Below are 65,638 nucleotides of genomic sequence, written 5' to 3'. Positions count from 1 at the left end.
AGATAGGGTAATATGGGGTTATATAATTTATATTATATATTATATAGGGGTTTATGGAGTTATATAGGGTCATATGGGAGTTATATGATTGATATTATATAGGGTTATATGGAGTTATATAGGGTTATATGATTTATATTATATAGGGTTATATGGGGGTTATATGATTTATATTACATGGGGTTATATCATTTATATTATATATTATATAGGGGTTTATGGAGTTATATGGGGTTATATGATTTATATTATATAGGGTTATATAGGGTTATAGGAGGAGGAATTGCCTGGTGGGTAAAGACACGGACTCTGATAACAATGACACTGAGTGTGAAGCAGGGGACCCTGATTGAATTCCCGGTGTCACCTCCTTGTGACCTTGGGCAAGTCACTTAATCTCCCTGTGCCTCAGGCACGAAAAACATAGGGTGTAAGAGAAGAGCGGGATTTCCTGATTTTGAGAGGAGCAGGATTTCCTGATTTTGAGAGGAGCAGGATTTCCTGATTTGAGAAGAGCGGGATTTCATGACTTTGAGAAGAGCGGGATTTCATGACTTTGAGAAGAGTGGGATTTCATGACTTTGAGAAGAGCGGCCCTCCTCAATGCCTTAGTACCCCTCCCTATACAAACACACAGATACCCAGCAAGCTCTCAGAAACCCCCCCAAATTACCACAACTATATATATATGTATATAAGTGTCAAAAGGAGTGCTACTGGGCGTGGCTAATTGTATAAACCCAGAAACAAAGACGTCCAGAGCAACATCCAACGTGACAAAAATACACAGTGAAATACCTATATATCTCTTGAAAAAAGGGTTATTTAGTTAACGCTCTGGCCAAAGCGTATAAGCCTGCGAGCCACTTTCAAGGCATGACCATAATATCGCAGGTCCTATGCACCCCAACATCATCTGCTCTCCTCAGCACCTTGTAACACGCTCCAACATCCTGCTCCTCTCCTCACTGCCTTAATACCTCTTTGTGATGGTGCGGCCTCTGATTTAGGGTCAGTAAGGAGTTCACACCAACTTCTTTATTTCCCAGGTTGGGAAATATACAAGTATCAGCAGTGCACATCAACAAAGCAAAATAGCATACTTCTGCCAAACAACAAAGCGATCTGTTTGGTGCTGGGTGAGCCTCCGGCTGTTCCCCAGAGGAGCACTCTGAGAACTTATCTAAGTTTGGTGCTGGGTGAGACTCTGGCTGTTCCCCAGAGGAGCACTCTGAGACCTTATCTAAGTTTGGTGCCGGGTGAGACTCTGGCTGTTCCCCAGAGAAGCACTCTGAGGCCTTATCTAAGTTTGGTGCTGGGCGAGACTCTGGCTGTTCCCCAGAGAAACACTCTGAGAACTTATCTAAGTTTGGTGCCGGGTGAGACTCCTGCTGTTCCACAGAGAAGCACTCTGAGAACCTATCTAAGATTGGTGCCGGGCGAGACTCCGGCTGTTCCACAGAGAAGCACTCTGAGAACTTATCTAAGATTGGTGCCGGGTGAGACTCCGGCTGTTCCCCAGAGAAGCACTCTGAGAACCTATCTAAGATTGGTGACGGGTGAGACTCCGGCTGTTCCCCAGAGAAGCACTCTGAGAACCTATCTAAGATTGGTGCCGGGTGAGATTCCGGCTGTTCCACAGAGAAGCACTCTGAGAACTTATCTAAGATTGGTGCCGGGTGAGACTCCGGCTGTTCCCCAGAGAAGCACTCTGAGAACCTATCTAAGTTTGGTGCCGGGTGAGACTCCTGCTGTTCCACAGAGAAGCACTCTGAGAACCTATCTAAGTTTGGTGCCGGGTGAGACTCCGGCTGTTCCCCAGAGAAGTACTCTGAGAACCAATCTAAGATTGGTGCCGGGTGAGACTCCGGCTGTTCCCCAGAGAAGCACTCTGAGAACCTATCTAAGATTGGTGACGGGTGAGACTCCGGCTGTTCCCCAGAGAAGCACTCTGGGAACCTATCTAAGTTTGGTGCTAGGTGAGACTACTGCTGTTCCCCAGAGAAGCCCTGTGGGAACCTATTGTAAGGATCCGCGCTGCGGGTATACCCGCTGCTAGCGCCTCCTTACCTTTGGGCCATGCCGCCCAGGCTTCTCCGCGGCGTCCTTCACCCCTTGCGGTCCCCTTCGCGGCTGCCCTGCACTTCCAGGTCACGCGCGTCACCCCTACGGGCCCGCGCGGACCCAGGCCTCCATTTCTTGGCGCCGGGTCACTGACTCCGCCCCCTCTGATGCTGCGCTTCCATGCCCCTGCTCCGTCAGGTCCGCCCCCCAGTCCCTTCTCCCCTATCGGATCCTTCCCCGGGCCACTCCTCCGCTCCTCCCCTTGTTCTAACAGGCCCCAGCTTCCCAGGCCCTTCTCCCCTATCAGCTCCTCCCTCGGGCCGCCTCTCCGTTCCTCCCCTCACTCTGATTGGGACCCAATCTCCCAGACACTTCTCCCCTATCAGGTCCACCCTTGGGCCGCTCCTCTGTTCCTCCCCTTCCTCCGATAGGTCCCGGCCCCCTATTTAGTCTCCCCTCACCATTCCTACATTGCTCTGCATAGCTTCTGTACCTTGGTGCTGTCTGCTGTTGCATGGCCCCTTCTCTCTTTCAGTTGCTGTCCCTCTCCCTGGATACTCTGCTGACCTCCCTGGATTTGAACTTTGGCTTTGGTCTTTGTTAACACTGATCTCTGGAACCCCTTGGATTTTGGCTTTGGACTCTATACCTTGCAGACCTCTACATCCCTTGGACACGGCTTACGGACAATCTACTACGCTGCTCTTTCCATCCCACGACCCAGGCTTACGGACAATCTACTACGTTGCTCTCTCCACTCCACGACCCAGGCTTACGGACACTCTACTACGCTGCTCTCTCCACTCCACGACCCTTGGCTTATGGACTTTGCCTTCCACCGCTGGAGTTGGCCAGTACGGTACCTTTTCTATTATTGATACCCGGACCATCTACGCTACTTCCACATTCCGGCTGTGCCCCCGTTTACTGTTAGGTGTGTGGTATTACTCCTTCCCACCTCAGTCCCGGGTCTCGTCTGGCTTGTGGGCAGGCCGAGCGTTACACCTATCTAAGTTTGGTGCTGGGTGAGACTCTGGCTGTTCCCAAAGAAGCACTCTGATAATCTAAGTTTGGTGCTGGGTGAGACTCCGGCTGTTCCCCAGAGAAGCATTCTTGGAACCTATCTACGTTTGGTGCCGGGTGAGACTCCAGCTGTTCCCCAGAGAAGCCCTCTGAGAACGTATCTAACCCTAGCTGGCTTATATGGCTTACATATTGCATGTGAGGGGAAATGACCTTGCTAGGGTTCGTACCATTGATTTGTTTTAGGTGAGATTTATATGGCCGTTAGTTCCTCGGTGGTACTTTGGTCCGAGGTGGTGGCGTGGCAGGTGTGATGGGGAGCAAGGGATGTCCGGGCTGTTGAGAGAGGTAGAAAAAATGCTGAATAAAGGGGTGTCCAATTTGGTTGGACATTTGTCGGCATCTCTCTCAGGCCCGAGATTCTGGAAGTGGGTTGTTCGGGTTTGTATAGGGAGGGTGGCATTCATTTATCCGACATAGCCCTGGACATCTTTAATATTTGTCTCCAGGATGGGGTGGAAAGAGCTTTGGGCGTGGTGCGGTACCAGGAAAATTTTAGGGGTTAAAATTGCACTGCTTATTGCGGTGGGGTGGTGTTCAGCTTGCATGTAGTAAATGTGATCAGTGGCCCAGTTGGAAATAAGGTGTGGAAGACGTTGCTGGGCTGTGCTCTGGTGCCCGGTTGGGTGATATAAGGTGTGGAAGGCGTTGCTGGGCTGTGCTCTGGTGCCCGGTTGGGTGATATAAGGTGTGGAAGACGTTGCTGGGCTGTGCTCTGGTGCCCGGTTGGGTGATATAAGGTGTGGAAGGCGTTGCTGGGCTGTGTCTCTGGCACCCGGTTGGGTGATATAAGGTGGGGAAGGCGTTGCTGGGTCGTGGCTCTGGCACCCGGTTGGGTGATATAAGGTGTGGAAGGCGTTGCTGGGCTGTGTCTCTGGCGCCCGGTTGGGTGATATAAGGTGTGGAAGGCGTTGCTGTGCTGTGTCTCTGGCGCCCGGTTGGGTGATATAAGTTGGGGAAGACGTTGCTGGGCTGTGCTCTGGTGCCCGGTTGGGTGATATAAGGTGTGGAAGACGTTGCTGGGCTGTGTCTCTGGCACCCGGTTGGGTGATATAAGGTGGGGAAGGCGTTGCTGGGTCGTGGCTCTGGCACCCGGTTGGGTGATATAAGGTGTGGAAGGCGTTGCTGGGCTGTGTCTCTGGCGCCCGGTTGGGTGATATAAATTGGGGAAGGCGTTGCTGGGTCGTGGCTCTGGCGCCCGGTTGGGTGATATAAGGTGGGGAAGGCGTTGCTGGGCTGTGCTCTGGTGCCCGGTTGGGTGATATAAGATGGGGAAGACGTTGCTGGGCTGTGTCTCTGGCGCCCGGTTGGAAGATATAAGTTGGGGAAGGCATTGCTGGGCTCTGGCACCCGGTTGGGTGATATAAGGTGGGGAAGGCGTTGCTGGGCTGTGTCTCTGGCGCCCGGTTGGGTGATATAAGTTGGGGAAGGCGTTGCTGGGCTGTGCTCTGGCGCCCGGTTGGGTGATATAAGGTGGGGAAGGCGTTGCTGGGCTGTGTCTCTGGCGCCCGGTTGGGTGATATAAGTTGGGGAAGGCGTTGCTGGGTCGTGGCTCTGGCACCCGGTTGGGTGATATAAGATGGGGAAGACGTTGCTGGGCTGTGGCTCTGGCGCCCGGTTGGAAGATATAAGTTGGGGAAGGCATTGCTGGGCTCTGGCACCCGGTTGGGTGATATAAGTTGGGGAAGGCATTACTGGGCTCTGGCACCCGGTTGGGTGATATAAGTTGGGGAAGGCATTGCTGGGCTCTGGCACCCGGTTGGGTGATATAAGGTGGGGAAGGCGTTGCTGGGCTGTGCTCTGGCGCCCGGTTGGGTGAAATAAGTTGGGGAAGGCATTGCTGGGCTGTGCTCTGGTGCCCGGTTGGGTGATATAAGTTGGGGAAGGCATTGCTGGGCTGTGCTCTGGTGCCCGGTTGGATGATATAAGTTGGGGAAGGCATTGCTGGGTCGTGGCTATGATGGCCCAGTCTGGTGATGTCCTTCTGGTTTGGCTGGGGGTATTTTGATATCTCCTGCTGGGCTGATTATGGCTGGTGGGTTTGTCGTCTATATGACGTAGGTGGGATAAAGCAGGTAAGGGTGCAATCAGACGCTATGGGTATTTTAGGTACAGTATGTTACATTAATTAAAGCTATGGCCATTTTACCCCAACTTGGAGTCCGTGTCTGTTTTGGTTGGGGGGTTTGGTGTCGTCTTTAGGACCTACGGGGAAATTTGTGTCCTCCTGACATCATGCCTTGTTATACCTTCGTACTGTACCTTCTGCTTCTTACATTTGGTGTCACACTGTCCCGTCTGGTGGGTGACCACTGTGAGGTAACGCTACTAAAGGGGACGCGTCCTCAGCACTAACCCCAGTGACACTGTGGTCACCCTCATCTTCTCTCCTGTCCCTCAACTGCTATGAAAGCCATTCATACAGCTCAAGATTCACTCTCACCACCACCAATCGCGATCAACGTAATAGTTGGACATTGACTATTTAACAGTGGCTTGTTCCTCTGTCTGTCTCTTAACTGTCTAACTGTCACTCACTTTCTCTGTATGTATGTCCCGCCCCACTCTATGGTATATCTCTCTCTCTCTCTCTCTCTCTCTCCCCCCCCCCTCTCTCCTTTCTCCTCTCTCTCTCCTCTCTCTCTCTCTCCTGCCAAACCACGACACTGAGTATGGATCAGGGGAACCTGGTTCTATTCCTGGAGTCACCTCCTTGTGACCTTGGGCAAGTCTGCCTCAGACACCACAAACCTAGATTGTAAGCTTGAGTCCCATTGGGAGGAAGGTGCTGTAGGAGATAAAGTTGTTATTATATCTCTCTCCGTCTTTCACTCTCTGCCTCTTTATCTCTTTCTCCCTCGCTGGGGCCATTTTGATTACACCAGTCAGACAAGTCCCCAAGCCTGGCAAACCCTCCCAGTGACTCACACACACACAGCAGATAAATATAGAAACATTTATTTACAGATTTATACCTCCTGCTTAAATACGTCGTACTTTACAACGAGGGACAAAGTCCCGGCTATTTACATGAGTCTGACGAGCAACGTGCTCATAAAGTGCTCTGCCCGGATTACGCTATTCTAATAACATATAACATGTAACACATGCACGGGGGGTCGGGGTGAGGGGAAAACAAGATAAATAATACAGATCTAAGTTAGTTTAGTCCAGTTGCGATAGTGCAGAATAAGGGTATCACTGACCTGAGGAAGAGAGGAGAACTCTCGAAAGTTTGTCCTATGGCATAGAAAAGGTATCACCTAATACTGTGTGTGTGTGTATAAATATATATATATGCTTTGCCACTAAGACCAACCTCACACTGATGACACCCATCAAGGTTGAAACATGTCTGTGAGTGGGTTTAATGGCTTTGCATCTCATCCCAGCCTCTGTCTAAAAGCTGTGTTTAAAACAGCATGCATTGGCTTGAGGATTGGCTTGTGTAATATGAGCTTGAGACAAAAGGTGGCAATGAGTGCTCATTTGCATGTCATTTCCCAGAATCCATTGCTGCAGTGGAAGTGCTGTATGCTGGGTGACAATGGGGAAAGACAGGGTTGCAGACCTGTCTAAGACATGCAAATGAACATACAGTAATTATATATATATATATATATATATATATATATATACATAAAGCAGAAAATAAAGGTATCACCTAATACTGAAGAACTCATTTATTCTGCACTATATATATATATATATATAGCAAATGGAAATATTACTGTATACTCATTTGCATGTCTTAGGTCTGCAACCCTGCCTTTCACCATTATCACCCAAAACACAGCACTTCCACTGCGTATATATATATACGTGTTTATATATACATATACAAATGTTCATGTTAAATAAAAGTTAATATAAATAGGTTCGGTATAATTCAGTATATAACATGAATGTAAGAAATAGTACGTAAAATAATAGGCATAATTATATATTTTAAATAATATATTATAATGATGAATTTACAAACATATACAGTGTACATATATTTTATTCTGTTCCTTCCCTGCAGCTTTGGAATCGTTCCAGCGTCCCCTCCCGGCTCAGTGGGACCGCTCGCAAAAATTCATTTCTTTTATTGAAATGAGCGCCCTCCCCCCCCCGCCCCTCTTGGATTGGAGTGAATGGAACATCCCGGGACCCTAGAGGATATGGTATAGGCTCGATATATCCACGACAACAGCCTCAGCCTATCAGAGCGCCCCTATACACGGTCAGTCCCACGAGTGAGGCACCGGAAGGGGGGTAACAAAGTGGGCGGGGTTTTCCAAGCGGAGTGTCCTGATTGGTCGAGTGTTTTATTTTAGGCTATAGTATTGTAATCCTGCGGGTTCATGAGTATTATTCCCTCGTCCCCTCTCCCGCCTCCTGTATAGGGGGGGGGGGATCACACAGTGTGTATACGCGCTTTGGTATATATGTTGGCTGGTCGTTGGGGGGGAGGAGGGGGTTTGTTCATAGCGGCTCAGTGCTCCCCCTCCTGGGCAGGGGCATCTTCACATGCTGAACTCCGGCGGGACAGAGAGGGGGACAATGTGAGGTCTGGAGGTGGTCAGCTGAGGAGGGGGAAAGAGACAGGATTAATGAAGGAGGCGGTCACCCACTCTCTCTCTCTCTCTCTCTCTCTCTCTCTCTCTAATTCTCTCTCTCTCTCTCATTCTCTCTCTCTCTCTCTCTCTCTCTCTCTCTAATTCTCTCTCTCTCTCTCATTCTCTCGCTCTCTCTCTCTCTCATTCTCTCTCTCTCTCTCATTCTCTCTCTCATTCTCTCTCTCATTCTCTCTCTCTCTCTCATTCTCTCTCTCATTCTCTCTCTCTCATTCTCTCTCTCATTCTCTCTCTCTCTATCTCTCTCTCTCTCTCTATCTCTCTCTCTCTCTCTCATTCTCTCTCTCTCTCTCTCTCTCTCTCATTCTCTCTCTCTCTCTCTCATTCTCTCATTCTCTCTCTCTCTCTCTCTCTCTCTCTCTCTCTCTCTCTCTCTCTCTCTCTCTCTCATTCTCTCTCTCATTCTCTCTCTCATTCTCTCTCTCTCTCATTCTCTCTCTCGCTCTCTCTCTCTCTCTTTCCCCCTCTCTCTCTCCTTTCTCTCTCTCCCTCCCTCTATCTTTTGTTCCCTCTCTTCCTCTCTCTCTCTTTCTCGTCTCTCCCCCACTCTCTCTCATTTCTCTCTCCCATGCCACTTCTCTCCTCTCTCTCCCTCCCTTTCACTTTTATTCTCCTTCTTCCCCTCTCTCTCTCTCTTTCTCTCCCGCACACTCTCTCGTTCTCTCTCCTCTCCCCTCTCCCCCCTCCTCGCTCTCCCCCCCTTTCTCACCTTCACATCTGTATTCACTTTCTCCAGCGCCGGTTGGAAGTTTCCAGATCTGGAGCCTTGAGACCCTAAAGCAGACACCGGCAGGAAAGGGGTTTATTGAGCGACGCTCTGCGGGTCTCTGGGATGGAAGGGGTTAGTGGTGCGATGCTCTGCAGGTCTCTGGGATGGAAGGGGTTAGTGGTGCGATGCTCTGCAGATCTCTGGGATGGAAGGGGTTAGTGGTGCGATGCTCTGCAGGTCTCTGGGATGGGATGGGGTTAGTGGTGCGATGCTCTGCAGGTCTCTGGGGTGGGAGGGGTTAGTGGTGCGATGCTCTGCAGGTGTCTGGGATGGAAGGTGTTAGTGGTGCGATGCTCTGCAGATCTCTGGGATGGAAGGGGTTAGTGGTGCAATGCTCTGCAGGTGTCTGGGATGGAAGGGGTTAGTGGTGCGATGCTCTTCAGGTCTCTGGGGTGGGAGGGGTTAGTGGTGCGATGCTCTTCAGGTCTCTGGGGTGGGAGGGGTTAGTGGTGCAATGTTCTGCAGACTCTGGGATGGGAGAGGTTAGTGGTGCAATGCTCTGCAGGTCTCTGGGATGGGGAGGTTAGTGGTGCAACATGCTGCAGGTATCTGTGATTGGAGGGATTAGTGGTGCGATACTCTGCAGTCCTCTGGGATGGGGAGGGCTTAGTGGTGCGATGCTCTGCAGTTCTCTGGGATAGGAGAGGTTAGTGGTGCAATGCTCTGCAGTCTCTGGGATGGGAGAGGTTCGTGGTGCGATGCTCTGCAGTTCTCTGGGATGGGAGAGGTTAGTGGTGCAATGCTCTGCAGTCTCTGGGATGGGAGAGGTTAGTGGTGAAATGCTCTGTAGGTCTCTGGGATGGGAGGGGTTAGTGGTGCAATGCTCTGCAGTCTCTGGGATGGGAGAGGTTAGTGGTGAAATGCTCTGCAGTCTCTGGGATGGGAGGGGTTAGTGGTGCAATGCTCTGCATGTCTCTGGGATGGGGGGAGGTTAGTAGCGCGACGCTCTGCAGCTCTCTGGGATGGGAGAGGTTAGTGGTGCGATGCTCTGCAGGTCCCTGGGATGGGGGGAAGTAAGTAGCGCGACGCTCTGCAGCTCTCTGGGATGGGAGAGGTTAGTGGTGCAATGCTCTGCAGGTCCCTGGGATGGGGGGAAGTTAGTAGCGCGACGCTCTGCAGCTCTCTGGGATGGGAGAGGTTACTGGTGCGATGCTCTGCAGATTTCTCACCCTGCATGCTACTGGCTGAATCCGGGTTCACAATTCTGCCTCTTTCCTGGGTATCAGCTTCCCACCCGTCCTCGTACCAGCGCTGGTCTGAGTCTATCAGCCTGGGGGGGGGAGAGAGAGGGGGGAGAGAGGGGGGAGGTGGGGTTACTAGCTGATGCTCCCTCCCCTCCACCCACAGGTAACTGAGCCCGGACACCATAGGATACAGAATAAAGTCTAGAGTTTGTGAGAGAGAGAAGGATAGAGAGAAGGATAGAGTGAGAGAGAAGGATAGAGTGAGAGAGAGAGGGGGGAGAGAGAGGGGAGGTGGGGTTACTAGCTGATGCTCGCCCCTCCACCCACAGGTAACTGAGCCCTGACACCATAGGATACAGAATAAAGTCTGTGGCGCCTATTTTAGTAGCATCGATAAAATTACTGCCATATTGAACGGTTTAGCGTTCATCTTACCGACTTTGCGTCTTAACCCAGACGGTGCTGAAAAGCTGTGCAATGCAACACGCATAAGCTTATAGGGGTCCATGTCAAAATGGATTTGAAGCAAAAGGTGACACTATAGAAGTAGGGTGGGTGGCTAAATATATATATATATAAATTATATATCAAATGGAAATATTACTGTATGCTCATTTGCGTGCCTTAGACAGGTCTACAACCCCGCCTTTCACCATTATCACCCAGCACACAGCACTTACACTGCAGCAAGGGATTCTGGGAAATGACATGCAAATGAGCACACAGTGCCACCTTTTGCTTCAAAACCATATGACATGATCCCCTGTAGGCTAATGCTTCCTGCATATCACATGGGAAGGAAGTTGATCCAGGGATTAATCCGATTGCCAATTCTCGGAGTCAGGAAGGAATTCATTTTTCCCCTTAATGGGTTTTTTTTGTTTGCCTTCCTCTGGATCAATAAGTAAGTATGGATATAGGATAAAGTATCTGTTGTCTAAATTTAGCATAGGTTGAACTGGATGGGCCTACGTCTTTTTTCAACCTCATCTACTATGTAACTATGTAACTATGTAACTATGTAACTATATATCACAGCTATTGAGCACAGCCTGGGTTAAAATGCATAGCCAGTAAATACACTATATATAAAATCGATCTCTCTCTGTGGGGGTACCCCAGGGCTCTGTCCTGGGACCTCTCCTCTTTTCTCTGTACACACTCTCTCTAGGTGACCTAATAACATCTCTTGAGTTTAAATATCACCTCTATGCTGATGACACAAATATACCTTTCAACACCCGACCTTACACCTGCTGTACAAACCAAAGTTTCTGAATGTCTCTCTGCTATATCATCATGGATTGCCCTCCGCCGCCTTAAACTCAACATGGCTAAAACAGAGCTCCTCATACTTCCTCCCTAACCTGGCCCTACTACCTCCTTCCACATTACTGTTGGAACTACCATCATTCACCCAGTAGCCCAAGCACGCTGCCTAGGGGTCACACTCGATTCCTCTCTCACATTCTCCTCTCACATTCACAAAGTAACTAAAACCTGTCGCTTTTTCCTCGGGAACATTGCAAAGATTCGCTCTTTCCACTGTCACTCTGCTGCTAAAACTCTAACAACTCCCCTAAAATCTATGCTAAGTGCTGCTAGAATCACTCGACTTTCTCCTAAATCTGTCTCTGCGTCTCTCCTGCTGAAATCCCTCTCCTGGCTTCCTATTAAACTCTGTATCACTTACAAGATTCTCCTCACTTTTAAAGCTTTACACTTGTCTGCCCCTCCTTACATCTCACCCTAATCTCTCACTATACACCCCTCTGCCCCTCCTTACATCTCACCCTAATATCTCACTATACCCTCCTCTGCCCCTCCTTACATCTCACCCTAATATCTCACTATACCCTCCTCTGCCCCTCCTTACATCTCACCCTAATATCTCACTATAGCCTCCTCTGCCCCTCCTTACATCTCACCCTAATATCTCACTATACCCCCCTCTGCCCCTCCTTACATCTCACCCTAATATCTCACTATACCCTCCTCTGCCCCTCCTTACATCTCACCCTAATCTCTCACTATACACCTCTCTGCCCCTCCTTACATCTCACCCTAATATCTCACTATACCCTCCTCTGCCCCTCCTTACATCTCACCCTAATATCTCACTATACCCTCCTCTGCCCCTCCTTACATCTCACCCTAATATCTCACTATACCCTCCTCTGCTCCTCCTTACTTCTCACCCTAATATCTCACTATACCCTCCACTGCCCCTCCTTACATCTCACCCTAATATCTCACTATACCCTCCTCTGCCCCTCCTTACATCTCACCCTAATATCTCATTATACCCTCCTCTGCTCCTCCTTACATCTCACCCTAATATCTCACTATACCCCCCTCTGCCCCTCCTTACATCTCACCCTAATATCTCACTATACCCCCCTCTGCCCCTCCTTACATCTCACCCTAATTTCTCACTATACACCGCTCTGCCCCTCCTCACACCTCACCCTAATATCTCACTATACCCTCCTCTGCCCCTCCTTACATCTCACCTTAATATCTCACTATACCCCCCCTCTGCCCCTCCTTACACCTCACCCTAATATCTCACTATACCCTCCTCTGCCCCTCCTTACACCTCAGTCCTAATATCACACTATACCATCCTCTGCCCCTCCTTACACCTCATCCTAATATCTCGCTATACTCTCCTCTGCCCCTCCTTACACCTCAGCCCTAATATCACACTATATCCTCCTCTGCCCCTCCTTACATCTCACCCTAATGTCTCAGTATACCCTCCTCTGCCCCTCCTTACACCTCACCCTAATATCTCACTATACCCTCCTCTGCCCCTCCTTACATCTCACCCTAATATCTCACTATACACCGCTCTGCCCCTCCTTACACCTCACCCTAATATCTCACCATACCCTCCTCTGCCTCTCCTTACATCTCACCCTAATATCTCACTATACACCGCTCTGCCCCTCCTTACATCTCACCCTAATATCTCACTATACCCTCCTCTGCCCCTCCTTACATCTCACCCTCATATATCCCTATACCCTCCTCTGCCCCTCCTTACACTTCAGCCCTAATATCTCACTATACCCTTCTCTGCCCCTCCTTACACCTCACCCTAATATCTCACCATACCCTCCTCTGCCCCTCCTTACATCTCACCCTCATATCTCACTATACCCTTCTCTGCCCCTCCTTACATCTCACCCTAATATCTCACTATACACCGCTCTGCCCCTCCTTACATCTCACCCTAATATCTCACTATACCCTCCTCTGCCCCTCCTTACACCTCACCCTAATATCTCACTATACACCCCTCTGCCCCTCCTTACACCTCAGCCCTAATATCTCACTATACCCCCTCTGCCCCTCCTTACACCTCAGCCCTAATATCACACTATACCATCCTCTGCCCCTCCTTACACCTCAGCTCTAATATCTCACTATACCCTCCTCTGTCCCTCCTTACACCTCAGCCCTAATATCTCACTATACCCTCCTATGCCCCTCACTATACCCTCCTCTGCCCCTCCTTACATCTCACCCTAATATCTCACTATACCCTCCTCTGCCCCTCCTTACACCTGACCCTAATATCTCACTATACCCTCCTCTCCCACTCCTTACACCTCAGCCCTAATATCACACTATACCCTCCTCTGCCCCCCTTAAATCTCACCCTAATATCTCACTATACCCTCCTCTGCCCCTCCTTACACCTCACCCTAATATCTCACTATACCCCAGACTGCCCCTCCTTACACCTCAGCCGTAATATCACACTATACCATCCTCTGCCCCTCCTTACATCTCACCCTAATATCTCACTATACCATCCTCTGCCCCTCCTTATGCCTCACCCTAATATCTCACTATACACCCCTCTGCCCCTCCTTACACCTCAGCCCTAATATCTCACTATACCACCCTCTGCCCCTCCTTACACCTCAGCCCTAATATCACACTATACCATCCTCTGCCCCTCACTATACCCTCCTCTGCCCCTCCTTACATCTCACCCTAATATCTCACTATACCCTCCTCTGCCCCTCCTTACATCTCACCCTAATATCTCAATATACCCTCCTCTGCCCCTCCTTACACCTCATCTCTAATATCTCACTATAGCCTCCTCTGCCCCTCCTTACATCTCACCCTAATATCTCACTATACCCCCCTCTGCCCGTCCTTACACCTCACCCTAATATCTCACTATACCCTCTTCTGCCCCTCCTTACATCTCACCCTAATATCTCACTATACCCTCCTCTGCCCCTCCTTACACCTCACCCTAATATCTCACTATACCCTCTTCTGCCCCTCCTTACATCTCACCCTTATATCTCACTATACCCTCCTCTGCCCCTCCTTACATCTCACCCTAATATCTCACTATACACCTGCTCAACTCTTGCGTTCTTCTCACGGATGTCTTCTCTCTACCCCTTTGTATCTAAAGTCCTCTCCCGCCTTAAACCTTTCTCACTGATTGCCCCGCACCCCTGGAATGCCCTTCCCCTCAGTACCCGACTAGCACCCTCTCTATCCACCTTTAAGACCTTTCTTAAAACACACCTTCCTATTCTTGCTCTCGTGTCTGAAGCGCTTATTCCCATTATGTGTTACTTGAATATGTCACGTGTGTTACTGCTCTGACGCGCTATGTACATGTATGGCGCCATATACATAAAGATATACATACATACATAAATGGATCATAGTGTCACTCTGACATGTATTAAGCACACAGCCGCTCCCGTGTAACGGGAAATACATGTATTATATTCTAATACCCATATCCCCACGTATGTTCCCCTGAGACGGGTGGGGAGAGGTGTTAGGTGTCACCGTTATTACACAGAGAGGTAACTCCCGTCCTCGTCTCTCCGCGTATCGAGGTTCTCCGTGTCTCTGCTTGTGATATGTGTGTATGTAACTATAACACCGCGCACACTCACTTCTCTCTGACCGGACGCCGTCGGCGTCGGCACGAGATGACAGCCAGGGCGACGATGACGATGAGGAGGACAGCCAGGCCGGCCCCGACCCCTCCGTATACACCTGGCTTACTGATAGCCGTCTGACATCGATGTCCTGTGTACCAGAACTGATCTGAGCTGTCACAGCTGAGGAGAGAGAGAAGGAGAGAGTGAGGGGAGAGAGAGAAGGAGAGCGTGAGGGGAGAGAGTGAGGAGAGAGAGAGAGAGAGTGTGTGAGGAGAGACAGTGTGAGGAGAGAGAAGAGTGAGGAGGGAGAAGAGTGAGGAGAGAGAAGAGTGAGGAGAGAGAAGAGTGAGGAGAGAGAAGAGTGAGAGAGAGAAGAGTGAGGAGAGAGAAGAGTGAGGAGAGAGAAGAGTGAGGAGAGAGAAGAGTGAGGAGAGAGAAGAGTGAGGAGAGAGAAGAGTGAGGAGAGAGAAGAGTGAGGAGGGAGAGAGTGAGGAGGGAGAGAGTGAGGAGGGAGAGTGTGAGGAGGGAGAGTGCGAGGAGGGAGAGTGTGAGGAGGGAGAATGTGAGGAGGGAGAATGTGAGGAGGGAGAGTGTGAGGAGGGAGAGTGTGAGGAGGGAGAGTGTGAGGAGGGAGAGAGCGAGGAAAGAGAGCGAGGCAAGAGAGTGAGGCGAGAGGGTGAGGAGAGAGTGAGGAGGGAGAGTGTGAGGAGGGAGAGTGTGAGGAGGGAGAGTGTGAGGAGGGAGAGTGTGAGGAGGGAGAGAGTGAGGAGGGAGAGGGTGAGGAGGGAGAGGGTGAGGAGGGAGATTGAATAGAGGGAGAGAGAAGGGGGAAAGAGTGAGGAGAATGAGTAGAGAGAGAGTTAAAAGGAGGAGTGAGTGAGTGAGTGAGTGAGTGAGAATTAGGAGAGAGGGAGGATAAGGATAGAGATGAATTGAGGAGATAGAAGTAGGGAAGGAATAGAGAGAGAGAGAGACAGAGAGAGAGAGACAGAGAGGGAGAGACAGAGAGACAGAGAGACAGAGACGAGAAGGTAAACTCACTAGCAGCGTGGTCCCTGCTGTGTGACTGAGCACCGGCCCTTGTTGCACAGGATGTAATGCTTATTGGTGCTGCTGCAGTTGGACACACAGCTCACCTCCCCGGAGATGTCCACCGGGTAATAATATTCCCGCAGCTCCTCAGGGATGGACAGCACCAGTGAGCACAGGTCTGAGGGGCAAGAACATGAGCCCATGTAATATACACACTGACCACCGGGTGTCACTGTGACTGCACCATAATCATAGCGAATGTATAGTACCCTACTACAGTATACTGTATACACACAGTGACCGCAGGGTGTCACTGATACCCATAGAGTATATACTGTACCCTGCTATATACACACAGTGACCGCAGGGTGTCACTGATACCCATAGGGAATATACCCTGCTATATATGTTGGGGCTTATGGTTTGACTCCCACTTAACATTCGGGATGCACACTGATACCCTGACAACCAAGACCTATGCCAAACTAGGGGTACTTTACAGGAACAAATCCTCCCTAAGTCTCCTGGTCAGAAAGCGTATCGCACAGCAGATGCTAATGCCAATTATTGACTATGGAGACATAGTATATGGCTCGGCTCCTCAAACCCACCTTAGCAAACTTTACACCCTCTACAATTCAATTTGTCGTTTTGTTCTCCAATGCAACTACAACACACATCACTGCGAAATGCTCAAAGAACTAGATTGGTCATCACTCGAGTCTAGGCGCAAAGTTCACCTTTCCTGTCTCACCCTCAAATACTTTCTGGACAAGCTACCCAGCTACTGTGAACAAGCTCCTCACCCCTACCACATGCAGTACCTATCACCTGAGATCAGACTCCAAAAGACTGTTCATGGTCCCAAGGCTCAACAAAGTATCCGGACGTTCCTCCTTCTCCTTCCGTGCACCCCAAAACTGGAACAACCTACCAGAGACTCTCACATCCAGCACCAGCTAAAGTTCTTTCAAATCTAAGGCTGTCTCACACTTTAATCTGGTCTGTAACTGTTTCATACGCTCATAATATATATTTTCTTTAACTGTGCACGCAATGTCTTGTATATAATGTATACTTTGTTCATTTATGTAACTGTACTTGTAACCATGTATTATTTGTTTTACTCTGTGACCAGGACATACTTGAAAACGAGAGGTAACTCGCAATGTATTACTTCCTGGTAAAATATTTGATAAATAAATAAATAAATATACACACGGTGACCGCAGGGTGTCACTGATACCCATAGGGAATATACCCTGCTATATATACACAGTGACCGCAGGGCGTCACTGATACCCATAGGGAATATACCCTGCTATTTACACACAGTGACCGCAGGGTGTCACTGATATCCATAGGGAATATACCCTGCTATATACACACGGTGACCGCAGGGCGTCACTGATACCCATAGGGAATATACCCTGCTATATACACACAGTGACCGCAGGGTGTCACTGATACCCATAGGGAATACACCCTGCTATATACACACAGTGACCGCAGGGTGTCACTGATACCCATAGGGAATATACCCTGCTATATACACACGGTGACCGCAGGGTGTCACTGATACCCATAGGGAATATACCCTGCTATATACACACGGTGACCGCAGGGCGTCACTGATACCCATAGGGAATATACCCTGCTATATACACACAGTGACCGCAGGTTGTCACTGATACCCATAGGGAATATACCCTGCTATATACACACGGTGACCGCAGGGCGTCACTGATACCCATAGGGAATATACCCTGCTATATACACACAGTGACCGCAGGGTGTCACTGATACCCATAGGCAGTGGTTGACAAATCACCAAAAAATCTACTCGCCACACAAAAACATCTACTCGCCACCTAGTACCAAACGTGTGCTGCTTTGGCCAATATTTACTCGCCCGGGGGTTAAATCCACTCGCCCGGGGCGAGCAAATGTATAGGTTTGTCGAACACTGCCCATAGGGAATATACCCTGCTATATACACACAGTGACCGCAGGGTGTCACTGATACCCATAGGGAATATACCCTGCTATATACACACAGTGACCGCAGGGTGTCACTGATACCCATAGGGGGTATACCCTGCTATATACACACAGTGACCGCAGGGTGTCACTGATACCCATAGGGAATATACCTTGCTATATACACACAGTGACCGCAGGGTGTCACTGATACCCATAGGGAATATACCCTGCTATATACACACGGTGACCGCAGGGTGTCACTGATATGCATAGGGAATATACCCTGCTATATACACACAGTGATCGCAGGGTGTCACTGATACCCATAGGGAATATATTGGCTGCTATGTACATACTGTCACCACCCTTACCTTTTAAATCTATCTCATTTTTGTTGATTTTCTCTGTGTTTGGAACAAAGCACAAGGTTTCTGTGAAAGAAAAGGACACAATGACTTACACATCAGGCACTAAGGGAGAGTGTATGCGTCTGTGAATATATATACTGTACACACACACATTCTCTGCTCACATTGAAAAGGTAGCTAAACCTGTTGCTTTTTCCTCCGCAATGTTACAAAGATACGCCCGTTCCCCTGTTGCCCGACTGCTAAAACTCTGACTCAGGCCCTCATTCTCTCCCGTCTCGATTACTGTAACCTCCTGCTGTCCGGCCTTCCTGCCTCTCACCTGTCTCCCCTACAATCTATCCTAAATGCTGCTGCCAGAATCACTCTGCTCTTTCCTAGATCTGTCTCAGCGTCTCCCTCCTGAAATCCCTCTCCTGGCTTCCTATCAAATCCCGCATCTCACACTCCATTCTCCTCCTCACTTTTAAAGCTTTACGCTCCTCTGCCCCTTTTTACATCTCAGCCATAATTTCTCGCTATGCATCACCCCGACTCTTGTGTTCCACTCAAGGGTGTCTTCTTTCTACCCCCTTTGTATCTAAAGCCCTCTCCCGCCTTAACCCTTTCTCACTGACTGCCCCGCACCTCTGGAACGCCCTTCCCCTCAATACCCGACTAGCACCCTCTCTATCCACCTTTAAGTCCCACCTTAAAACACACCTGCTTAAAGAAGTATATGAGTAGCTCCGTGGCTGATACTATACACCTGATACATAAAGCTTGGCCCCCTGCAGATGCACTTACCAGAACGCCCTCCTACTGTCTCTGTACGTTCTCCCTACCTACTAATTAGAGTGTAAGCTCCTCGGAGCAGAGACTCCTCTGTAGAGGGAGAAAGGGGGTGGCCCGGTATTAAAGGGGTTGCACCCCATATGGCCATCCCCTGACCTCACCAGAGAGACAAGGGGTTAACTGGACTGCGGTCCAGGGATGAGGTTTGTACCTTGAAAATGTATGTTCCCCTGTTCCCATGTTTCATTATAAGCATGTATTTTAATGTTTTAAAGTGCATTTCTGTATCTCCAGTTCTGGAGGTCACAGAGAGTTCATATTTGGCCAATATGTGGAGTCACTGTAGGCATTAAAAACTGGCAAAGGTCGACCCACTGAGCCCATCAGAATGGAACTTATTAATATGTGTAGATATTAAAGTGTATATGTATTTTATTTTGGATCTGTTCTGAAAATGCAGACGCCATTTGCTAAGCTAATAAGTCATGAAGGGCAGACGGCTGAGTAGCCTAAGCACGGTGATCAAAAAGTAACTGCCTTGATTGTTATCCAATGTCTAGGGATTAAGTATTAGTCAATCAACAAATTCTGCCAGTCTAATTGTTACCTGAGGGCATGGGTTAGTCTGTTAGTCTGTGTCTCCACATTAGAGAGTGGATATAGATAATTGTTCACCAATAGGCTGTGTTCAATGTTAAGAATAGGGTTGCACAGGTATATAAACTGTGTCAACCCTACAGTTTTTAGTTGTGCTTCTGATTCCATCTTGAATGTCACTGGACTGCTGGAGAATTGCTATTGGATACTTCTCCATTCCCCAACCCTAAGTAAGTGTTATCTTCTTGCCTGTTAATTGTACTATATTGCTGTGTTCACCTTATTTAAGGAATAAATTATATTTTATTATATCTAAGCCTCGTTCAGTTCAACCCAGATATTTGGTGTTCATTATATCTTGTCATAAGCTACCGTGACATCCTCTTCCTTAATGTTACTTTTATGTATGAAACACTTCTCCCCTTTATGTGTTATGTGTATTATTTGTTATTTATATGATTGTCACGTGTATTACTGCTGTGACGCGCTATGTACATTAATTGCGCTATATAAATAAAGACATATATGCATACATACATATATATATCTGTGGACACACATGTCTGTGTTTGTGCAAAACCTTGCATATATCCTGCTGCATCAGGTCCTGCACTTCTTTAACGATCTCTAATATTTCATTGACATTGGAGTTTGCGTTAGACATTTTTACCAAGCGCGGGACAAGCTAGCCGCTCATTGCACGCTAAACAAAATGGAATTCGAATTCCCGACTTGCCTGATTTCAGGTTACCTTGGAGTGGGGGGGAGGGAGGGGGGAGGGAGGGCGCAAACTTACCATACTGCGGCCTAATTATGTAACTAAAGCCCCAACTGCAATGAAATATTAGCCGTGCTTTTTCTGTGACGGTGCGTCTCGGTGCTGTGTAACCGGAACCTTTTTCCAGGGTCGAAGTTGGCACCCCTCCCCCCCCCCCAAATTATCATTTCGTTTGCCTTGCGTGTGACGGTGCGGCCGTGATGTTGGGGTGTAACGGCGAAGTTAAGAAACTACCGAAGGGCACGTTTCCTTCTTTGATAAGCGCGGCGCGGTGCCAGTCACAGATTAGAACATGTCGGCCAGCGATGGTGCCAAAGAGGCTCCAGGAATCAACAGATTCGGCGCGGACGCGCTAACGGCTCATCTGTTAAATAATCGGCCGGGTTTTAAGCACGCGATGGGTGGGCGGCATCCAGTTTCCCGGTGTTTGAATATGCCTGTGCAGAGGCACCTGCAGAAGTGTGTGTGTGTGTACGTGTGTTTGTGTGTGTGTGTGTGTACGTGTGTTTGTGTGTGTGTGTATGTACGTGTAGTCAGTGGGGGAAAGGGAAGGGGGAGGGGAAAATCCTGCTCAGCTCAAAATAGACTTTCTAGGGAGGTGCTATCAGGGTGAAACTTAAGCGTATAGGAGGAGAGAGGAAAGAACCCTATATGATGCACTCAGCCCTACTAATGAAAATAATAAACTTTAATTTAATGATAGTTGAAAAATGCAAACATAACAAATATATTTAAAACCTACACTGGCGACACACTTTATCGCAGTGCGGCCAGATCCGCAAGCCGGGAGATTTCCCGGCTTGCTAGTGGCCGCCCCTCGGCGTGCCGCGCGTCATAGACGCGCGGTCACGCGTCATCGGGAGCCTGCGCCCCCTGCACGCGTGTCCAAGGGCTCCCCGAGGGAGCCCTGGTGTCCCGCGATCGCGGGACAGCGGCAGGGGGTTCCGGGGGACCCGGCGGACCCGGCAGCGGTAGGGAGAGCGCCCCGATCGGAGGGCGCTCTTCCGCTGCTTCGGCGCGCGCCCGTCACACTCGGGCGCGCGCCAGGCTACTGCTGCGGCACAGAACGGGCAAATGCTCGAATAAACTGTGCCGCAGCAGTAAAAAGTGTACTGTTCAGTTCTGATGTGCAATCACTCTAGATGACCAGGTAGTGTCATAGTTAGTGTGAAGCACAGTAGATTAGAGAAACTGTTGATTCTCACAATACTAGTATGAAAATGATTTAGTAGATGCACAATGAATATAACCCTGTCAGGGAAGTAGCTGGTGTGCACTCTACATAGGTATTGTGATACACAAGCACTGGGAGCATTGATAGTGCAGCACTGTGTTACAAAGCTGCAGTAGGGCACATAGCACTGCTGCATACACAGGAAGCCAAATGCAAACCCAGGCAGGGAAGGACCCCCCCTGATGATAGATCAATGGGAGCGCTGCTGGGAGGTGGGTGCAGGTAAGTATACCCCGTGGTTAACCACAGTGCTGCACTATCAATGCTCCCAGTGCTTGTGTATCACTGAGTGCATCATGTATGTACATGTGTTTGTGTGTGTGTGTACGTGTGTTTGTGTGTGTGTGTACGTGTCTGCATTTTCCATAGCGCACACATCCCCATCTCTGCACTTACCTTTGGTCAATTCTATTGTTGTGCAGTGGGAATGTCTTAAAGTCTCATTAAGCCTTTCCACAGCCTCTGCATACTGCTCTCTATATTTGGCAAAATCAACTTCCAGCAGCACTACATGTTCAACAACAATACTTCCTTTCCTGGAAGAGAGAGACGGGGGGTAGAGAGGTTAGAAGGGAGACTAGAAAGAGGGGTAGAGCAAAACAGAGTCATGTATCAAGCATCGACAACTGCAGCATTGCTCCGGACATGCCACGGAGTCGCTCATTTCCCCTTTGTAACTGGTTCCGTTATTAAATAAATGTCATCAACGACCTGTACATATCCCCCAGACTCTTTGGGTCAGACCCCTCTTAAGATAACATCAACGTTAAGTCATTTGACAGAGTTTTATGGATCTGGCCCGTGGTGATTGGACACTGGATAATATAATCCCACTTCTGCCACCATATGTGTTGTTATGATCTGTGCAGTGACAGGGGAACATTCAGTGACTGAGAGGGCATCAGATATAACCTCCCCCCTGGTACATGCTGGCTTTGGGGTTTTGTGTGGTCCTGGGAGGGTTTCTCACCTGATGAAGGTGATCCTTACTCCGTTGTAGTTGGTGACGTTTATATACAAGATTCCCATCTGCAGAATAGGAGAGAAATCTGTCACCCAATGCATCCCAGCTACTAGAAATATACTCCAAGTACAGAACATAAACAGCACCAACCTCTCGCCCCAACGCATCTTCTGTCTCTTCTCTCCCACTTTTTCCCTTTATATTGTAAGCTTAGGATCAAGAATATATCTACCTCTTCTGACGTTTTCTTTAAGTCTAGTAATATTTTTGTATCTTTTATTATTTTTATTTTAGCTTTCGCACCCTATTCTGCGGCTCTTTTGGATCACGTTGGCACATTGTGAATAAATACCTATGACAGTAACAATAATGCCCCTTTTAATACTAAAGCCGCAATAGCATACAGTACTCATACCGTATCTTAATCAGAGAGGTTGATTTTGAAAGGGACGGTGCAGTTCAACCAAAAACCTCAGGGCTAGAGTGCAAAAAACGTATACGTTTATTGATTAGCCATTTAAAACCCCGCCAACGCGTTTTGCGCCAACAAGGAGGCCCGTGACAAAATGAATCTTCTGGTGGTGAAGCAGTGACCTCCCGCCGGCTGGTGCTACACTGTGGAGGTGACATCGTTAAAAGTATAAACGCCTCCGCCCCACCCCCCCTTTCCCCCCACACATACTTGCTCCCGGAACCTTTTCTCGAAGTCTTTATATCCCTGGGATGTTGTGTCCGTTAGCTCTTCATTGAATTCTTCATTCTCCACCGTGACAGTGACATTAATTTTAGCGATGACCTTCTCTATAACAAAGGAAGCCAGAGACGTAAGGACATGGCAGGATTTTCAGTGGCTTAACACCCCCCACCCCCATTTTAATTGCCCCTCAAATACCCTATGAACATTATATAATATATTAGCTGATATACCCGGCGTTGCCCGGGGTGTAAATACGTAATAGGTATTATTATCTGTAATAAGACACGCAGAGTCATGGGAACCATCAGGACATTCCTGTCACTAACCCCAATTGGTGAGTGCCACACTAACAATCCCTCCATAGGAGGGGTAGAAACCTAAAGACGGTCCTACAGGGTACGTTGATGACGTCGCTCTGCTTATGGTGCCACAGATTGTGACGGCCGTTCTCTGCGCTGTTAGTTATGATGATACTGCCTGGGGTAGTGAAGTCACATGTCGGCAAGATCTATGACTGTGTCCGCGATGTTGGCTACCTTTTGTGACGTCACCGCAAAGAGTTCATATAGTGACTGTGAATGACATGCCCTGCATTGCAGCTCCCATCATGATCTGTATCCCCATGTGCTGAGGATTACAGAGTCCAATCCTAAATGAGTGATCAGTCCCTTGGAAAAGAGGGGGCAGACTTCCACCTATTTTGACTTTTCATAAATGCTAAAGTTATGGCATTGTCAACCCAACTCCCGCACTCATTGGGATTCCCAAAACGCGGATTCCAAACGTACCTGGTCTGATCTCGTCCAAAATGACCTCGCACAGGGGCCCGTAGATGTTCTGGTGGTTACACACGCACTTAACACCATCGTATTGACCATATACACAGGCGAGACCTAAAGCACAGAGACATCAAGTAAGCGTGGGCACCACCTCTGAGATCGAGTCATCGACATAGGGAAACGGGTGCAGTATGGAGAACGGGAGAGATCGGACGAGGGATGTAATATTTTAAATACTGACGCTGACTAGGTTGGTGAAGACACCAGCACACAATACATACAATATACTGGTGCTGGTGCTGGTAATCCATATCGAGCTCCAGATACAGGTGCGCCGACGAGTATTCTAAAACTTGCCTTAAACTTGCCTTGGCAAATCTGGGGCAATCACCAACAAGTTCCAGGTACATGCTGGGTACATGCTAGGTACATGCTGGGTACATGCTGGGTAGATGCTGCAAACATTTCAGTGACATTTCTGCAGAGACTAATGGCCTATCGGATTAACACAGCAGGGATCCCGGGCAGTCCCATTCAGTTTGAATGGGACTGCCAGGGACCCCCGCTGTTAATCCGATGGGCCATTAGTCTCTGCAGAAATGTCACTGAAATGTTTGCAGCATGTACCCAGTATGTGCCCAGCATGTACCCAGCATGTACCCAGCATGTACCCAGCATGTACCCAGCATGTACCCAGCATGTACCCAGCATGTACCCAGCATGTACCTGGGTCTTGTTGGTGATTGCCCCAGATTTGTTTTAGAATACTCGTCGGCGCTACAGTATGTGTAAAGCAAAACAGAGCAGTTACAGGGGAAGAGCTGAGGTATAAATGGAGTTAGATCTTAATGAAATAAAAAAAGGTTGGTATAGAAGGTATGCTGAGAGTTAAAATTGCAGTTGAAGGGTATATAGATGCGGGGAGAGAGGAGTATTGAAAGAAGGTACGTAGATGACTGAGGGTTATGAAGCCCTTAGGTCAAGTAAAGATATAACAAAAGTGTGCAAGGAGGTATAGTTCCAGTATAGGTAAGTGTACAATCTGTATAGGAGGGGAGGCATGGATGCAAAAAGGATGTGTAAGATTATTTCAGGGTGGGGCAACAGGAGACAGTGGTAGTAACAAGGTGCTGTGTAGGTGTGCTATGTGGAATGAAGGAAACCATTTTATGAGATGCTGTACAGCAGACTTGAGGTAAAGAAGTCCTACGTATATGAATAAAGATAAAGAAGAACAGAGAGGTAAAGGATGGGAGGAAGCAGTGTTGCAGGCACGGATGCGCTGGGGACTTACCTGGATTGGTAGCTGGTGGCCTGATGCTGCTGGAAGTTGAATTAGGCTGAGTTGTTGAGAGGATAACATCAGGGCTGCTGAGACCACCGTGGGTAGATGTGGTAGCTTGAGCACTTGCGGCTGTCGTGGTTTCTGCTCCAGAGTCCGCAGTGGTTTCTTCTCCAGAGCCAGTAGTAGTTTCTGCTCCAGAGACAGTAGTGGTTTCTGCTCCAGAGTCGGTAGTGGTTTCTGCTCCAGAGGCAGTAGTGGTTTCTGCTCCAGAGTCAGTAGTGGTTTCTGCTCCAGAGTCAGTAGTGGTTTCTGCTCCAGAGTCGGTAGTGGTTTCTGCTCCAGAGTCAGTAGTGGTTTCTGCTCCAGAGTCGGTAGTGGTTTCTGCTCCAGAGTCGGTAGTGGTTTCTGCTCCAGAGTCGGTAGTGGTTTCTGCTCCAGAGTCAGTAGTGGTTTCTGCTCCAGAGTCAGTAGTGGTTTCTGCTCCAGAATCGGTAGTGGTTTCTGCTCCAGTGTCAGTAGTGGTTTCTGCTCCAGAGTCAGTAGTGGTTTCTGCTCCAGAGTCAGTAGTGGTTTCTGCTCCAGAGTCGGTAGTGGTTTCTGCTCCAGAGGCGGTAGTTGTTTCTGCTCCAGAGTCAGTAGTAGTTTCTGCTCCAGAGTCGGTAGTGGTTTCTGCTCCAGAGTCGGTAGTGGTTTCTGCTCCAGAGTCAGTAGTAGTTTCTGCTCCAGAGTCGGTAGTGGTTTCTGCTCCAGAGTCGGTAGTGGTTTCTGCTCCAGAGTCAGTAGTGGTTTCTGCTCCAGAGTCAGTAGTAGTTTCTGCTCCAGAGTCAGTAGTGGTTTCTGCTCCAGAGTCAGTAGTGGTTTCTGCTCCAGAGTCAGTAGTAGTTTCTGCTCCAGAGTCGGTAGTGGTTTCTGCTCCAGAGTCGGTAGTGGTTTCTGCTCCAGAGTCGGTAGTGGTTTCTGCTCCAGAGTCAGTAGTAGTTTCTGCTCCAGAGTCAGTAGTGGTTTCTGCTCCAGAGTCGGTAGTGGTTTCTGCTCCAGAGTCAGTAGTAGTTTCTGCTCCAGAGTCAGTAGTGGTTCCTGCTCCAGAGTCGGTAGTGGTTTCTGCTCCAGAGTCGGTAGTGGTTTCTGCTCCAGAGTCAGTAGTAGTTTCTGCTTCAGAGTCAGTAGTGGTTTCTGCTCCAGAGTTGGTGGTTTCTGCTCCAGAGGCAGTAGTAGTTTCTGCTCCAGAGTCAGTAGTAGTTTCTTCTCCAGAGTCAGTAGTGGTTTCTACTCCAGAGTCAGTAGTAGTTTCTACTCCAGAGTCAGTAGTAGTTTCTGCTCCAGAGTCAGTAGTGGTTTCTGCTCCAGAGTCGGTAGTGGTTTCTGCTCCAGAGTCGGTAGTGGTTTCTGCGCCAGAGTCGGTAGTGGTTTCTGCTCCAGAGTCGGTAGTGGTTTCTACTCCAGAGTCAGTAGTGGATTCTGCTCCAGAGTCCACAGTTGTTTCTGCTCCTGAGTCAGTAGTGGTTTCTGCTCCAGAGTCAGTAGTGGTTTCTGCTCCAGAGTCAGTAGTGGTTTCTGCTCCAGAGTCAGTAGTGGTTTCTGCTCCAGAGTCGGTAGTGGTTTCTGCTCCAGAGTCAGTAGTGGTTTCTGCTCCAGAGTCAGTAGTGGTTTCTGCTACTGAGTCAGTAGTGGTTTCTGCTCCAGAGTCAGTAGTGATTTCTGCTCCAGAGTCGGTAGTGGTTTCTGCTCCAGAGTCAGTAGTGGTTTCTGCTCCAGAGTCGGTAGTGGTTTCTGCTCCAGAGGCAGTAGTTGTTTCTGCTCCAGAGGCAGTAGTAGTTTCTGCTCCAGAAACAGTAGTAGTTTCTGCTCCAGAGTCAGTAGTGGTTTCTGCTCCAGAGTCGGTAGTGGTTTCTACTCCAGAGTCGGTAGTAGTTTCTGCTCCAGAGTCGGTAGTGGTTTCTGCTCCAGAGTCAGTAGTGGTTTCTGCTCCAGAGTCAGTAGTGGTTTCTGCTCCAGAGTCGGTAGTGGTTTCTGCTCCAGAGTCAGTAGTAGTTTCTGCTCCAGAGTCGGTAGTGGTTTCTGCTCCAGAGTCGGTAGTGGTTTCTGCTCCAGAATCGGTAGTGGTTTCTGCTCCAGAGTCAGTAGTAGTTTCTGCTCCAGAGTCAGTAGTGGTTTCTGCTCCAGAGTCGGTAGTGGTTTCTGCTCCAGAGTCAGTAGTAGTTTCTGCTCCAGAGTCAGTAGTGGTTTCTGCTCCAGAGTCGGTAGTGGTTTCTGCTCCAGAGTCGGTAGTGGTTTCTGCTCCAGAGTCAGTAGTAGTTTCTGCTTCAGAGTCAGTAGTGGTTTCTGCTTCAGAGTTTGTGGTTTCTGCTCCAGAGGCAGTAGTAGTTTCTGCTCCAGAGTCAGTAGTAGTTTCTCCTCCAGAGTCAGTAGTGGTTTCTACTCCAGAGTCAGTAGTAGTTTCTACTCCAGAGTCAGTAGTAGTTTCTGCTCCAGAGTCAGTAGTGGTTTCTGCTCCAGAGTCGGTAGTGGTTTCTGCTCCAGAGTCAGTAGTGGTTTCTGCGCCAGAGTCGGTAGTGGTTTCTGCTCCAGAGTCGGTAGTGGTTTCTGCTCCAGAGTCGGTAGTGGTTTCTGCTCCAGAGTCGGTAGTGGTTTCTGCTCCAGAGTCGGTAGTGGTTTCTGCTCCAGAGTCGGTAGTGGTTTCTGCGCCAGAGTCGGTAGGGGTTTCTGCTCCAGAGTCAGTAGTTGTTTCTGCTCCAGAATCGGTAGTGGTTTCTGCTCCAGAGTCAGTAGTGGTTTCTGCTTCAGAGTCAGTAGTGGTTTCTGCTCCAGAGTCAGTAGTGGTTTCTGCTCCAGAGTCGGTAGTAGTTTCTGCTCCAGAGTCAGTAGTAGTTTCTGCTCCAGAGTCCGTAGTGGTTTCTGCTCCAGAGTCGGTAGTGGTTTCTACTCCAGCGTCGGTAGTAGTTTCTGCTCCAGAGTTGGTAGAGGTTTCTTCTCCAGAGTCAGTAGTGGTTTCTGCTCCAGAGTCAGTAGTCGTTTCTGCTCCAGAGTCCGTAGTGGTTTCTTCTCCAGAGTCGGTAGTGGTTTCTGCTCCAGAGTCAGTAGTAGTTTCTGCTCCAGAGTCAGTAGTGGTTTCTGCTCCAGAGGCAGTAGTAGTTTCTGCACCTGAGTCGGTAGTGGTTTCTACTCCAGAGTCAGTAGTAGTTTCTGCTCCAGAGGCAGTAGTGGTTTCTGCTCCAGAGTCGGTAGAGGTTTCTGCTCCAGAGTCGGTAGTGGTTTCTGCTCCAGAGTCAGTAGTAGTTTCTGCTCCAGAGTCCGTAGTGGTTTCTTCTCCAGAGTCGGTAGTGGTTTCTGCTCCAGAGTCAGTAGTAGTTTCTGCTCCAGAGTCAGTAGTGGTTTCTGCTCCAGAGGCAGTAGTAGTTTCTGCACCTGAGTCGGTAGTGGTTTCTACTCCAGAGTCAGTAGTAGTTTCTGCTCCAGAGGCAGTAGTGGTTTCTGCTCCAGAGTCGGTAGAGGTTTCTGCTCCAGAGTCAGTAGTGGTTTCTGCGCCAGAGTCGGTAGTAGTTTCTGCTCCAGAGTCAGTAGTGGTTTCTGCTCCAGAGTCGGTTGTGGTTTCTGCGCCAGAGTCGGTAGTAGTTTCTGCTCCAGAGTCGGTAGTGGTTTCTGCTCCAGAGTCGGTAGTGGTTTCTGCTCCAGAGTCGGTAGTGGTTTCTGCTCCAGAGTCGGTAGTGGTTTCTGCGCCAGAGTCAGTAGTCGTTTCTGCTCCAGAGTCAGTAGTGGTTTCTGCGCCAGAGTCGGTAGTGGTTTCTGCGCCAGAGTCAGTAGTGGTTTCTGCTCCAGAGTCAGTAGTGGATTCTGCTCCAAAGTCAGTAGTGGTTTCTGCTCCAGAGTCGGTAGTAGTTTCTGCTCCAGAGTCGGTAGTGGTTTCTGCTCCAGAGTCGGTAGTGGTTTCTGCGCCAGAGTCAGTAGTGGTTTCTGCTCCAGAGTCAGTAGTGGATTCTGCTCCAAAGTCAGTAGTGGTTTCTGCTCCAGAGTCGGTAGTAGTTTCAGCGCCAGAGTCAGTAGTGGTTTCTGCTCCAGAGTCTGTAGTGGTTTCTGCGCCAAAGGCAGTAGTAGTTTCTGCTCCAGAGTCGTTAGTGGTTTCTGCTCCAGAGTTGGTAGTGGTTTCTGCTCCAGAGTCAGTAGTAGTTTCTGCTCCAGAGTCAGTAGTGGTTTCTGCTCCAGAGTCGGTAGTGGTTTCTGCTCCAGAGTCAGTAGTGGTTTCTGCTCCAGAGGCAGTAGTAGTTTCTGCTCCAGAGTCAGTAGTAGTTTCTGCTCCAGAGTCGGTAGTGGTTTCTACTCCAGAGTCAGTAGTAGTTTCTGCTCCAGAGTCGGTAGTGGTTTCTACTCCAGAGTCAGTAGTAGTTTCTGCTCCAGAGTCAGTAGTGGTTTCTGCTCCAGAGTCAGTAGTAGTTTCTGCTCCAGAGTCGGTAGTGGTTTCTGCTCCAGAGTCAGTAGTAGTTTCTGCTCCAGAGTCAGTAGTGGTTTCTGCTCCAGAGTCAGTAGTGGTTTCTGCTCCAGAGTCGGTAGTGGTTTCTGCTCCAGAGTCGGTAGTGGTTTCTGCTCCAGAGTTGGTAGTGGTTTCTGCTCCAGAGTCAGTAGTGGTTTCTGCTCCAGAGTCGGTAGTGGTTTCTGCTCCAGAGTTGGTAGTGGTTTCTGCTCCAGAGTCGGTAGTGGTTTCTGCGCCAGAGTCGGTAGTGGTTTCTGCTCCAGAGTCGGTAGTGGTTTCTGCTCCAGATTCGGTAGTGGTTTCTGCTCCAGAGTCGGTAGTGGTTTCTGCTCCAGAGTCGGTAGTGGTTTCTACGCCAGAGTCAGTAGTGGTTTCTGCTCCAGAGTCAGTAGTGGATTCTGCTCCAGAGTCAGTAGTGGTTTCTGCTCCAGAGGCAGTAGTAGTTTCTACTCCAGAATCAGTAGTAGTTTCTGCTCTAGAGTCAGTAGTGGTTTCTGCTCCAGAGTCGGTAGGGGTTTCTGCTCCAGAGTCAGTAGTGGTTTCTGCGCCAGAGGCAGTAGTAGTTTCTGCTCCAGAGTCAGTAGTGGTTTCTGCTCCAGAGTCAGTAGTGGTTTCTGCTCCAGAGTCGGTAGTGGTTTCTGCTCCAGAGTCAGTAGTGGTTTCTGCACCAGAGGCAGTAGTGGTTTCTGCTGCAGAGTCGGTAGTGGTTTCTACTCTAGAGTCAGTAGTAGTTTCTGCTCCAGAGTCAGTAGTGGTTTCTGCTCCAGAGTCAGTAGTAGTTTCTGCTCCAGAGTCGGTAGTGGTTTCTGCTCCAGAGTCAGTAGTAGTTTCTGCTCCAGAGTCAGTAGTGGTTTCTGCTCCAGAGTCAGTAGTGGTTTCTGCTCCAGAGTCGGAATTGGTTTCTGCTCCAGAGTCGGTAGTGGTTTCTGCTCCAGAGTTGGTAGTGGTTTCTGCTCCAGAGTCAGTAGTGGTTTCTGCTCCAGAGTCGGTAGTGGTTACTGCTCCAGAGTCAGTAGTGGTTTCTGCTCCAGAATCGGTAGTGGTTTCTGCTCCAGAGTCAGTAGTGGTTTCTGCTCCAGAGTCAGTAGTGGTTTCTGCTCCAGAGTCAGTAGTGGTTTCTGCTCCAGAGTCAGTAGTGGTTTCTGCTCCAGAGTCAGTAGTGGTTTCTGCTCCAGAGTCGGAATTGGTTTCTGCTCCAGAGTCGGTAGTGGTTTCTGCTCCAGAGTTGGTAGTGGTTTCTGCTCCAGAGTCAGTAGTGGTTTCTGCTCCAGAGTCGGTAGTGGTTTCTGCTCCAGAGTCAGTAGTAGTTTCTGCTTCAGAGTCAGTAGTGGTTTCTGCTCCAGAGTCAGTAGTGGTTTCTGCTCCAGAGTCAGTAGTAGTTTCTACTCCAGAGTCAATAGTAGTTTCTGCTCCAGAGTCCGTAGTGGTTTCTGCTCCAGAGTCGGTAGTGGTTTCTACTCCAGAGTCGGTAGTAGTTTCTGCTCCAGAGTTGGTAGAGGTTTCTGCTCCAGAGTCAGTAGTGGTTTCTGCTCCAGAGTCAGTAGTCGTTTCTGCTCCAGAGTCGGTAGTGGTTTCTGCTCCAGAGTCGGTAGTGGTTTCTGCTCCAGAGTCAGTAGTAGTTTCTGCTCCAGAGTCCGTAGTGGTTTCTTCTCCAGAGTCGGTAGTGGTTTCTGCTCCAGAGTCGGTAGGGGTTTCTGCTCCAGAGTCAGTAGTGGTTTCTGCGCCAGAGGCAGTAGTAGTTTCTGCTCCAGAGTCAGTAGTGGTTTCTGCTCCAGAGTCAGTAGTGGTTTCTGCTCCAGAGTCGGTAGTGGTTTCTGCTCCAGAGTCAGTAGTGGTTTCTGCACCAGAGGCAGTAGTGGTTTCTGCTGCAGAGTCGGTAGTGGTTTCTACTCTAGAGTCAGTAGTAGTTTCTGCTCCAGAGTCAGTAGTGGTTTCTGCTCCAGAGTCAGTAGTAGTTTCTGCTCCAGAGTCGGTAGTGGTTTCTGCTCCAGAGTCAGTAGTAGTTTCTGCTCCAGAGTCAGTAGTGGTTTCTGCTCCAGAGTCAGTAGTGGTTTCTGCTCCAGAGTCGGAATTGGTTTCTGCTCCAGAGTCGGTAGTGGTTTCTGCTCCAGAGTTGGTAGTGGTTTCTGCTCCAGAGTCAGTAGTGGTTTCTGCTCCAGAGTCGGTAGTGGTTTCTGCTCCAGAGTCAGTAGTTGTTTCTGCTCCAGAATCGGTAGTGGTTTCTGCTCCAGAGTCAGTAGTGGTTTCTGCTCCAGAGTCAGTAGTGGTTTCTGCTCCAGAGTCAGTAGTGGTTTCTGCTCCAGAGTCAGTAGTGGTTTCTGCTCCAGAGTCAGTAGTGGTTTCTGCTCCAGAGTCGGAATTGGTTTCTGCTCCAGAGTCGGTAGTGGTTTCTGCTCCAGAGTTGGTAGTGGTTTCTGCTCCAGAGTCAGTAGTGGTTTCTGCTCCAGAGTCGGTAGTGGTTTCTGCTCCAGAGTCAGTAGTAGTTTCTGCTTCAGAGTCAGTAGTGGTTTCTGCTCCAGAGTCAGTAGTGGTTTCTGCTCCAGAGTCAGTAGTAGTTTCTACTCCAGAGTCAATAGTAGTTTCTGCTCCAGAGTCCGTAGTGGTTTCTGCTCCAGAGTCGGTAGTGGTTTCTACTCCAGAGTCGGTAGTAGTTTCTGCTCCAGAGTTGGTAGAGGTTTCTGCTCCAGAGTCAGTAGTGGTTTCTGCTCCAGAGTCAGTAGTCGTTTCTGCTCCAGAGTCGGTAGTGGTTTCTGCTCCAGAGTCGGTAGTGGTTTCTGCTCCAGAGTCAGTAGTAGTTTCTGCTCCAGAGTCCGTAGTGGTTTCTTCTCCAGAGTCGGTAGTGGTTTCTGCTCCAGAGTCAGTAGTAGTTTCTGCTTCAGAGTCAGTAGTGGTTTCTGCTCCAGAGGCAGTAGTAGTTTCTGCACCTGAGTCGGTAGTGGTTTCTACTCCAGAGTCAGTAGTAGTTTCTGCTCCAGAGGCAGTTGTTGTTTCTGCTCCAGAGTCGGTAGAGGTTTCTGCTCCAGAGTCAGTAGTGGTTTCTGCGCCAGAGTCGGTAGTAGTTTCTGCTCCAGAGTCAGTAGTGGTTTCTGCTCCAGAGTCGGTTGTGGTTTCTGCGCCAGAGTCGGTAGTAGTTTCTGCTCCAGAGTCGGTAGTGGTTTCTGCTCCAGAGTCGGTAGTGGTTTCTGCTCCAGAGTCAGTAGTAGTCTCTGCTCCAGAGTCGGTAGTGGTTTCTGCTCCAGAGTCAGTAGTAGTTTCTGCTCCAGAGTCAGTAGTAGTTTCTGCTCCAGAGTCAGTAGTTGTTGCTGCTCCAGAGTCAGTAGTAGTTTCTGCTCCAGAGTCAGTAGTAGTTTCTGCTCCAGAGTCAGTAGTGGTTTCTGCTCCAGAGTCAGTAGTAGTTGCTGCTCTAGACTCAGTAGTGGTTTTTGTTGTTACGTCCGTAGCTGGAAAAATGGAAGTAAAAACAATATACAGGTAAATTTCTGCATATCGTTCAGAACCAACAATAGTCTGAGGTAGAGGTTAAGGACTGTCTGGTTTAAGGCTAGGGGATATGCTCCATGTTATAGCTACAAATTATGATCCACAGGTATCAAAGAGACTCCCAAATATAGCTCTCTTTGCAAATAAAGGGTGTCAATAGGACTATATTAGACCGTGCATTTTATGATAATAATTCTACGTAGGATATACTAGGTCATCGGTCTGGTCAACCACTGTTTTGTATGAGACTTGCTATGTGGTTAATGGTCCTATCGACGGTGGGAGGTTTTTAAATTGTGTCTGTCACGGTAAGCCAGGACAATTTACACTGGATTACGGACGCCAGAAAGAACGAAGGAGCTAAACAAAACAAGTTCATTTTGGACGGGGCCAACAGGAGAAACACAATGCCCGGCTTGAGGGTTACACTGACCATACACGTGGGTTGTGGGGGAATCCTAGCTCCCTAGGTGCTGGGTGCCACTGTGGTTGGCTTACCCAAGGTTGTCTTCGACACTCCGAGAGTCTCTAGGTACCACGGTACCGTAGGGATGCTAGTTGCTAGCAAGGTTTAAAGTCCTGCTTGTCTATACAGCTCAGCCCCCTTATAACGCTGTGCTTGGGGTCCAAAGAATCACATGGCGCTATAAGCGGATCGCGCTACAAATAATGTACAGTTGTATGCATTGTACAACAAAGTATTTAAGACGCCAACAATTGTGTTGTAAAGTATTTATAAATATGAAAATTGGGAGCCACGCTTACATCGCGCTATATGCGGGTTCGCGTTGTAGCGGATCGCGTTATAACGGGGTTGAGCTGTACCACGGAGCCTCGGGCTGGATCTTTGTGTCTCGGGCAGAAATCTCAGAGTAACACACCCACTGTCTACCAGACTGCGCGTCCGGGTCTGATCTCACTATCCGTGATCGTCGGGGGTGTATATAGTTTCCCGGTCTCCGTCTAAAAGCACGGAAGACCGGGTGTCGGCTAATCACCGCACGCATGATACATGCCGGCCAATCACAGCACGGTTACCACGTTGGCGAATGACAGAGCGAGGGCTCGCCCGTGATGGGCAAACCAGGGCCGTGGGAGGTGACAGTGATTTAGGACAGCCCACCGGGCTTGGTTTCAGGAGAGTGGGAAATTCAAGCTGACCAATGGGAACTGAGTTGGTTGGGAGTAGGACCCAGGCCTCCGTTTCCGAGTCTGGGATGACCAATGGGAACTGAGTTGGTTGGGAGTAGGACCCAGGCCTCCGTTTCCGAGTCTGGGATGACCAATGGGAACAGAGTTGGTTGGGAGTAGGACCCAGGCCTTCTTTTCCGAGTCTGGGATGACCAATGGGAACTGAGTTGGTTGGGAGTAGGACCCAGGCCTCTGTTTCCGAGTCTGGGAGGACCAATGGGAACTGAGTCGGTTGTGAGTAGGACACAGGCCTCCGTTTCCGAGTCTGGGAGGACCAATGGGAACTGAGTTGGTTGGGAGTAGGACCCAGGCCTCTGTTTCCGAGTCTGGGAGGACCAATGGGAACTGAGTCGGTTGTGAGTAGGACACAGGCCTCCGTTTCCGAGTCTGGGAGGACCAATGGGAACTGAGTTGGTTGGGACTAGGACCCAGTCCTCAGTTTCCAATTCCAGCCGCAGAGATTGATGCCTCAGAGTCTTGGATGACCAATGGCTCAGCATCTGAAGTCCATGTTCCACCAGATCTGAGTAAATGCCCCTCCCCACTCCTCCAGTGTCCCAAGCACCTCGCCCAGCTCCCCTGGGGAGAGCAGGCCCCGATTCCTTTGTGTGGTGAATGGCTAAGGGAATTACCATCTCCATCACATATAGGAGTCATAGGAACACATTACATTACATACAATGTGCATGGGGAATAAACTGTGTTACAGGGACACACACACACACTTGTCAGCCATTTCTGCTGCAATAAGATGGTCTTCTAGCCTGTAACATACAGTAGGCATCCACCTGGACAGGTAGGGTCACCTGCTGGGCTTAACCCTTAATGTGCTGGCCAGGCTGCTCCACACATTACACTTTCTGGTTCTATAGACTGGTAGAGAGGCTAAGGGGTTACTGGTCCGATAGACTTGGGGGAGAGATGTTAAGGGGAGGCTGGATCTACAGACTGAGGGAGAGGTTAAGGGGATCTGCACCCACAAACTGGGGAGAGGTTAAGGGGTTACTGGATACAGACTGGGGGAGAGGTTATGGGGTTACTGGTTACAGACTGGGGGTGAGGTTAAGGGCTTACTGGTTACACACTAGGGGAGAGGTTAAGGGGTTACTGGTTACAGACTGGGGGAGAGGTTAAGGGCTTACTGGTTACATACTGGGGGAGAGGTTAAGGGGTTACTGGTTACAGACTGGGGGTGAGATTAAGGGGTTACTGGTTACACACTGGGGGAGAGGTTAAGGGCTTATTGGTTACATACTGGGGAGAGGTTATGGGGTTACTGGTTACAGACTGGGGGAGAGGTTAAGGGGTTACTGGTTACATACTGGGGGAGAGGTTAAGGGGTTACTGGTTGCAGACTGGGGAGAGGTTAAGGGGTTACTGGTTACAGACTGGGGAAGATGATACGGGGTTACTGGTTAAACATTGGGGGAAAGGTTAAGGGGTTACTGGTTACAGACTAGGGAGAGGTTAAGGGGTTACTGGTTACAGACTGTGGGAGAAGATAAGGGGTTACTGGTTGCAGACTGGGGAGAGGTTAAGGGGTTACTGGTTACACACTAGGGAGAAGTTAAGGGGTTACTGGTTACAGACTGTGGGAGAGGTTAAGGGGTTACTGTTTGCAGACTGGGGGGATGAGGTTAAGGGGTTACTGGTTACAGACTGGGAGAGTTGTTAAGGGGTTACTGGTTAAACATTGGGGGAAAGGTTAAGGGGTTACTGGTTACAGACTAGGGAGAGGTTAAGGGGTTACTGGTTACAGACTGTGGGAGAAGATAAGGGGTTACTGGTTGCAGACTGGGGAGAGGTTAAGGGGTTACTGGTTACACACTAGGGAGAAGTTAAGGGGTTACTGGTTACAGACTGTGGGAGAGGTTAAGGGGTTACTGTTTGCAGACTGGGGGGATGAGGTTAAGGGGTTACTGGTTACAGACTGGGAGAGTTGTTAAGGGGTTACTGGTTACAGACTGGGAGAGAGGTTAAGGGTTTACTGGTTACACACTGGGTGAGAGGTTAAGGAGTTACTGGTTACAAACTGGGGGAGAGGTTATGGGGTTACTGGTTACAGACGGAGAGAGGTTAAGGGGTTACTGGTTACACACTGGGGGAGAGGTTAAGGGATTACTAGTTACAGACTGGGGGAGAGGTTAAGGAGTTACTGGTTACACACTGGGGGAGAGGTTAAGGGGTTACTGGTTACACACTGGGAGATAGGTTAAGGGGTTACTGGTTATAGACTGGGGGAGAGGTTAAGGGCTTACTGGTTACAGACTGGGGGAGAGGTTAAGGGGTTACTGGTTACAGACTGGGGGAGAGGTTAAGGGGTTACTGGTTACACACTGGGAGAGTGGTTAAGGGGTTACTGGTTATGACTGGGAGAGCGGTTAAGGGTTTACTGGTTACACACGTGGACAGGTTAAGGAGTTACTGGTTACACACTGGGTGAGAGGTTAAGGAGTTACTGGTGACAAAATGGGGGAGAGGTTATGGGGTTACTGGTTACAGACTGGGAGAGAGGTTAAGGGGTTACTGGTTACAGACTGGGAGAGAGGTTAAGGGCTTACTGGTTACAGACTGGGGAGAGGTTAAGGGGTTACTGGTTACAGACGGGGAGAGGTTAAGGGGTTACTGGTTACGACTGGGAGAGCGGTTAAGGGTTTACTGGTTACACACTGGGGGAGAGGTTAAGGGGTTACTGGTTACACACTGGGTGAGACGTTAAGGAGTTACTGGTGACAAACTGGGGGAGAGGTTATGGGGTTACTGGTTTCAGACTGGGGGAGAGGTTAAGGGGTTACTGTTTACACACTGGGGGGAGAGGTTAAGGGTTACTGGTTACAGACTGGGAAATAGGTTAAAGGGTTACTGTTTACACACTGGGGGGAGAGGTTAAGGGGTTACTGGTTACAGACAGGGGAGAGGTTAAGGAGTTACTGGTTATAGACAGGGGGGAGGTTAAGGGGTTACTGGTTACAGACAGGGGGAGAGGTTAAGGGGTTACTGGTTACAGACAGGGGGAGAGGTTAAGGGGTTACTGGTTACAGACTGGGGGAGAGGTTAAGGGGTTACTGGTTACACACTGGGGGAGAGGTTAAGGGGTTACTGGTTACACACTGGGGGAGAGGTTAAGGGGTAACTGGTTACAGACTGGGGGAGAAGTTAAGGGGTTACTGGTTACAGACTGGGGGAGAGGTTAAGGGTTACTGGTTACAGACTAGGGGAGAGGTTAAGGGTTTACTGGTTACAGACTGGGGGAGAGGTTAAGGGGTTACTGGTTACATACTGGGGGAGAGGTTAAGGGGTTACTGGTTACAGACTGGGGGAGAGGTTAAGGGGTTACTGGTTACACACTGGGAGAGTGGTTAAGGGGTTACTGGTTACGACTGGGAGAGCGGTTAAGGGTTTACTGGTTACACACGGGGAGAGGTTAAGAGGTTACTGGTGACAAACTGGGGGAGGTTATGGGGTTACTGGTTTCAGAGTGGGGGATAGGTTAAAGTGTTACTGGTTACAGACAGGGGGAGAGGTTAAGGGGTTACTGGTTACAGACTGGGGAGAGGTTAAAGGGTTACTGTTTACACACTGGGGGGAGAGGTTAAGGGGTTACTGGTTACAGACAGGGGGAGAGGTTAAAGGGTTACTGTTTACACACTGGGGGGGAGGTTCAGGGGTTACTAGTTACAAACTGGGGAGAGGTTAACGGGTTACTGGTTATAGACAGGGGGGAGGTTAAGGGGTTACTGGTTACAGACAGGGGGAGAGGTTAAGGGGTTACTGGTTACAGACTGGGGGAGAGGTTAAGGGGTTACTGGTTACACACTGAGGGAGAGGTTAAGGGGTTACTGGTTACACACTGGGGAGAGGTTAAGGGGTAACTGGTTACAGACTGGGGGAGAGGTTAAAGCGTTACTGGTTACAGACTGGGGGAGAGGTTAAGGGTTACTGGTTACAGACTAGGGGAGAGGTTAAGGGGTTACTGGTTACAGACTGGGGGAGAGGTTAAGGGGTTACTGGTTACAGACTGGGGGAGAGGTTAAGGGGTTACTGGTTACAGACTGGGGGAGAGGTTAAGGGGTTACTGGTTACAGACTGGGGGAGAGGTTAAGGGTTTACTGGTTACAGACTGGGGGAGAGGTTAAGGGGTTACTGGTTACAGACTGGGGGAGAGGTTAAGGGGTTACTGGTTACAGACTGGGTACTCAGTGCTTTACAATGACCATACAGTACAGTACAGGGAATTATAATAATACAATAAGTGCAGCAAAATCAGACAAAAGGCAGGACATCCCTGCCCCGGAGAGCTTACACTCTAAGTGGTATATTAGGGGAGTTACAGAGACCGAAGGTGAGAGAATACGTGCCGTAGATGGCAGTGCCTGGCCTTGATGGTGGGTAGGGGCAGTAGATGGCAGTGCCTGGCCTTGATGGTGGGTAGGGGCCGTAGATGGCAGTGCCTGGCCTTGATGGTGGGTAAGTGCAGTAGATGGCAGTGCCTGGCCTTGATGGTGGGTTGGGGCAGTAGATGGCAGTGCCTGGCCTTGATGGTGGATAGGGGCAGTAGATGGCAGTGCCTGGCCTTGATGGTGGGTAAGTGCAGTAGATGGCAGTGCCTGGCCTTGATGGTGGGTAGGGGCAGTAGATGGCAGTGCCTGGCCTTGATGGTGGGTGGGTGCAGTAGATGGCAGTGCCTGGCCTTGATGGTGGGTAGGTGCAGTAGATGGCAGTGCCTGGCCTTGATGGTGGGTAAGTGCAGTAGATGGCAGTGCCTGGCCTTGATGGTGAGTAGGTGCAGTAGATGGCAGTGCCTGGCCTTGATGGTGGGTAGGTGCAGTAGATGACAGTGCCTGGCCTTGATGGTGGGTAGGGGCAGTAGATGGCAGTGCCTGGCCTTGATGGTGGGTGGGTGCAGTAGATGGCAGTGCCTGGCCTTGATGGTGGGTAGGTGCAGTAGATGACAGTGCCTGGCCTTGATGGTGGGTAGGTGCAGTAGATGGCAGTGCCTGGCCTTGATGGTGGGTGGGTGCAGTAGATGGCAGGGCCTGGCCTTCATGGTGGGTAGGTGCAGTAGATGGCAGTGCCTGGCCTTGATGGTGGGTAGGTGCAGTAGATGTCAGGGCCTGGCCTTGATGGTGGGTAGGGGCAGTAGATGGCAGTGCCTGGCCTTGATGGTGGGTAAGTGCAGTAGATGGCAGTGCCTGGCCTTGATGGTGGGTAAGTGCAGTAGATGGCAGTGCCTGGCCTTGATGGTGAGTGGGTGCAGTAGATGGCAGTGCCTGGCGTCCATGGTGGGTGGGTGCAGTAGATGGCAGTGCCTGGCCTTCATGGTGGGTAGCAGTGACTGTGAGTGTGGGACAGATATCAGGGGTGGTCAACTCCAGTCCTTAAGATCTCCCTGCTTCAGCACAGGTGGCTCAGTCAATATTTAAATATAGAAAGCTTTTTAATGTGACCGCCCAATTTCTCTGTCATTGTGACGGATTGCCGAGTGAGTGTGTGAGTGAGTGTGAGTATGTGAGTGTGGGTGACAGCACAATTTCTCTGTCACTGTCCCCTCTGATTCATGTCACTGTGACGGATTGCCGAGTGAGTGTGAGTGTGAGTGGGTGTGGGTATGAGTGAGTATGAGTGATCGCCCAATTTCTCTGTCACTGTCCCCTCTGATTAATGTCACTGTGACGGATTGCTGAGTGAGTGTGTGAGTATGAGTGAGTGTGGGTGTGAGTATGAGTGAGTGTGGGTGTGAGTATGAGTGAGTGTGGGTGTGAGTATGAGTGAGTGTGTGTGTGTGTGTGTGTGTGTGTGTGTGTGTGTGTGTGTGTGTGTGTGTGTGTGTGTGTGTGTGTGTGTGTGTGTGTGTGTGTGTGTGTGTGTGTGTGTGTGTGTGTGAGGGTGTGAGTATGAGTGAGTGTGGGTGTGAGTATGAGTGAGTGTGGGTGTGAGTATGAGTGAGTGTGGGTGACCGCCCAATTTCTTTGTCACTGTCCCCTCTGATTCTTGTCACTGTGATGGCTTACCGTGTGAGTGTGTGAGTGTGAGTAATCGCCCGCTTTCTCTGTCACTGTCCCCTCTGATTCATGTCACTGTGACGGATTGCCGAGTGAGTGTGTGAGTGTGTGAGTGTGAGTGAGTATGAGTGACCACCCAATTTCTCTGTCATTGTCTCCTCTGATTAATGTTACTGTGACGGATTGCCATGTGAGTGTGTGAGTGCGAGTGTGTGAGGTACCGCCTCATTTTTTCTGTCACCGTCTCCTCTAATTATTGTCACTGTGAAAGATTCCTGGGTTAGTGAGTGTGAGTGAGTGTGAGTGAGTATGTGAGTGAGTGTGACAGCGCAGTTTCTCTATTACTGTCCCCTCTGATTCTTGTCACTGTGACGGATTCTCAAGTGAGTGTGTGAGTATGTGAGTGTGTGTGTGAGTGTGAGTATGTGAGTGTGTGTGACAGCCCGGTTTTTTCTGTTACTGTCCCCTCTGATTTTTCTCACTGTGATGGATTCTTGAGTGAGTGTGTGAGTCAATGTGTGAGTGTGAGTATGTGAGTGTGTGTGACAGCCCCGTTTTCTCTATTACTGTCCCCTCTGATTTTGTCACTGTGATGGATTCCTGGGTGAGTGAGCATGTGAGTGTCAGTGATTGTGAGTGTGGGTGTGAGTGTGTGACCATCTTTTTTCTCTGTCACTGTACCCTCTGATACTTGTCGCTCTGTTGAATTACTCAGTGAGTAAGTGTGCGTGTGTGAGTGTGAGTTAGTGACCACCCCATTTCTCTGTCACTGGCCCCTCTGAGCCTTGTCACTGATGGATTTCTGAGTGAGTGAGTGAGTGAGTGAGTGAGTGTGTGTGAGTGTATGTGAGTGTGAGTGAGTGTGATGTATTCATGGGTGAGGTTCACATGAGAAATCGGGATCACTCACCGGCCGTCAGACAGGAGATCAGGAGCAGGAGAATCCGAGACCGCCACAGGATCCCCATCCTACAGGATCTACCAGGGATCTACCAGGGATGTCCTCAGCACTCTGTGCTCTTTCTGAGCACTCTCTGGTGCTCTCTCTCAGGACTCTCTCTATTAGCGCTGTCTGTGCTCTCTCTCTCAGTGCTCTCTCTCTCTCTGTGCTCTCTCTCTCAGGACTGTCTCAATGCTCTCTCTCAAGGCTGTCTGTCTTTCTGATGGCTCTTATTTTTTGCCCCCTGCCTGCGCTCTCTTGCCCCGGCTTCCCAAATGAGCCCCGGGCAGTGCAGGGGGGGTATATATAATACAGGAGCCGTGATGTACAGAGGGATGGGAGATGTTACAGGTGATACAGGACAGGAGGTGACAAAGGATGGGGCGTGTATATCATACCTGTAATACATGAGTGTGCAAATCTTTTATAGGGTGCAGAGGTCAGTTATATTATCTGTTTGTCACTCAGAGAGTGATACGAAAGCACCTAAAAATCAACACCAGGATAATGGGGTCTCGCTGTGAGATCCTTCACAGCACAGAGACCCTACAACCTGAGGATAATGGGGTCTCACTGTGAGATTCTACACAGCACAGAGACCCTACACACTGAGGATAATGGGGTCTCACTGTGAGATCCTACACAGCACAGAGACCCTACACACTGAGGATAATGGGGTCTCACTGTGAGATCCTACACAGCACAGAGACCCTACACACTGAGGATAATGGGGTCTCACAGGGAGATCCTACACAGCACAGAGACCCTACACACTGAGGATAATGGAGTCTCACTGTGAGATCATACACAGCACAGAGACCCTACACACTGAGGATAATGGGGTCTCACTGGGAGATCCTACACAGCACAGAGACCCTACACACTGAGGATAATGGGGTCTCGCTGTGAGGTCCTACACAGCACAGAGACCCTACAACCTGAGGATAATGGGGTCTCACTGTGAGATCCTACACAGCACAGAGACCCTACACAGCACAGAGACCCTACACGCTGAGGATAATGGGGTCTCACTGTGAGATCCTACACAGCACAGACACCCTACACACTGAGGATAATGGGGTCTCACTGTGAGATCCTACACAGCACAGAGACCCTACACACTGAGGATAATGGGGTCTCACTGTGAGATCCTACACAGCACAGAGACCCTACACACTGAGGATAATGGGGTCTCACTGGGAGATCCTACACAGCACAGAGACCCTACACACTGAGGATAATGGGGTCTCACTGGGAGATCCTACACAGCACAGAGTCCCTACACACTGAGGATAATGGGGTCTCACTGTGAGATCCTACACAGCACAGAGACCCTACACACTGAGGATAATGGGGTCTCACTGTGAGATCCTACACAGCACAGAGACCCTACTCACTGAGGATAATGGGGTCTCACAGTGAGATCCTACACAGCACAGAGACCCTACAAACTGAGGATAATGGGGTCTCACAGTGAGATCCTACACAGCACAGAGACCCTACACACTGAGGATAATGGGGTCTCACTGTGAGATCCTACACAGCACAGAGACCCTACACATTGAGGATAATGGGGTCTCACTGTGAGATCCTACACAGCACAGAGACCCTACACATTGAGGATAATGGGGTCTCACTGTGAGATCCTACACAGCACATAGACCCTACTCACTGAGGATAATGGGGTCTCACTGTGATACCCTACACAGCACAGAGACCCTACACACTGAGGATAATGGGGTCTCGCTGTGAGATCCTACACAGCACAGAGACCCTACTCACTGAGGATAATGGGGTCTCACTGGGAGATCCTACACAGCACAGAGACCCAACACACTGAGGATAATGGGGTCTCGCTGTGAGATCCTTCACAGCACAGAGACCCTACACACTGAGGATAATGGGGTCTCGCTGTGAGATCCTTCACAGCACAGAGACCCTACACACTGAGGATAATAGGATCTCACTGTGAGATCCTACACAGCACAGAGACCCTACACACTGAGGATAATGGGGTCTCACTGTGAGATCCTACACAGCACAGAGACCCTACACACTGAGGATAATGGGGTCTCACAGTGAGATCCTACACAGCACAGAGACCCTACACACTGAGGATAATGGGGTCTCACTGTGAGATCCTACACAGCACAGAGACCCTACACATTGAGGATAATGGGGTCTCACTGTGAGATCCTACACAGCACAGAGACCCTACACATTGAGGATAATGGGGTCTCGCTGTGAGATCCTACACAGCACAGAGACCCTACTCACTGAGGATAATGGGGTCTCACTGGGAGATCCTACACAGCACAGAGACCCTACACACTGAGGATAATGGGGTCTCGCTGTGAGATCCTTCACAGCACAGAAACCCTACACACTGAGGATAATAGGATCTCACTGTGAGATCCTACACAGCACAGAGACCCTACACACTGAGGATAATGGGGTCTCACTGTGAGATCCTACACAGCACAGAGACCCTACACACTGAGGATAATGGGGTCTCACTGTGAGATCCTACACAGCACAGAGACCCTACACATTGAGGATAATGGGGTCTCACTGTGAGATCCTACACAGCACAGAGACCCTACACATTGAGGATAATGGGGTCTCGCTGTGAGATCCTACACAGCACAGAGACCCTACTCACTGAGGATAATGGGGTCTCACTGGGAGATCCTACACAGCACAGAGACCCTACACACTGAGGATAATGGGGTCTCGCTGTGAGATCCTTCACAGCACAGAAACCCTACACACTGAGGATAATAGGATCTCACTGTGAGATCCTACACAGCACAGAGACCCTACACACTGAGGATAATGGGGTCTCACTGTGAGATCCTACACAGCACAGAGACCCTACACACTGAGGATAATGGGGTCTCACTGTGAGATCCTACACAGCACAGAGACCCTACACACTGAGGATAATGGGGTCTCACAGGGAGATCCTACACAGCACAGAGACCCTACACACTGAGGATAATGGGGTCTCGCTGTGAGATCCTACACAGCACAGAGACTCTACACACTGAGGATAATGGGGTCTCGCTGTGAGATCCTACACAGCACAGAGACCCTACACACTGAGGATAATGGGGTCTCGCTGTGAGATCCTACACAGCACAGAGACCCTACACACTGAGGATAATGGGGTCTCGCTGTGAGATCCTACACAGCACAGAGACCCTACACACTGAGGATAATGGGGTCTCACTGTGAGGTTGGCTGTGTAACATCAAAGTGTCACATTTAAAGTGTCTGTAGAGTTAATTTTGGAGTTATCATCTCTGGATGTTCTCTTTCTATATCTTTAATCATGGACGCATTGTGAATATCTGAGATAACATTCTGATTTATCTCTTCAAACAGATCTGTTTCTGTGAGCTGAATCCTTCTATCAATTGAAAGAACTTAAATCTAATTAACAACTTTTTGGTATGTTTCTGTGAGCCGATTAGGCAGACCCCACCCGTAATTGCTAGTCAAATGCATGTGTTCAGAGTATGTAAGAAAGTCTATCTTGCCTGTGAGTCCTATGGCTGTGTAACATCTTCAGTGTCACATTTAAAGTGTCTGTGGAGTTAATTTTGGAGCCGAAATTGGAGGTGAAGATTTGAGGAAGATCTGGACTCAACACAACAAAAACTCTGCAACTGTGAGAACTTGACTTGCTGAACGCTGTGATTCTTTGTACTCTTCCTACCCTCCAGTACCTGGGAAGTCTCTCCTCCTGCATCACACTATGCCCTCCCTATAGCTTATTCCCTTTACTGTCTCCTCACTCCTTTGTGAACGTCTCTGTTCTCTCCAACTTCCCCACTCCCCACTGCACCGTTATGTATACACCTCTCTCCCGACAACTTCTTTACCCCTCAATATAAAAACACCCACACAAATCCTCTACATGCAGTCCTCGGTTACCCAACGGAATCCGTTCTGGAAGTAGCGTTGGATAGTGAAACCGCTGTAAAGTGAGTTCCATGTTAATCAGTGGCGGTGAGCGTTGGATAACGCATTCAGGTGTTGGATAACGCATTCCGACGTCGAAAAATGGCCGTAGGGTGGCATTGTAAAGCGTTGGATATGTCATTCGTTGTAAAGTGAAACGTTGGGTAATGAGGACTACCTGTATTCACACCCTCTATCTACTCCTTCCGGCTGCTGTGGATCTCCTCTAAGCCTGAACCCAGACATACACACCTGCTCTCACCCATGCCTCCCTGCCATCTCTTCCCCTGTAAAGTGTGTTAACCTTCTGATTTAATACTGATTAACCTTAAAACTCCTACACACCACAGAGACCCAACAAACTGAGGTAATGGGGTCTCACTGTGAGATCCTACACAGCACAGAGACCCTACACACTGAGGATAATGGGGTCTTACTGTGAGATTCTTCACAGCACAGAGACCCTACAAATTGAGGATAATGAGGTCTCACTGTGAGATCCTACACTGCACAGAGACCCTACACACTGAGGATAATGGGGTCTCACTATGAAATCCTACACAGCACAGAGACCCTACAAACTGAGGATAATGGGGTCTCACTGTGAGAACCTACACAGCACAGAGACCCTACACACTGAGGGTAATGGGTCACACACAGATCGTATACTCCTTATCACCCCAGAGTGGGGACAGCTCCTCATTCCCCCTGCCCACCACCCAATAATATCATGGTCCCTCTTGGCTGGTACCCCCCCATATAACATTCCCAGCACGGGATCCCGTTTATCCCACCCCACCACAGAGCAACCTGTATCAGGATAGCGTCCAACCTAACGAGGGTCCTGGGAGGAGCAGACACACCCAAGGAGTTGGGTAACCACGTCATTGCTCCCAACAAGGTCACAAGAGCTATACAGTACATGTTACAATAAACAATCATTAGAAAAAGCACTAAAGAGGCTAAATTTAGCTTGTGCTTCTCCTGTTGCTGACGCAGAGGAGCAGGAAGGACAGGGCGGTATTTCACCATCAGGACGGGATGCTAAAGATCTCACCCTTACACCAATGCAAGGATCTGAACATTGTGTTGGTTTACTAATCAAAGTGGGTTATAAACAGTGTGACGTAGGGATATCCAGTATACAGTATGGCTGCTGTTAATAAAGGTTAAGTCTGCCATTACCCCTACCTGTCAGTAATACCTTGGTATTGTATTATATGTTATGTATATGTGTGTATATGTATTTGCTTGGTTCCAGCACCTTAGGAATCAGGGGTTAATATGTTTGCGGGAGAATTGTTGCAACTTGGTCTGTGACCTTTCTCTGTGACCTTGTTATGTTGCAAATGTTACGTTGCAGTTCTATCCACCAATCAGGGCCTGGGCATGTAGGCAGCACCTTCCTACCCACCAATCAGGGCCTAGGCATGTAGGTAGCACCTTCCTACCCACCAATCAGGGCCTAGGCATGTAGGTAGCACCTTCCTACCCACCAATCAGGGCCTAGGCATGTAGGTAGCACCTTCCTACCCACCAATCAGGGCCTAGGCATGTAGGCAGCACCTTCCTACCCACCAATCAGGGCCTGGGCATGTAGGTAGCACCTTCCTACCCACCAATCAGGGCCTGGACATGTAGGTAGCACCTTCCTACCCACCAATCAGGGCATGTAGGCAGCACCTTCCTACCCACCAATCAGGGCCTTGGCATGTAGGCAGCTCCTGGCCCTGAGTGTTGCAATATTATGTTTTATGTGTATAGAAAGGTGGGGAGGGAGACCCCCTAGGAGACAGGGAGAGAGACCCCCTAGGAGACAGAGCCTGCAGAGAGTTACAGAGGTGTGGCTGTGACAGGGAGAAACTGCAGTGTCTGCTCCAGTGCTGGTCTCAGGCCTGAAAACCAGCCCTATAGGCACTGGGCAAGAAGAGAGAACAGGGGAAATCTCTGCAAGCAGGTCCCTGCAACTAGGAATGCAGGGTATCCCCCAGTTCTCCCAGTTGGGTATGTGTGATGTTTGTGTGTTTTGTGTAGTTGTGGGTATACATTTCCAATAAATTAATTTTATAAACTCTCGTGTTCTGCCTGGCGATATTGATCCCTGGCATTAGTCCTGGTCTCCCGTGACAAACAGTATGATCCCTGAGTGAGGAGTCTTGGGTAAGGTTGGTTTATTTTATGGTCTTAAAGGGTCATATGATGTCATATAGGGTTATAGGGGGGGTTATATGATTTATGTTACATTATATCGGGTCATATGGAGTTATATAGGGTTATATGTGGGTTTTATGATTTATATTATATATTATATAGGGTTATAATGGGGTTATTTATATAGGGTTATATGATTTATATTATATCCGGTTATATGGGATTATATGATTTATATTGTATAGGGTTATATGGAGTTATAGAGGGTTATATGGGGGTTATATGATTTATATTATATGGTGTTATATATGGTTATATAGGGGTTACATAGGGTTATAGGAGGAATTGCTTGGTGGGTAAAGACACTGACTCAGATAACAATGGCACTGAGATTGAAGCAGGGGACCCTGGTTGAATTTCCGGTGTTGGCTCCCTGTGAACTTGGGCAAGTCACTTTATCTCCCTGTGCCTCAGGCACCAATAACACATAGACTGTAAGCTCTGTGGGGCAGGGACTGTGTCTGTAACATTCCTATGTGCTGCGTACCGCGCGCTGTACTGTCATCGTCACGCGCTTTGGGTCCCATTGGGGGAAAATCTCTGTGAAGTGCAGTTATTATTATTACGGGTTAAGATGAAGGGTTTTGCGTTCGGGGCAGGATTAGGAGTTCAGTGAGGGGTTAGGTTACGGGTAAACTTTAACGTTTGAGCAAAACTGTCAGATTAGGACTGTTCATTCAGTTTAGCTAGAAGGTTTCGGGTTCAAGATGGCTGCCACCCCGCCAAACGAACCACTTTTCCAGCATTGGAACCAGGGGTTTCTCCGGAGCCGAACCGCGGTCTTCTTAGCGTCCGGGACCTCCCAGTTTCCAAAATACGCACCCGGATTCTAACAGAAAAATGTGTTCTGGTTTTGCCGTCGCTACAGAAGCAGGGAGACCTCATGCCTCAGGCGAAGCGTTTAGGCTAATATATTGTTCTCTACAGGTGCCTGTGCCCATAGGACAGGGCTGTCCAACTTCAGTCCTCAAGGGCCACCAACAGGCCAGGTATTAGGGATACCCCTGCTTCAGCACAGGTGGCTCAATGAGTCTCAGCTTCAGCACAGGTGGCTCAATCAGTCTCAGCTTCAGCACAGGTGGCTCAATCTGTCCCAGCTTCAGCACAGGTGGCCCAATCAGTCCCTGCTTCAGCACAGGTGCAGATTTCACTGCAGACTTTTGCTTGTTTGTCCACGGCGTGGGCGGGGGGGGGGGGGGGGAGCAGTGGGTCTTCCTACACTGTGTGCTCATTTGCCTGTCATATTTCCCAGAATCCCCCCGGCTGCAGTGAAAGCACTGTATGTTAAGAGATAATGGGGAAGGGCAAGGTGGCGGAACCTGTCTGAGACGTGGGGAACGCGCTCACACCGTGAGTGGGAAAAAGGCCGGTCCTGTTGAAGGCTGTCGACGGGATTCAGGTGATTCAGAATTCGGGTGGACTGGCCAGCCTTGGCGGATGCTGTTTTATAAGGAAGTTGGGTAATCTGCTGAGATAAGAAAAAAGATAAGAACGAGGGAATTGTTTCTGGAACACAGGTTGGCTCACAATCTTGGCTCTGTGCTAAGGCTTTTAGATTGCCGACGAAGGACAATACGAGCGATGTCAGGCATCGGTTCATTGGTGGATGTCTGTATGAAGCTGTTGTGTAGAGTAGATACAGCAGGGCCCCCGGGTATACGGCGGGTTCCGTTCCAGAGGCCCGCCGTATAGTGAAAATCGCCGAAAAGCGGATCCGGCGATTTGCAGTGCTGCGCATGCACAAACCGGCATTTTCGCCCGTTCTGCGCATGTGCGACCGGCGGTCTGCGCATGCGCGCCGGACGCACCCGTCCATTCTGCGCATGCGCGATTTTAAATTCAACATGGCGGCCTCCTTCTCGGTGCCACCGTATCAGCGGATCGCCAAAAAAGCGGAGCGCCGAGAAGCGGGGCCCTGCTGTACATCAGAACGCTGTACCACCCAGAAACAAAACACATACACACGTTCTCATCGCTTGTATGCCTGTTCCCTGTACATGTATCTGAACGTGATGGTTTTGCCCCTACGAATAAAGATTAAAAACTGCTAAGAGATCTCTGCTTTACTTCTTCTGAAAGGATTCACAAGGATCTATATACAGCTCAACCCCCTTATAACGCTGAAGAATCACATCGCGCTATAAGCGGATCGCGTTAGAAATAATGTACCGTTGTATGCATTGTACAACAAAGTATTTAAGACGCCGACAATCGTGTTGTAAAGTATTCATAAATAAAAAAAGATTGGGAGCCACCCTTGCACCGCGCTATATGCGGATCCGCGTTGTAGCGGATCGCGCTATAACGGGTTTGAGCTGTACAAAGAAGTTGAACGTTCTTCTTTGGTTATTTTCACAGGTTTCCGCTTTGTGTGGCAGTATAACGGAAGTGGCCACAGATCCTACGTACCACTGCCAGCTTCTCCTGTACAGCCGTGACATAAAGAAAACTTCACAACACATTTGATGGTGATCGCGAAACAAGGTGTGGGCACGTAGTTGCCAGGAAGGAGTGCCCAAGGAATGTTGGCGCCGCTACTAGAAATGATCAAATCTCGGGGGGGAAAGTCCAAGAGGGGATCCTCCGATTTTCAATAGATCTTTTAAGTTTGTGCAGTAGGCTTCGTGGTGAAGCCATCGATACCCAGAGCAGCCAGAGAGAAGGAACGGCATCTGATTCTGATACAGATTGTCAAGTGTAAGACTCCCTAAGGGCAGAGACTCCCATGTAGTCCGTCGTTGGGCCAGGGTCACTTGTTCCCATATCGGGGGTTACCGGAAGTGGACACACACAGGTGTCTCCCACATCAAGAAGGAGGCAGATATACAAGAAGTCCCCAAAATTGCATGCACTCTGTCACCTACACCGGTAGTAAGGTATAAACACAAGGATAGGAGAATCATACGGGTAGGTCAGAGCTAATGATATGAATACTCTGTTGCAAGAGATACCCCCCCAGAGCGACACAGTGACCGAAATGGTTTAAGCCTAAAAACAAAGTGTATTGATAATATATAAAATAATTATGGGGCGATAAAAGATTAACAGATGAAAAAAAGGCAGTGCACTGCCTGTAATAAATGCCATTTCATATCTACTGTATGCGGCGGAAAACATAACAAATTGCTACAATATCCAACACTACAGCTGGCGCACAGAGGGGTCCTCCACCAAACCTCTCCAGCCACCCGAAGCCACCTGAGAAGTCCAAGTGTGCTCTGTGATCGGTCTGGTGGAAGAGTCGGCCAGGTTGTAGCCTATTTCCATGGACCTGGCTGGTTAAGGTGGTTAAGAGCCAAGACAGAGAGCGGAATGGGACAACCTGCCGCAGCCGATTCGCCCACCAACTCACCGAGGGCAGCTCGCCGCTAAGGTAAGTTATTAAGGGGTTAACTTGAGGGGCTTTAGGGTAAGGGGATAAGATTTTTCTGGTAATCTTAGGGGGTGGGGGGTAAGGAGTTAAGGTTGGAGATTTTAGGATAAGAGCACCGATTATGGGTTTTAGGGTAAGGGGTTAAGGTTTAGCTTTTTAGGGTAAGAAGTTAAGGTTAGGGGGTTTTAGTGTAAGGGGTTAAGGTTAGGGGTATTAGGGAAAGGGGTTAAGGTTACGGGGTATTAGGATAAGTGGTTAAGGTTAGGGGTATTAGGGTAAAGAGTTAAGGTTAGGGGATTTAGGGTAAGGGGTTAAGGTTAGGGGTTTTAGGGTAAGGGGTTAAGGTTGGGATATTTTAGGGAAAGGGGTTAAAGTTACGGGGTATTAGGGTAAGGGGTTAAGGATAGGTGTATTATGGTAAGGGGCTAAGGTTAGGGGGTTTTAGGGTAAGGGGTTCAAGTTAGGGGTATTAGGGTAGGGGGTTAAGGTTAGGGGTATTAGGGTATGGGGTTAAGGTTAGGGGGTTTTAGTGTAAGGGGTTAAGGTTAGGGGTATTAGGGAAAGGGGTTAAGGTTACGGGGTATTAGGGTAAGGGGTTAAGGTTAGGGGTATTAGGGTAAGGGGTTAAGGTTAGGGGGTTTTAGGGTAAGGGGTTAAGGTTAGGGGTTTTAGGGTAAGGGGTTAAGGTTAGGATGTTTTAGGGAAAGGGGTTAAGGTTACGAGGTATTAGAGTAAGGGGTTAAGGATAGGGGTATTATGGTAAGGGGTTAAGGTTAGGGGGTTTTAGGGTAAGGGGTTCAAGTTAGGGGTATTAGGGTAGGGGGTTAAGGTTAGGGGTATTAGGGTATGGGGTTAAGGTTAGGGGTTTTTAGGGTAAGGGGTTAAAGTTAGGGGTATTAGGGTAGGGGGTTAAGGCTAGGGGTTTTAGTGTAAAGGGTTAAGGTTATGCATTATAGGGGAAGGTGATAACAGAACAAGAACGGGAATTCATGATGAATCATAACCCAAGTATCGTCACCTTTTACAGCATACCCAAGGTGCACAAGAACGCAACCGAACCAATGGTCTCAGGGAGAGGCTCCTTAACTGGGATTGTTAGTATTTACATTGATAGGGTCTCTGCCCTCCCTTCATACGTCAGGGACACTATCTGAAGCGTCTTGAAGGCATCTACATCGAAGAGGAAACATTGTTAGTGAGCTTCGATGTATTGTATGGCTTTATTTATATAGCGCCAAAAGTGTACTCAGCGCTTCACAAAGAATACAGCACAGGGAATTATAATAATTACAATAAGCGCAGCAAAAATCAGACAATGGGAAAGGAAATCCCTGCCCCGAAGAGCTTACAATCTAAGAGGTTTGATGAGAGACTTGCAGAGACAGTAGGTGAGGGAATAAGTGCTGTAGATCAGGGGAGCGCAAACTTTTTGTGTTGCGCCCCCCTGTCTCTCTGCCCCGGCTCTCGCGCCCCCCTGCCTTCCTTCAGCCGCGTCTGATGACGCTGCGTGGGCGTGTGACGTCAGGTCACATGGTGCCGCGGCGTCTATTGACGCCGCGTTGCCATGGTGACGCAACACAGACGGCTGAATCCCGGTAAGTAAACAGTTGCAGGGGCCTCACGCGATTCCCCCGGCATTTAATTTAAATGCCTGGGGGAAGAGCGCGGGGCCTCTGCAACTGCCCGCGCCCCCCCAGCACAATCTCCCGCCCCCCCTTTGCGCACCGCTGCTGTAGATGGCAGTGCTTGGTCACAATGGGTTGTAGGAGTGACTGTGGGGACAGTAGCCATGAATGCAGGCTGTTGGGATGCTTTGTGGGGCGAGTTTTAAGGTTAGTCAGTATTAAAATGAGAGGGGTAACACCATTTACAGGGGAAGAGATGGCAGGGAGGCGTGGGTGAGAACAGGTGTGTACGCCTGGGTTCAGGATTAGGTGAGATCCCCAGCAGCAGGAAGGAGTAGATAAAAGGATGTGAATAGGATTGCTATGGCAACGTGACGTCATGAGCGGAGGTGAGGGGAGCGCCGGCAGGGGGGGCGCAGAGAAAAAAGTTTGCGTCCCCCCCCCCTTATGGCATCAATGAAGGTTTGGAATACACTCCATTTCTCTGAGCTAATACTTACAGGTTTTTTTTTAAGAAAATGAAGTAAATTTGAGACATTTTTTCTTCTGATAATACTGGCGTCAATGTTCACAAACAAAGGATAAGAACTAGTACAAAATCTATTCACCTACATTGACAAGCGCTGACCTTGATGGCGGGTTTTCGTTGTAGCACTGTATGGCTGCCTGCATCACTTAGCGTCTTGCGGGTGCCGTGACAACCGCAGACTATAAATGGGGTTGATTTGGATGCGGTCACGCCCACCCCCGGAAGAAGTCGTTTGCTTATGCGACGAAACGTACGTCGGGGTTAGCCGGCAAATACAGTGTAAGTATGTATGTATGTCTTTATTTATATAGCAAAAGACAATGATATCATCACTTGAGAAAGACCACGTTAGGTGGTTGAAACGTTGTGCCTGTCCAATAAATTCTTTTGAAAATCCGTAGTGCCCTGGAACCTTCTCTTTTTTGTTTATTTATATAGCGCCATTAGTGTACATAGCGCTTCACAGCAGTAATACACGTGACAATCATATAAATAACAAATAATACAAATAACAGGTCATGGGAATTAGTGCTTCAGACTTAAAAGTAACATTAAGGAAGAGGAGTCCCTGCTCCGAGGAGCTTACACTCTAATTGGTAGGTAGGAAGAACGTACAGAGACATTAGGAGGGCATTCTGGTAAGTGCGTCTGCAGGGGGCCAAGCTTTATGTATCGTGTATAGTATTAGCCACGGTGCTACTCATATGATTCCTTAAGCAAGTGTGTCTTAAGGTGGATAGAGAGGGTGCTAGTCGGGTATTGAGGGGAAGGGCATTCCAGAGGTGTGGGGCAGTCAGTGAAAAAGGTTTAAGGCGGGAGAGGGCTTTAGATACCAAGGGGGTAGAAAGAAGACATGCTTGAGTGGAACACAAGAGTCTGGATGCTGCATAACGAGAAATTAGGGCTGAGATGTAAGGAGGAGCAGAGGAGTGTAACGCTTTAAAAGTGAGGAGAAGAATGGAATGTGAGATGCGGGATTTGATCGAAAGCCAGGAGAGGGATTTCAGGAGGGGAGACGCGGAGACAGATTTAGGAAAGAGTAGAGCGATTCTGACAGCAGCGTTTAGGATAGATTGTAGGGGAGACAGGTGAGAGGCAGGAAAGCCGGACAGCAGGGGAGACGCGGAGACAGATTTAGGAAAGAGTAGTGTGATTCTGGCAGCTGCGTTTAGGATAGATTGTAGGGGGGACAGGTGAGAGGCAGGAAGGCCGGACAGCAGCGTTTAGGATAGATTGTAGGGGGTACAGTGTCGGAGATATTTAAAGCCCCATTGGATTTTAAAGTTGCTCACCTGTTTTTTTCAAAGACTTGTTCACATGAACCACTCAACTATTGTATGGCCACGATTCTCGTGATCCACTAGAATCTACTGTATGGGAAGATCCTCGCTAGCCGCTGGGATTCACTGAGATCTTAGGCAGTAATGCGGGCCCAGACTGAGCTCCGTGACTAGCGTTTCAAACATCCGCTAGAAATACGTGTACGATATCGTGTAACAAGTTAACAGTGCATTTTAAATTGCTAAACGGTATTCTTCAAAGACTTGCTCGTATGAGCTACGCGATTCCCGTGTGCTCACGGTTCTCGTGAACCATTAGAATTTATTACATATGGTAAGATCCTCGCTAAGGCACTGCGGTAATGGGGGGCGTGAAACCGAGCTCCGTGACTAGCGTTTCAAACACCCGCTAAACAGACGGGTATGATATCGTGTACACGGTACCCAGTGCATGTTAAACTACTTACCTGATTCTTCAAAAACTTGTTCATAGATAGGTTCTTGTTCACCATTTTCGTACGGTCACGATTCCCGTGACCCATTCGAATCCACTGTACGGGGAAATCCTCGCTCGTCACTAGAAATGACTGAGACCATTGGCCGCAATGGCGGAGTAAAAAGGGAGCGTCGTGATCAGCGTTTCATACGCCCGCTTAAAAATGTTTATGGCAGCGTACACTTAGTACTCGATGAACAGAACTATAGTATTCTAAATTACTGTGGACACGGCAGCATATACACACAGACGGCTCCCATCTCTTCGCGCCTAATATATACCATATAGTGCCCTAATAGAGAGATAAGTTATCTTAACCGCAGTAAACGTTTGCGCCCTGAACAATTCACTAAGATAAAACACAGAGGTCCGAAACGAGTGATTAACGCAACTTCTACGAATATCCGCAGCAGCATCCCTTATTACTATATAGTGGTACCGGCTTAGGGCTAGGAGGGGTCTGGTTCTGTTATTGGTCTTTTGTTGTGGTATTGCATGTTACCTTGTATCCTTATTAACGAGACACCATTCATTAGACGCAGCACACTGCTCCGATCTCTCTATGTCTCAGTATTTAGCGACATTGTTCCTGCTTTGTGTTAAACGATTGAAGCTAGAGCAGAGGGATCTGGTGTCTGAAATATTACTAGTTCGTACGTATTCAACCATTAGGAGCCCTAATATAAATAACCTCTATAGAAGTACATGCAGATACATACATACCGGTGGCTGCATGTATGTCTTTATTTATATAACACCATTAGTGTACATAGCGCTTCACAGTACAGCTCAACCCCATTATAGCGCGATCCGTTACAACGCGAATCCGCTTATAGCGCGATGCACACGTGGCTCCCAATGTTTTTTATTTATGAATACTTTACAACACGATTATGGGTGTCTTAAATACTTTATTGTTCAATGTATCCATCACATCCATCACATCACATCCATCACACCACATCACATCCATCACATCACATCACATCACATCACATCCATCACATCCATCACATCCATCCATCCATCACATCCATCACATCACATCACATCCATCCATCCATCACATCCATCACATCCATCACATCACATCCATCACATCACATCCATCACATCCATCACATCCATCCATCACATCACATCCATCCATCCATCACATCCATCACATCCATCACATCACATCCATCACATCACATCCATCACATCCATCACATCACATCCATCACATCACATCCATCCATCCATCCATCACATCCATCACATCCATCCATCACATCACATCACATCCATCCATCACATCCATCACATCCATCCCATCACATCCATCACATCCATCACATCCATCACATCCATCACATCCATCACATCCATCCATCCATCACATCACATCCATCCATCACATCCATCCATCCATCACATCCATCCATCCATCCCATCACATCCATCACATCCATCACATCCATCCATCACATCACATCCATCCATCCATCCATCACATCCATCACATCCATCCATCCATCACATCACATCACATCCATCCATCACATCCATCACATCCATCACATCACATCCATCCATCCATCACATCCATCACATCCATCCATCACATCACATCACATCCATCCATCACATCCATCACATCCATCCCATCACATCCATCACATCCATCACATCCATCACATCCATCACATCCATCACATCCATCCATCCATCACATCACATCACATCCATCACATCCATCCATCCATCACATCCATCCATCCATCCCATCACATCCATCACATCCATCACATCCATCCATCACATCACATCCATCCATCCATCCATCACATCCATCACATCCATCCATCCATCACATCACATCACATCCATCCATCACATCCATCACATCCATCCATCACATCCATCACATCCATCCATCCATCACATCACATCACATCCATCCATCACATCCATCACACCACATCACATCCATCACATCACATCACATCCATCCATCACATCCATCACATCCATCACATCACATCCATCACATCACATCCATCCATCCATCCATCACATCCATCACATCCATCCATCCATCACATCACATCACATCCATCCATCACATCCATCCATCACATCCATCCATCACATCCATCACATCCATCCATCCATCCATCACATCCATCCATCACATCCATCACATCCATCCATCCATCACATCCATCACATCACATCCATCACATCACATCCATCACATCACATCCATCCATCCATCACATCACATCCATCACATCCATCACATCCATCACATCCATCACATCCATCCATCACATCACATCCATCCATCACATCCATCACATCCATCCATCCATCACATCACATCCATCACATCCATCACATCCATCACATCACATCCATCACATCCATCCATCACATCACATCCATCCATCACATCCATCACATCCATCCATCACATCCATCACACACATCACATCCATCACATCCATCCATCACATCACATCCATCCATCACATCCATCCATCACATCCATCCATCACATCCATCACACACATCACATCCATCATTCCATCACACACATCACATCCATCACATCACATCCATCACATCACATCCATCACATCACATCCATCACATCCATCACATCACATCCATCATTCCATCACACACATCACATCCATCACATCACATCCATCACATCACATCCATCACATCACATCCATCACATCCATCACATCACATCCATCCATCACACACATCCATCACATCCATCACATCACATACATCCATCACACACATCACATCACATCCATCACATCACATCCATCCATCACATCACATCCATCACATCCATCACATCCATCCATCACATCCATCCATCACATCACATCCATCCATCACATCCATCCATCACATCCATCCATCCATCACATCCATCCATCACATCACATCCATCCATCACATCCATCCATCACATCACATCCATCCATCCATCACATCCATCCATCACATCACATCCATCCATCACATCCATCCATCACATCCATCCATCACATCCATCCATCACATCACATCCATCCATCACATCCATCCATCACATCCATCCATCACATCACATCCATCATTCCATCACACACATCACATCCATCACACACATCCATCACATCACATCCATCACATCACATCCATCCATCCATCACATCCATCCATCACATCACATCCATCCATCACATCCATCCATCACATCCATCCATCACATCCATCCATCACATCACATCCATCCATCACATCCATCCATCACATCCATCCATCACATCACATCCATCATTCCATCACACACATCACATCCATCACACACATCCATCACATCACATCCATCACATCCATCACATCACATCCATCCATCACACACATCCATCACATCCATCACATCACATCCATCCATCACACACATCACATCACATCCATCACATCACATCCATCCATCCATCCATCACATCACATCCATCCATCCATCACATCCATCCATCACATCACATCCATCCATCACATCCATCACACACATCACATCCATCACACACATCCATCACATCACATCCATCACATCCATCACATCACATCCATCCATCACACACATCACATCACATCCATCCATCACATCACATCCATCACATCACATCCATCACATCACATCCATCACATCACATCCATCCATCACATCACATCCATCCATCACATCACATCACATCCATCACATCCATCACATCACATCCATCACATCACATCCATCCATCACATCCATCCATCACATCCATCACATCCCATCCATCACATCCATCACATCACATCCATCACATCACATCCATCACATCCATCACATCACATCCATCACATCACATCCATCCATCACATCACATCACATCACATCACATCCATCACATCCATCCATCACATCACATCCATCCATCCATCACATCCATCCATCACATCACATCCATCACATCCATCACATCACATCCATCACATCACATCCATCACATCACATCACATCCATCCATCACATCACATCCATCCATCCATCCATCACATCACATCCATCCATCCATCACATCCATCCATCACATCACATCACATCCATCACATCACATCCATCATTCCATCACACACATCACATCCATCACATCACATCCATCACATCCATCACATCACATCCATCCATCACACACATCACATCACATCACATCCATCCATCACATCACATCCATCACATCACATCCATCACATCACATCCATCACATCACATCCATCACATCCATCACATCACATCCATCCATCACACACATCACATCACATCACATCCATCCATCACATCACATCCATCACATCACATCCATCACATCACATCCATCACATCACATCCATCCATCACATCCATCCATCACATCACATCCATCACATCCATCCATCACATCACATCCATCACATCACATCACATCACATCACATCCATCACATCCATCCATCACATCCATCACATCACATCCATCCATCCATCACATCCATCACATCAATCCATCACATCCATCCATCCATCCATCACATCACATCCATCACATCACATCCATCCATCACATCCATCCATCACATCCATCACATCACATCCATCACATACATCACATCACATCCATCCATCACACACATCACATCCATCACATCCCATCCATCCATCACACACATCACATCACATTCATCCATCACATCACATCCATCCATCACACACATCACATCCATCACATCACATCCATCCATCACACATATCACATCACATTCATCCATCACATCCATCACATCCATCACATCCATCCATCCATCACATCACATCACACATCACATCCATCCATCACATCCATCACATACATCACATCCATCACACACATCACATCCATCACATCACATCCATCACATCACATCACATCCATCACATCACATCCATCACATCACATCCATCACATACATCACATCACATCCATCCATCACACACATCACATCCATCACATCCCATCCATCCATCACACACATCACATCACATTCATCCATCACATCACATCCATCCATCACACACATCACATCCATCACATCACATCCATCCATCACACACATCACATCACATTCATCCATCACATCCATCACATCCATCACATCCATCCATCCATCACATCACATCACACATCACATCCATCCATCACATCCATCACACACATCACATCCATCACATCATATCCATCCCATCCATCACACACATCACATCCATCACATCCATCCATCACATCACACATCACATCCATCCATCACATCACATCCATCCATCATATCACATCCTTCACATCACATCCATCACATCCATCACATCACATCCATCCATCCATCACATCACACACATCACATCCATCACATCCATCCATCACATCCATCCATCCATCACATCACACACATCACATCCATCACATCCATCACATCACATCCATCCATCACATCCATCACATCACATCCATCCATCACATCCATCACATCACATCCATCCATCACATCCATCACATCACATCCATCCATCACATCCATCACATCCATCACATCCATCACATCCATCCATCACATCCATCACATCACATCCATCCATCACATCCATCACATCACATCACATCCATCCATCCATCACATCCATCCATCACATCCATCCATCACATCCATCACATCAATCCATCACATCCATCCATCACATCCATCACATCAATCCATCACATCCATCACATCCATCCATCCATCCATCACATCCATCACATCCATCACATCCATCCATCCATCCATCACATCCATCACATCCATCACATCACATCCATCACATCCATCCATCCATCACATCAATCCATCACATCCATCACATCCATCACATCCATCCATCCATCCATCACATCACATCCATCACACACATCACATCCATCACATCCATCACATCCATCACATCACATCACATCCATTCATTACATCCATCCATCACATCACATCCATCACATCCATCCATCACATCACATCCATCACATCACATCCATCCATCACATCACATCCATCACATCACATCCATCCATCACATCACATCCATCACATCACATCCATCACATCACATCCATCACATCCATCACATCCATCACATCCATCCATCACATCACATCCATCACATCCATCACATCACATCCATCACATACATCACATCATATCCATCCATCACACACATCACATCCATCACATCCCATCCATCCATCACACACATCACATCACATTCATCCATCACATCACATCCATCCATCACACACATCACATCCATCACATCACATCCATCACACACATCACATCACATTCATCCATCACATCCATCACATCCATCACATCCATCCATCCATCACATCACATCACACATCACATCCATCCATCACATCCATCACACACATCACATCCATCACATCATATCCATCCCATCCATCACACACATCACATCCATCACATCCATCCATCACATCACACATCACATCCATCCATCACATCACATCCATCATATCACATCCTTCACATCACATCCATCACATCCATCACATCACATCCATCCATCCATCACATCACACACATCACATCCATCACATCCATCACATCACATCCATCCATCACATCCATCACATCACATCCATCCATCACATCCATCACATCACATCCATCCATCACATCCATCACATCACATCCATCACATCACATCCATCCATCACATCCATCACATCACATCCATCACATCACATCCATCTATCACATCCATCACATCACATCCATCCATCACATCCATCACATCACATCCATCCATCACATCCATCACATCCATCACATCACATCCATCACATCCATCCATCACATCCATCACATCACATCCATCCATCACATCCATCACATCAATCCATCACATCCATCACATCCATCCATCCATCCATCACATCCATCACATCCATCACATCACATCCATCACATCCATCCATCCATCACATCAATCCATCACATCCATCACATCAATCCATCACATCCATCCATCCATCCATCACATCACATCCATCACACACATCACATCCATCACATCCATCACATCACATCCATCCATCACATCCATCACATCCATCACACCCATCACATCACATCCATCACATCACATCACATCCATCCATCACATCCATCACATCCATCACATCACATCCATCCATCACATCACATCACATCACATCCATCACATCCATCACATCCATCACATCCATCACATCACATCACATCCATCCATCACATCCATCACATCACATCCATCCATCACATCCATCACATCACATCCATCCATCACATCCATCACATCCATCACATCACATCCATCACATCCATCCATCACATCCATCACATCACATCCATCCATCACATCCATCACATCCATCACATCACATCCATCACATCACATCACATCCATCCATCACATCCATCACATCACATCCATCCATCACATCCATCACATCCATCACATCACATCCATCACATCACATCACATCCATCCATCACATCCATCACATCCATCACATCACATCCATCACATCACATCACATCCATCACATCACATCCATCACATCCATCCATCACATCCATCACATCACATCCATCCATCACATCCATCACATCCATCACATCACATCCATCACATCACATCACATCACATCCATCACATCCATCACATCCATCCATCCATCCATCACATCCATCACATCCATCACATCACATCCATCACATCCATCCATCCATCACATCAATACATCACATCCATCACATCAATCCATCACATCCATCCATCCATCCATCACATCACATCCATCACACACATCACATCCATCACATCCATCACATCACATCCATCCATCACATCCATCACATCCATCACACCATCACATCACATCCATCACATCACATCACATCCATCCATCACATCCATCACATCCATCACATCACATCCATCCATCACATCACATCACATCACATCCATCACATCCATCACATCCATCACATCCATCCATCACATCCATCACATCCATCACATCCATCACATCACATCCATCACATCACATCCATCCATCACATCCATCCATCACATCCATCACATCAATCCATCACATCAATCCATCACATCCATCCATCACATCCATCACATCCATCCATCACATCCATCACATCACATCACATCCATCACATCACATCCATCCATCACATCCATCCATCACATCCATCACATCAATCCATCACATCAATCCATCACATCCATCACATCCATCACATCCATCACATCCATCCATCACATCCATCACATCCATCACATCCATCACATCACATCCATCACATCACATCCATCCATCACATCCATCCATCACATCCATCACATCAATCCATCACATCACATCCATCACATCCATCACATCCATCACATCCATCACATCACATCCATCCATCCATCACATCACATCCATCACATCCATCACATCCATCACATCCCATCCATCACATCCATCACATCCATCACATCCATCACATCCCATCCATCACATCCATCACATCCATCACATCACATCCATCCATCCATCACATCCATCACATCACATCACATCCATCACATCCATCACATCACATCACATCCATCACATCCATCACATCACATCCATCACATCACATCCACACATCACATCCATCACATCCATCACATCACATCCATCACATCACATCCATCCATCACATCACATCCATCACATCACATCCATCACATCCATCCATCACATCCATCACATCACATCCATCCCATCACATCACATCACATCCATCACATCCATCACATCCATCACATCCATCACATCCATCACATCACATCCATCACATCACATCCATCACATCACATCACATCCATCACATCACATCACATCCATCACATCACATCACATCCATCACATCCATCCATCACATCACATCCCATCCATCACATCCATCACATCACATCCATCACATCCATCACATCAATCCATCACATCCATCCATCCATCCATCACATCCATCCATCACATCCATCACATCACATCACATCCATCACATCACATCACATCCATCACATCACATCACATCCATCACATCACATCCCATCCATCACATCCATCACATCACATCCATCACATCCATCACATCCATCACATCACATCCATCACATCCATCACATCACATCCATCCATCACATCCATCACATCCATCACACCCATCACATCACATCCATCACATCCATCCATCCATCACATCCATCACATCCATCACATCACATCCATCCATCACATCACATCACATCACATCCATCACATCCATCACATCCATCACATCCATCCATCACATCCATCACATCCATCCATCCATCACATCCATCACATCCATCACATCCATCACATCCATCACATCCATCACATCCATCACATCACATCCATCCATCCATCACATCACATCCATCACATCCATCACATCCATCACATCCCATCCATCACATCCATCACATCACATCACATCCATCACATCCATCACATCCATCACATCCATCACATCACATCCATCCATCCATCACATCCATCACATCACATCACATCACATCCATCACATCCATCACATCCATCACATCCATCACATCACATCCATCACATCCATCACATCCATCACATCCATCACATCCATCACATCCATCACATCACATCCATCCCATCACATCACATCACATCCATCACATCCATCACATCCATCACATCCATCACATCCATCACATCACATCCATCACATCACATCCATCACATCACATCACATCCATCACATCACATCACATCCATCACATCACATCACATCCATCACATCCATCCATCACATCACATCCCATCCATCACATCCATCACATCCATCCATCACATCCATCACATCCATCACATCCCATCCATCACATCCATCACATCCATCCATCACATCCATCACATCCATCACATCCATCACATCAATCCATCACATCCATCCATCCATCCATCACATCCATCCATCACATCCATCACATCACATCACATCCATCACATCACATCACATCCATCACATCACATCACATCCATCACATCACATCCCATCCATCACATCCATCACATCACATCCATCACATCCATCACATCCATCACATCCATCACATCACATCCATCACATCCATCACATCACATCCATCCATCACATACATCACATCACATCACATCCATCACATCACATCACATCCATCACATCACATCACATCCATCACATCACATCCCATCCATCACATCACATCCATCACATCCATCACATCCATCACATCCATCACATCCATCACATCAATCCATCACATCCATCCATCCATCCATCACATCCATCACATCACATCCATCACATCACATCCATCCATCCCATCACATCCATCACATCACATCCATCCATCACATCACATCCATCACATCCATCACATCCATCACATCACATCCATCCCATCACATCACATCACATCACATCCATCACATCACATCACATCCATCACATCACATCACATCCATCACATCCATCCATCACATCCATCCATCACATCCATCACATCCATCACATCCATCACATCACATCCATCACATCACATCCATCACATCCATCACATCACATCACATCCATCACATCCATCACATCACATACATCACATCACATCACATCCATCACATCACATCACATCCATCACATCACATACATCACATCACATCCATCACATCCATCACATCCATCACATCCATCACATCCATCAC

The 65,638-nt window shown here is 48.3% G+C and overlaps 1 protein-coding gene across 1 annotated transcript; it reads right to left on the bottom strand.

Annotated features, from left to right (window-relative positions):
• Positions 1-6,089: 6,089 nt before the first annotated feature.
• Positions 6,090-41,562, bottom strand: LOC142483237 (uncharacterized). Its single transcript, XM_075583300.1, has 12 exons — positions 41,193-41,562; positions 25,154-33,049; positions 23,869-23,973; positions 23,066-23,184; positions 22,390-22,448; positions 21,816-21,955; positions 18,040-18,099; positions 15,695-15,863; positions 14,666-14,833; positions 9,705-9,805; positions 8,476-8,540; positions 6,090-7,715 (listed from the first exon to the last, which is right to left on the bottom strand). Exons 1-12 carry the CDS (start codon positions 41,248-41,250, stop codon positions 7,656-7,658), a joined length of 9,000 nt encoding a protein of 2,999 aa, XP_075439415.1. The 5' UTR covers positions 41,251-41,562; the 3' UTR covers positions 6,090-7,655.
• Between the last annotated feature and the right edge of the window lie 24,076 nt (positions 41,563-65,638).

The sequence above is a fragment of the Ascaphus truei genome, unplaced genomic scaffold (genome assembly GCF_040206685.1).
Source record: "Ascaphus truei isolate aAscTru1 unplaced genomic scaffold, aAscTru1.hap1 HAP1_SCAFFOLD_311, whole genome shotgun sequence".
NCBI lineage: Eukaryota > Metazoa > Chordata > Amphibia > Anura > Ascaphidae > Ascaphus > Ascaphus truei.
Note: the sequence above shows the minus strand (reverse complement) of the source record. Positions and strands in the feature narration are given on the sequence as shown.

Bases quoted from the DNA above. Each gene is read 5' to 3' on its own strand.
- LOC142483237 (XM_075583300.1), bottom strand. From the start codon at position 41,250: ATGGGGATCCTGTGGCGGTCTCGGATTCTCCTGCTCCTGATCTCCTGT. The intron at 14,834-15,694 runs GTGAGTTTACCT...CTCTCTCCTCAG, and splicing joins CAGCAGGGACCACGCTGCTA to CTGTGACAGCTCAGATCAGT. The intron at 8,541-9,704 runs GTGAGAAATCTG...TGTCTGCTTTAG, and splicing joins TTCAGCCAGTAGCATGCAGG to GGTCTCAAGGCTCCAGATCT.